The following is a 72,089-nucleotide window of genomic DNA, read 5'->3' as shown; positions in this document are numbered from 1 at the left end:
GGGATATGCTGTTCTATGACTTATATAAGGTCCCAGTCAATAAGACATAACATAAATAAAAGATTGCCTAGCTCTAATAAATAAATCACAATATCTGATTTTTGTTAAGACTATTTTACTTATAGAATTTAAAAATGGTGCTTTTTTTCATATCGTGTAACACTGTTTTGAAATAAAAGAAGACATATCGTTGTTTGTGTTGGGACTTTTTTTTTTTTTAACAAAAAAGTCAGTGACAGAGTATATATCAATTTCCTCATATAATGTATGTTTAATGATTCGTTAGTCTTGCTAACATCTCAGCATTTTATTGATTCACAAGGGGGATTTCACACCCTGCAAGGAATAAAGTATGAGATGTGGTTTGTGCTATAAAGAAAAAGATCAAACCAAACAATAGGGAAAAGCGATAGAAAATTGTTGATGGTAAAATAAAAATTTGACCTTTTTTATTAGATCAAAAGGTCTTTCCTAAGTCAAGCTCCTAAATGAAATGAAATTAGTGGTGTGATCCTATTCCCTCGTGGTGTGAAACCCCGTCAACATGCGGCTGGATATAAATTCAGCGCTTGACATTCTGCTGAAACTTAGAACTGATATATTATGGAGACTAAATTGCCTCTCACTTTCGGAAAAGATGGTCCCTCCAGGCTAAGATTGATGTCCATGATGGAACAGCAGTAAGGAAACTTGCTGTGCAGCCTGTCTTTATTGCATCTGAATTGAACTGAAAAAAAAATTATTAGTCAACGTTTACAGCAATGAAGAAAAAGCTTTTATTTCAGGCTGATGGTACACTAGCATGTAATAAAAATACACAATTCTACACAACAAAAGAACAGTAGCACTGCGTTAGAAACATTACATAAGTTTAGTGAATTTTTTCATATTGTGTAACAATGTTTTAAAATGACAGAAGACGGGATTTGTAAAGTCAGGTGTATGTAGAGTAATTTTTCAGTGTGAAAGATGATAGCAAACTCCCATCAGATATTCTTAGCAAGGCAGAACAAACAGAATGTACACCCTACCTGCCTGAAAATACTAAACTGAAATTCTACAGATTGCCAGCAATCTTATTTGAGAAAACCCAATCACAAGTTGGCCTTTGCAGCTATAACAGCTTTAACTCTTCTGAGAAGGCTGTCCTCAAGGTTTAGGAGTGTATCTATGGAAATGTTTGGCCATTCTTCCAGAGACGCATTTGTGATTCAGGAACTGGTGTTGGATGAGAAGGCCTGGATCGCAGTCTGCGCTCTAATTCCTCCCAAAAGTGTTCTATTGGGTTGAGGTCAGGACTCTTTGCAGGCCAGTCAAGTTCCTCCACCCCAAACTCACTCATCCATGTCTTTAATGATCTTGCTCTGTGCACTGGTGCACAGTCATGTTGGAAAACAAAGGGGCCATCCTCAAACTGTTCCTACAAAGTTGGGAGCATGAAATTGTCTAAAATGTCTTGCTGATGCCCTAAGAGTTCCCTTTACTTGAACTAAGGGGCCAAGCCCAACCCCTAAAAAACAACCCCACACCATAATTCCCCTCCACCAAAGGATATGAACCAGTGCACAAAGCAATGTTCATAAAGACATGGATGAGTGAGTTTGGGGTGGAGGAACTGTGGGATAAATTAGAGCGGAGACTGCGAGCCAGGCCTTCTCATCCAACATCAGTGCCTATCCTCACAAATGCGCTTCTGGAAGATTGGTCAAACATTCTTGTAGACACTAAAAAGTGGTTCTGCTCTCCCAAATGCTAATGTGCTAGTATCCCTTTAAATATTTTTCATAGCAATTTTCAGAATCAGCATACCATATCAAACCATATATACCGTAAAAAAAACAAACAATGCATCAGTCCATAAAATGTCCTTTGGTAGGAATTTGCTTGCATATGCTCAATCTTTCATAAAAAACAGGCTTGTGTTCACATATCCAAATGACTGCTTCCTTAATTAGTGTTTACCACCATGTGCTCCAATCCTCCACATACATTAGTGATAATTCCCTCATCCTATGTGCCCTCACCTGGGGGATAAGACCAACCAATGGTCTATATGCGCTTTTCCCCCTCTCTGGGATCTGTTTTATGCTGTTTCACAACAGTGGTAATCTTGAATTTAGAATCCTCCTTCTCTTACACGTTTCCATACGCTCAAATCATGAAGAGAGAAAGCTGGACATAGTGCTTTATCTTTTAAAACAACGGGTTTATTAAACACGAACTGTAAAAACACTCACATTTTCCTGGTGCTTAGAGTGCATCAAAATGTAAAAAGCATTCAGTCCTCACAGTGCGGGTATAAGACAATCAGACAGTATGTCCATGGTATGCTCATAATGCGCGCCTCAGCGTGATGACAGATTGGCCCCTCCCCTACGCGTTACGCCACAGGCCGTTGGTTCACTGGACTTTTGCCAAACTGCTTCTAAATTTGAGTGTTAATCCAAATAAAATCAAAAGGAGCTGAAGCTTTAAAATCATACTGCCCATTTTCAAGGCTAATATACAAAGGGTTGTCAAACAAGCACTGTCCTGGGGGTCATATATTAATACAAGAAAATAAAATCCTTGGGTAGCAGATCTTTTAATAATATTTGGATTAAAAAAAATAGAAAATGCTAAATTCTTTCATTTCAAAGATTTTGTTTTACAAAGAGTTAAAACAATACAGGGTTACAAAAGTAATCAGATACATTGCTTCCAATAGAAAGTATTTTGTTTATGGGTGGGTGTAAGGATATTTGGCCTATGCAATGTAATGTTTCCATCTTCCTATTGTTCAGTAGCTGTCAATTAGATGAGGTGCTGGAAGTGTGTTGTCTGAATGTCATTTGGAGGCCTTGTTGGTCAAGGAGTCTTGGAAGTGGAGTCAGCACCCCCAAATATGCATCTATTTGGAAGGATTGTTGTTTGCGACATTGATCAGCTCTTCCATTTCTGTTGTTTGCCTGATCCAAAGAAAACAATAAGTTATTGAAGGGGGGGTGGTGGTACCCCACTTGGAAGGGATACATCATCTGGCTGTGTTAACTAAATGGCAAGCCAATGATTTGTAATAGGTGGAGTTAAGGAAAGCAGTATGATGCAGCAAGTACTGAGCTGGGGTGAAGTCTAGTGTAAATGTAGTTATTTTTGTTAGGTTTTGGTGTATCGCCTTCCAGTATTCTTGTATTTTTGAGCAGGACAACCAAATGTGTAGCATCATGCCGGGTTCACATCTCCAGCATAAGGGAGATGTCGAGGGTGTGAATTTGTGGAGAAGTGTGGGTGTCCTGTACCAACCAGTGAGAGAGTAATTTGTATCCTATTTCTTGTTCTGTAAGGTTTACTGAGCTTTTGTGCGTATGAGTGAGAATTTTGTCCCAATCATCATCTGTGAGATCAATATCTAGTTGTTTTTCCCACTTCCGATTACATATTTTTTTTTTTTTTGTTTTAGGAGGGCGTAGAGTGGGGGGATCATATGCCATTGCAGTGCTGTTCTGAAGCATATAGCTTCAAAAGGTGTGTGTGGACATCACCAATCAGAGGAAGATCTTGAATGATTAAAATAATTTCTTAGCTGGACATAGGTCCAGAAGGGAAAAGTAGAGCTGCAGGTCTTTTCTAAAAATGCCTCATAAGAGCAGAAGGAGCCTCTGTGAAAGAAGTTGTTGGACATGCTTGGGGAGAAGTCTGGATTGTGTTTGATGGGGGGTAAGCGGCCCAGGTTGAGAAGAGAGGTTAAATGGTGTACACGCTGTCTGAAAGCATTTTAAGGAGGGCTCTACCATCGTATGGTCTTTATATTCTGCAGGAGTGTGTGAGGGTAACCAAGGGATAACGTGTATTGGTGTTGTGAAGTGGGTTTGTACCAGCTGGACCTATGCCTTAGTATTCCAGTTCGAGTTCCAGTCCACTATCCTTGCTAGGTGACAGGCAATATTATATTTGCTAATGGTGGACAATACATTGCCTCCTTTTAATTTGGGCAGAGTGAGCACAGAATAGCTACGTTTAGGGTGTTTGTGCCCCCAGATAAAAAAAAAGGGTACACATTCTGTGGTATGTCACAAAATAAAACCTTAGGCAATTAGATGGGCACTGTTTGTACGGTGTAGAGGTGGCGGGAGAGTATGTTCATTTTAACAATAGCAGCCTTCCCAAACGAAGAGAAGAGACCCTTGTGCCATCCTTATCAATCACTTTGAACAGGGTAGATTTTAAAGCATAGAGATCAGGGAGAGATGCCGGAAGTTGGATCCCAAGATAAGTGATTAATTGCTTTTTCCATGTAAAAGGGAATTTAGATTTGCAAGAAGTCATTAGATGGGATGGAAGCATCACATTGAGGGTGAAAGATTTAGTAAAGTCAATCTGTAAATTTAGTGAGTGTATTGTAGTGTGCAAAATCCTTCAGGAAGCAAGGGATAGTGGACTGTGGCTCAGTCAAGAATAGAAAGATGTCATCCGCGAACGCTGCAATTTTGTAAGTGCTTCCTGTGACTTCTATACCTTTGATATTGTGGCTATCTCTGATACATTGCAATAACGATTCGTAAAAAACATTGGGATAGAAAAAGGCGGGGCTTTGCGGGCCAGTGGGAGTAGAAGGATCAAAAAATAGAACCAATTGTAAAATCAAAGATACATTTTATTGGTATAACAAGTAAAAAACAAGCATGGATTACCATGCATGTATGATAACAACAAGTACAACATACAATTGTTAAAATATATGATGTCACTGTTAATATAGAAACATATCCCACAAGGGGTTTAGAGCGAAAAAACAAAGCCTGTGTAGGTGGAAGATGGGTCTCAAGCTGGATTCGGTCACGGTAGGTCCCCAGCAAGCCGACGCGTTTCGCTTAAGGCTTCCTCAGGGCCTGAGAGACCATAACAGACCGATGTTTCCTTTTTATCAGTGACTTGTATTAAGCGACAGGGCTGTAGCGGTACATAGGCTGTTCGGAAGATAATACTTCCATATTCACCATACAGAATTTATATAGGCATCAAGGGAAAAACTCTTGCATTAAATCCGATATATTGGGTCCCAGCTGCGTCATCAAGGTCAGGGCTGCTACAGATAGCTCCACTCTAGCATCTTGGGGTTCAATCCCCCCTCAGCAGGTAATTATCCTCTTCCTGGTTTATTCATCCATATGTGCGATCACCCTCAGATAAAATCAATCTAGTGTCTATATTGCAATAGTTTAAGCCAGGTTTAAAGGACCTCTATGCAGTTTATAGGCAGTATATCTCCAATCTACTTGTCCTAAATGGCAGCAGAGTTGACCTCTCCTCAGACTGAAGGGTGCTCCAGGCAGGAAAATAAGACCTATGCAGACATATATGCCAATTATGTGGACCCAAGGTCCTGGGCTATCCAAGCCCTCTGTGTCACCGTACGCTCACCACCTGCAATAACGATTCCAGCATTAAAACGAACAGGAGCAGTGATAAAGGGCAGCCCTTCCTAGTACTGTTTGAGATGGGGAGGGCATTTGATAGGCGGCCATTGATTCGAACTCTGGCAGTTGGAACAGAATAGAGGGCAAGAATTAAATTAATCATAGTATTGCGTTTGCTAATGTGTTTTAGTACTGCACGCACATATTCCCAGGCCACCCTATCGAATTCCTTCTCTGCATCCAATGACAGAAAAAACCCTCCCCATCTGGATTTGGTAAGTCAGTGGTACAAGTTTATGGCCTTTAGGTTGCTATCCCTGTCTTCTCTGCCTGGGATAAAGCCTACTTGGTCGATGTTTATCATTGATGGTGAAAGAGACGATAGGCGGTTAGCAAGTACTTTTGCAAAGATTTTAAGGTCTACATTCAGCAGGGATTACTGTTATATGCGCTTCTAGGATGCCTTGAAGACTTTTTGGGTTAGCAATCAGTGAATTATATGCGGATAGGAAGGGGTCAGTAAGGCTGTCAGTAAATGTTTTATAGTAGGGTGCTGAGAGGCCATCTGGACCTGGGCTATTTCATTAGTCGATGACAAGAGGTGACTATCTGACAATTTCATGTAATGGATTGTGTAGGCAGCTTTTTTGGATTGAATTGGATTGGATTGGATTTGGAGCAAGTTTTCCACTTGTGTGCAATGTTCATAGAATAGTTTTTTTGGATAGTAGGAATTTGCATTGTATAATTTGGTCTAGAGTAGAGAGAAGTTCCTTTCTCCCTGACAATAGATCGTTAAATACTTGGCCTCTTGTGATTTTTTTGTGGGCTGCTTCTAGGGCTTTAATACGGGTTGTTAGGGCGTCTAGGTGTGCCTTCCTTTCTTTTTGTAATTTCGCCACTAGCGCAATAAGCTCCCCTCTGATCACGCACTTGTGCACCTCCAGGACTGAGATCAAGGAAAAGTCAGGATCTATGTTTTCTTCAAAGTATTGACGTATGCGTGTGCGGAGTTTTGTAAGGTGCGTTTTGTCCCTGAAAAGGGATATGTCTAGTCACCACTGTGCAGTGCGTTTTGCAATGTTCTGGAAATGTTAGGGTCATAGTGATTGGGTTGTGGTCAGAAATAGTCTGTGGCACAATTGTAGCCTCTGAGAGAAAGCAGATATCAGGTTGAGAAATAAAAAGGTAATCTAGTCTGGAGTATCAGTTATGTGGCGTAGAGAAAAATGTGTAATTTCCTGTAATTGTGTTTGTACGGTAGCGATGAGATATTTATAGATGTGTCCATGATTGGTTGCAAAAAATATATTGCATAAAATGCTTATATCTCCACCCATTTATTAGGATACTTGATTGGAAGGTTGTTAGTTGATCAACGACCGAGTTGAGAAAGGTGACTTGCTTCTCGTTTGGGCAGTATAGGTAGATATGGTGTAGTTTTTGTTTGTTCGTTAATGGACTTGGCTAGATGGGAGTAGATGAAGGAAGAAAGACATAGGTAGGGGTGAAGCAAGCATTGGGAAAGGGTAATCTGGAGACAGGCGAGTACCTACTATGATTATAGTGTACCACTCGCGCCACTGGGGTTAGGTTTCTTTTAATAGTCTAGCCTAGGGGACAAGCTGCTGCTTCAAAAACCCTTCAGGGTGAATGTAAAGATATATAAAAATGTAAACAGCGCTAGATCCTCCCACCTACTGTAAACATATCACTCTGTGCAAATACTAACTGTGCAAATATTCCATCTGTGCAATATTTAAAAACAACTGTAAATCACAATATTTCAAATATATAGTAGAAAAATTACTGTGCAATATAAAGTGCTTGAAAAACTGCTAATAGACCAAAAAGTTGTGCCTGTTTTTGTGCAATATACAAAGTGCAAAAATGATATCACAATAAGGTGCTTGTATCCAAGGCAAAACAATTTATATAAAAATTCAGTGAGAGTGAAGGCTCAAATTTCAATGTATATGAAAGTGAGTCCTCAGTGCAAAACTGTATCAACCAAATCAGGTGACTGTGCGTATACGTGGGTAGTAGTGGTGGCAACCTCCAATTCAGAATGTGGTAAGATTTCATACTTACCAGATGATGTTGATCTAAGCTGGCGTACGCCGGCTAAAGATCAAAACAGGCTTAGGGGTCTCCTTTCACTGACAGACTGGAATCCCAAATAAAAACAGAATGGTGTAGAGCTAGATTATGAATGACAAACACCTATAGTGAATCAAAGTATGATGTTAACATGTACAGTCCAAAAAATTAACACTAAAAAAGTCCACAAAGGAAGGTATTGGTTGAAACAGATTCCCAGGAAAGGAAAAGCTCCAAACAAATGAAGAAAGGTGAAGATCAGGTGTGCCCAGGAGTAGAAATGAATCCACCAGACAATATTGTGAGAAATGGCTCCTTACCAAATAGCTCTTGCCACTAGATTATAGGTGGCTCAACGCCCTTATGAAAGAGAGATCCTCCAATGTAGTGGAATGGCCAGGCAGGAGCATAGGTCACTCTCTCCGGGGACAACCAATCATAAGTCACAGGGATATCCAGTGTATAACCACGGAAATAAAAAGGGGAAACACTCCCATAGTGCATTACCAATGTATAACTTTAATAAATAAAAAGGGATGCACTCACATGTAAAAACTTTGTATGTCAGTGGAACAAACAATGACATGCAGCCGCAGCGTTCCTGTAGAACATTCCTTCTCGGGTCGTGGGTCACCCGGCAGTATAGTGGAGAGCTAACGCTGATGATCCATCTAAACACCAGGGACCGATACGAACAGGGATAAACTACGCTCCTGTTTCGTGATAACTCACGTCCTCTGGGGGTTGGTCCTAGGCGGCGCTGTGCGAGGTCAGGGGTTTAAATAGGCTAAACCGCCAAATTGGATGCTGGCAGTTTGCCCATAAACCACCCGAAATGAGAAAAAAAGAAACAAAAATACTCGGGGACAATAAAAATATAAATACACTTCCATAAAATCACTACCTGCTGCTAAATGCATCCATATGGTCATGCAAACGGGACCAGGGAGAATTAAGTAGTCATGACAACATACCAATAGATAAGCAGCAAAGATGATAGTGAAGGAGCCACAAATATTAGAAAATTGTTAAAAAGGTAAACGGATCCAAAAGGATTGATACCCTCTAAAATGAATGTGAAAACGGACCTACCTAAAGGTAAGACCCTGGAGGAATGTATAGGCAATCAGACGCTGCAACATCACAAATAATGGGACAAACATAAATACATACAATAAACGACAAAAGGTATATTAATAATGAAAAAAAAAACGCAGAAAAAATAGATAAAAAATAATAAAATAAAAAACTACAGAAATAAATCGTTATTAATAAAACAATTGATGTCCCAGTCTTTTAAGCCAAAGGGAGCCAAAGAACACGGGTCTCAAGGCGTGAAATCGCCCTAACTAAATTGGTGCCCCTCGAATTAGCTGAAATCCTATCAATGGCCAGGAAAGAGGTACCCGATGGATCTTTGCTGTGACATTTATCGACATTTATCGAAATCTCGATAGACTGTGACCTTTGAACCCTCGTCTGATATTGCCGACATATTCTGAAAGGCGAATGTGCAGTTCTCTTTTTGTCCTTCCAATTTATTGTTTAGAACACGGACACTGGATCAAATACACAACATACTTAGATCTGCACGTGATGAAAGTGTCAATATCAAAAGATCTACATGTGTGTGTGTGGACTGGAACTGCATACACCTCCTAGATCTGAAGCTGTTGATCTGACAGATACTGCAGCTTCTACAAGGAATATAACCTGGAAGAGGCTGGAAGAATGAAAGAGGTTTAGGCGGATCCACTACATTTGGTGCGATCTGATGACGCACCGATGGAGCCCCTCTAAAAATGACTGAGGGTCGATCTGGCAAGATGGAACCTAAAATTCTGTCATTCTTAAGAATATTCCAGTGTCTTCCCAGGATTTTTTTCACAGAAAAGTACTGGTTAGAATACCTGGTAAACATGGAAAAACTAAATTTATCAGCACCTGAAGTATCTTGTGGTTTTTTAACAAGTAGAGATCTTCTATCCATGTTCGCCACCTGGTGTACAACCCTATCAATATCTGGTTCACTATATCCTTTCTCAAGGAACCTGGCTTTTAAAGTATTGGCCTGTAAGTGAAAATCCTCGATATTAGAACAATTGCGCCTAATTCTTTGGAACCGGCCCTTCGGTACTGCATCCAACCAGACCTTATGATGACAACTTGATCTGGGGATATAAGCGTTCCTGTCCGTACTTTTAAAGAACGTAGAGGTGACGAGTTTCCCATTCTGAACCTTAATATTCAAGTCCAGAAAGTGCAACTCGGAAGCACTGATTTCAAACTCCAGTTGAATACCCCTGTTATTCCGGTTTAAACGTTCAAAGAACGCATATAGGGAATCAGAGTCTCCATCCCATATGACGAATATATCGTCTATGTAGCATTTCCATAATCGCAGTTGCGATGGGGACCGTGTCCAGATAACATCCTCCTCCCAGTAGGCCATAAATAAATTGGCCAAACTGGGAGCGAACTTGGCCCCCATCGCAATGCCGCAATTTTGTAAATAGAAACTGCCACCAAGCCAGAAGTAATTGTGACTGGTTGCAATAGTAAGGAGAGTCATCAGAAACTACTTCTGCAACAAGGGGAAGGAGTCATCAGCATTAAGAAAATGCCACACAGCCTCCAGTCCATGTTCGTGTGAGATGATGGTATACAAAGAGGCCACATCTGCCGTGGCCAAAAGGTATCCATCAACCCACTCAAACTCCTCAAGAGTGGTAAGCACCTGAGTAGTATCCCTGAGGTAAGAAGTGGTGTTAATCACATATGGTTGTAAATATTCCTCTACATACTTGCCTATCCTGGATGTGACAGAGTCAATCCCACTTATGATGGGACGGCCAGGGGGTTTGGTTTGATTTTTGTGGATTTTAGGCAAGTAGTAGATGACAGGGATTCTAGGAGTGGCTGGGATCAGATAAGCTCTTTCCTTTTTGTTTAAAATACCCAAACTGAAACCGTCATCCACCAATAACTTCAGATCAGCCTTATACTCACTGGTAGGATTAGATGCTAGTGGGATATAGGGGGAGCGGTCTGAGAGGAGTCTATTCATCTCTTGGATATACTCACTCTTGTCCAAAAGGACGATACCACCCCCCTTATCCGCAGGTCGGACAATTAAGTCCTTCCTTTCACAATTCTGCTTAACGCCCAAATGAAGAGTGGAATCAGATTTAGACTTGATTCTCAATTTTTCTACGTCTTTTAAGACCATTTCCTTAAAAACTTGCAAAGACGAGGCCATATTGGCAGGGGGGTTGAACAAAGAAGCATTTGTTAGATTAGTATGCTTAAAACCAAGGGAAGACTGGAATCCCAGATGGTGGACGGATGGATATCCTTGTGCGTCTCCTATGTGTACTCTCAGAGGGCAAAAAAATTAAGGCGGCTCCTCATAGTGTAGTAAGGTAATAAAACTCCATCTTTATTTAAAAAAGTTCTGCAAATACTGTTAAAAAGTACAAATGCTGGTGCCCATGCTATGCTTCTGTGTCTATCCGGTACCTTGCGGTTAGTCCGTTAGGCTGCCCTAGGAGCCGTGCCGTTTCCTGGAAGTGGGACAGTCGGCATGCGGTTCAGAGCAGGGCCCAGAGCGAGTCAGCGTGCGATGAGATATTTATAGATGTGTCCATGATTGGTTGCAAAAAATTTATTGCATAAAATATTTATATCTCTATCCATTTATTAGGATACCCGATTGGAAGGTTGTTAGTTGATCAACGACCGAGTTGAGAAAGGTGACTTGCTTCTCTTTTGGGCAGTATAGGTAGATATGGTGTAGTTTTTGCTTGTTCATTAATGGACTTGGCTAGATGGAAGTAGATGAAGGAAGAAAGATGTAGGTAGGGGGTAGGCTGAGGAGGGTAGGGGTAGGGGTGAAGCAAGCATTGGGAAAGGGTAATCCGGAGACAGGCAAGTACCTGCTAGCCTGTCAATTTGAAGTGGAAGAGAAATCCCGGTTTGTTTCAGTGGAGCGGTGCTGAGAAGGATATAGGTTTGTAACTAGGTATTGTCTTCTGCTGTGGAGGTTCATAGTCTGTTCATAGATATGGGGAGTAGCTATGGCTTAGAGTGGGACAGCATTGTATAAGGAGGGGATCCGATAGTTGGGTAACAAACTATGTAGACTTATGGGGGGGAGAGAATGGGGGGAAAGAAGGATTGTATGTATCTCTGTTTCTTTTATAGGGATGCACGAATTTTGGCACTCGTGTCTGCTCAAAAATTAAGGTTGGCCATAGGGCCCTTTTACCAAGGGATGTTCTTTGTAGTTCTACATGGGGTACCTAGATCTGCACTACAAACAACGTGAGAAAAAACACACTCCGTGAGTATAGAAAACAATAACAAACATTAAACAACGTTAGCATCACGACCATCTGGGATTAAGGCGTCCTGTTAATTGACATCAAAACTCTAGCATAGGCGAGTTTTTACTATTTTAGACGTGTTTATGTAGTTGGATAATCGTTTCAGGTTAAGTGAACATGCTCCCTGATAGATTCCAAAGAGGATGTAGAAATATCAGTCGTTATGCTAGAGTCTTGAGTAGTCAGGAGGGCTTTTGCCCCAAAACCAGGTTAAAAAGTGGTAATGGTTTAGAATATAATCAATTAAAGGGGAGTCAGGTTCGCTTGTTTATAGTCGGTAGGTAAACATGTTATAGCTGAAATAACAGAACAATAACTTAATAGAAAATTAGGATCTGGACTCAGTCATGGTAAATGTCCTGGTTTTAAGCAGCATTAAGCAATTATAAGATAAGACAAAGCCGAGGTGCATCAATGTTACACCTTGTAAATAACAGGATGTGCATAAGTGTGGACATGGATGAAACTGGGATGAAGAAGTTAGACATTCCACAGGTGGAATCTTAACTAGAGGCTGATATGAGTGGAATGTACAATTAAGATAGTTTGGGGTGTGAGATAGTTCCTCTCAGACCGTATTCAGGCCTGTTATGTCCAGTAGAATATCTTTGTGGTAGGGAACCTTGGCTATAGGTGTGAGGTTATCTGCAGGTATTTCTGTATGGCTAGGTTGGCTGTCCTAGCCCGTGGCAAGTCAAAATGAACCAATTGTAAGTTCAATCCCTGCATGTTTTGTAGTGTGAAGGGGTTTTGACCCTGCTGAGTGGTTGTGGCAAAATTATTAAGTAGGAATGCTTTGGTCTACTATGAACAGGTAGGGGCTGAGCAGAAAAGCTCCAATAAAAGAACAAATCTATCAGTCCTGATCAAATATAAAGTTTATGCTACAGAGTATATATACTGTAATCGTAACCTAGGAGGAGTAGAGACAATTGGAACCGATACTGAGCTGTGTGGGTAAACTTATCTGGAGACCCTATTTGCCGCTGGGTGGTTTTCCCTGGTTCCCCTCAGGGGAACAGCTGGCCTTTTTAAGACCCTGGGGGTTGGGGGCTGAGGAAATATGATGCTTTCAGTACATGCAGGGCATGGAATAAAAATCCCTTTCTGATACTTCAATGTCAATTTCTTTGATTGGAGTGGGGTGTCACTACAATTGATGGGCTGAGGCATTTCCAGTTTCAATCTTTCTTTCAAAAACTTGGGCACCGGATGTGATCGTAGGGTGCTCTCTCTCCATTTGAGTCTTCATGCCTAGATGGGGGGGGGGGGGAGTTTCAGCACTAATGACCACTTTCACAACTTTATTATCTATTGTTGGGCCTCTCCACCCAAACAGTACCCTACTATATCAAGGAATGGCAGAAAGAATTAGGTTGCAGTCTCTCAGACGGTAGCATTGAGAAAATTATTGAGTTGGCCCATATCTCCTTGGTTGGCTCTAAGAATAAAGTGTCTTGTTACAAGTTTCTGTAAAGATAGTATAGGGTCCCTGACAAACTGTGCCCCATCTACAAGGAGGCCTCAGCTGTCTGTTGGAGAGCATGTGGGCAGATATATTTTTGCATCTCTGGTGGAACTGCCCATTTATTCAACTTTATTGGGCAGAAATATGTAGCCTAATAGCCAAAGTTACTCAATGTCAGATTTACCCAGACCCTCTCCAGATGCTATTTCATGATACACATTCCTCTATAGCCCCCTTTAAAAGTTTCCTAGTGCCCCATCTTCTGAATGCTTGTAAAAGCCCCATACCTCTCTATTGGAAGTCTGCAGTAGTCCCTACAGTAAAATAATTGCTACTGAAGGTGGAAGAAATGCAGCATTCAGAGGAATGGAGGCATCAGTGTGTAGACCACTATAAAAGATTCTATGGAACTTGGGCTCTGTGGATTGATATTTATTCCTCTGACTTGTATAAAGAGTTATTACAATGAAATAGTCTGTTGCTTAAAATATTTTTTTTCCAGCAAGAACTGATCTATGTGATCTTTTATTAAAGTTTCAAGTATCTTCCCAGCTATAGAAGTTAAACTACCAGGTCTATAGTTACTTGGTAAAGACTTTTATCCCTTTATAAATATAGGCACCACATTGGCCTAACACTAATCCAGTGGTACCATTCCAGTCGTTAAAGAGTCCTTAAAAATTAGAAACAATGGCTTTGTAATGACGAAGCTCAGTTCTTTAAGGATTCTTCGGTGTTTGTCATCTGGACCCATGTGCTTTATTCACCTTTTATGCTGTCTAAATATTTCTGGACCATATCAAATTTGAGCCATAGGGAATCATTTGGATCTGTGTCAATACCATCCCCATTATGGTCATGGGCTCCCCCATGCTCCTTTGTATACACAGAGCTGAACAAGGTGTTTAATATATTTGCCTTCTCTTTGTCAAGTCTTTAATTCCCCAACCAATGAGGACTTCCAACTCTTGGGTCAAGAAATGTCTAGCTTTATAGGATTGACAAGATATCATTGTACAACTGTGAAAGATGTTACCTCATGTATTTACAGTATTGCTGGAAACCTAGAGAGTGCATGAATCTGCATTTCATTAACATGCTCAACTCTCCATCTCCATGTGCATGCTTAGGCAATCATTGGAACCAGCACTGTCTATAAAAAAAGTCCAACTAAATAATATATTGCAGCACATCTCCTCTTTTCCCAAGTCCTTCTTGGGGGTCACGATGGGTACTAAATGGGTGTCTGATCACTTTCACCAGTAAAATTTGACTTAATCAAAGATCCCCACAATGTTGTCCATACTGCCTTTCACTCAGCAGACCCTCCCCTCTCTTTGTACCTTATGTGCCTCCTCCCCTATTCTGTGCTTGTCACAATCTATAAAGTCGTGATGCATGTGTATATCTTCAGGCCATTCCTCAATGTGCTATCTGGGCCCAGTGATAACTGACTCTGCCGTCAGAGGGCCACCAGTTTACTATCAAATGATAGCCCGAACAAAAAACATGCAGTACAGTATAGATCACATTGTACTACAGATAAATCTATCTATTCTAATAGGTCACACCATTGGGCATATATATATATATATAAATATATATATATATATATATATATATATATATATATATATATATATATATATACTAGCATTATAGTAGCCGATTAGAGCATCAATCCACATCTACAGTAATATCTAATACATGTTAAACCACATTTGCTCTGGGCTATGCCACCTTCCTTCTTCCTTAACTGAAAAATGAAAAGGGACTCATTCCTCACATATTTTAATTTTAGAGCATTAAATCTCAACCAGGCTATCAAATCTACATATTGTATTGCGCTCCATTCTACACACCTTACTTATCTTTTCCTTGCTCAATCCAATGGAATGCCTTGTTACTGTTTATACATGACTTAGACATTCTCTGCAATAGTGGGAAAATGAACCCCTAAGGCACATGGCTAATTCCATAAAAAATATGTCCATTTACGTAACTAATTTATTCCTACAAAAAAAAGATTAAAACTTAAATTGTCATTCAAACCCAAATGGTATGTTGCATACAGTTGCAAAATCTTTCAGCTTGAGATATCCCCCTCAATTTCATGCCAGACCTTCATGTCCGTTATGAATTTTAAGGAGGAACCTGACATGAAAACAAGAAAAAAAAGACATGGGTTCCCCTAAAAATCTACACCAGGCCCTTACCTGTGCATGTAGCTGGCTGGTCAGAAAAGAAGGGGCAGCATGCATGCAGCCCTTCTGTTAAACCAAAACAGGCCACACGCCCTACCCAGGGGGGGGGGGGGAGGTACCTTGTCAGTGGTGACAACCTTGCCAAAGCCCCTTGTCCTCATGCTGATGGAGAAAAGTACCCCTTCCACACAACTCTGGTCTGGTTGTTGTGGGGGTTTGTGGGAGGATTTATTATAATCTAAAGCCCCTATAAATAAGTGGTTTATTTTTATATTTACTTTGGAGCTTACCTATTGGCATGTCGTTGTTAGTAGGATGTTTTTTTTATAATGTCAAGTTCTTTTGTAATGCCTGTGATACCTGTATCCTATCTAACTTGTATGCCTACTGCATTGTGGGTGGAAATATCTTATTGCACGCCCCTTTTGGATATATGTGTGTCTCTCTTTCAAATTCTTATCTTTTCTGTCAATGCGGAAATTTAACTAAAAAAAATTACAAATAAAAACAAACTAATAATAATTCCCAGATGTAGATGTGTCCATAAATGTCCATATTCATAGTGTGTAAGGCTTTAAGTGGGTTTATTCAGAACTACCACAGTTAAAGTTACCACAGAGGTTCACAGTTACACACAGTTACTCCCCCCACCCCATAGTAACCCTGGTGAGGTGACTCATTCACAAAATAAAATAAAAAATAAAACTAATACACACATGCCTTTGACAAAGTCCTGTAGTGCCACCCCCAAAGGAGCAGCTGGGTAATTTTGGGTTCTCTGTTCTGCGCCTGAACGCTAAGAACAACCTTGGCCCCGCTGGCACACTTGGCAGAATAAAATCACTGCAAGCACAAGATTGCAACATAATATTTTATTAGAGATTAATAAATCAACAAAAATGTAAACTGTGGGTATTCACCAAATTACAGGGTTTAACATTAAACAATGTACCTGATCGTAGGGTCAACAGACCTCAGGTGGACTTAGGATCCCAGGAGCAAGAGGGGGAAGAAAATACTTTTGATCAGTTCCTTCTAAGCCCTGATTTCACAGGCAAAAATGACATAGCACAATATTTAAAATCTGGGTAAGAGTTCCCCTTTAGGATAAATGTTGAAAAAAGAAAGTATTAACCAGTGATATATTCTGCAGGCTAAATCCTTTGAGTGAAGGAGTCCTTGAGGTAAGGGTGTCCACTGTCTTCAGTTAGCTATGAAGGTGCCCAAAGGTGTTATCGAGCAATGGCAACCAGAAAGTGAATAGAATAGACAAGTCGTTTGCCAGCAAATGGCCTTTAAGTATATAAGGGTTAAAGGTGTCTGCATGCAGTGAAGTATTAAAGGGTAAAAGGCCTCCACCCGCTCACTGATCCTGGAGAAACTAAGACTCTTTGAAGTAGGATGTCCCAGAGCAGGCCCTTGAAGGACTGCAAACAGATGAAGGATGCCTAACTGCCAGCCTGATGACCCCCTGGCCTCAACATTGTCTGCGTGAGAGGTAGCCTCAAGTAGCCACACCACTTATGAAGTGCCTGTGGCTGTAAACCTGCACCCAGTAATGGAGCTTGCTGGTGGGAAGGGCCTCCGCACTGTCCAGGCCACAATGCCCACATGCAAACAGGCCAGAAGGGATAGCCACTTGTTCCTGCAGCTGTGGATCCTTCATTCCCCCCACACAGTCCTCTCTCTCTTTCTCTCTTTCTCCCTGATGGAGCTCGCTGCATGCTACTCTTCCTTCTACCCAGGTAACTTCTTAGTCCAACCGCCACCCGCAACTGTGCAGGGCAGACTGGCTGTTGTAGTCTATGCTCTGTATTCTTCTATGGGCCGTCTGTCTTTTGGGAATACAAGTCCCAACTTCTTCCTGGCTCCCTGGTGATTGACCCCTTTTCCTCTGCCTCCTAATTGGTCCTTTTTCCTTGGCCAGAAAATGTGGGTAAAGAAGAAATGGGCAAGTGGTGAGCCTGGTAAGCCTGGTCATCTCCCATGCTGCTGACAGGAGAAAAGGAGGGGCGAGTGGGGGAGATACACTGACAGCCCACAGCTCACCTCTCCCTTGTCACAGTGCCACTGCCAGGTCTCTCAGTGGACTGAACAGGGGGGAAGAAAGAGCCCACTGTCAATGCTCACACTAGTGGAGGGGAAAGGGGGGGGGGCTCAGCCGCACTACAACTCTACAGTCCTTTAAAAAAAGTTGATGTAAGGTGAGCGAGTAAACATTCCTTCTTTACTTGCCCATTCCATGAACACTGAACAATCAAAGTACAGACTTAATCCTAATCCATCCATACCTGGACCTCATCCCTAATTATAGATCCCTTCTCAGACACATAGGAATCTGTCATCTATGGATAGACCATAAGGCACAATTGGATCTATTCATATACCATAGTCAGTCAGAAATGCCTGACTGGAACACTACAGGATGGATTCCATAAAACAGGGAATTCTAGTTACAACCAATGGCCCTAGAACCAGTCTTTTACATTTTAAATAGACTAAAAGGGATAAAAATGTCCAACTGGTGGTCTCCTTTACCCATTCCTAGAAGTTCTAAGGAAGATCACTACAAAACCCAGCCCTTTCTGCACAAAGACTAAAGACTTTTAGAAATATTCCTGGACTATTTATCATAGCATGTCGACAACCACCTAAGATTAGACAGCCTATTGTGAGAAGTTCTCTAAATATCCAAGTACTAAATAGAACATCTCCCAATAGTCAGTACTAGGATCACAGCAGGAGTACTGAATACAGTGATTTTTAGTTGTACAAACTTGAGATCTTGTGCAAACAATTCCCCAAATGACAACAAAACATATTTTTTCATGCAGTGGCCTATTAATGCAGGATAGACCACAGCATAAAATATACAGTATAAAGATTTTAGTTTTGATGGTAAACACAAATTACAGAAGGAGATGTTGAAATAGGAATGTTATTTTATACAAGATTTGTAAACTTTAGACTGGTTTACATAGGAAAAATCATTATTTGTGCCTCTATGATTTTAAATGAATGTCTGATTTCTGACAGTAGAACCTGTTTTAAACCTTTGTTCAAAGGTATATAGGCAATACAAAAGGACTCTCATGCCCACTAATGTGGCAGTTGTGTCCAAACTCATCTCCTAATCATTTAGTTCAATCTTAAAGTTGTTGTAAAGGGTGAAGGTTTTTACCTTCATGCATTCTATTTTGGAGGTTTTAGATTCTAGTACCATGCACATCCCTGCTGCTGAATCTGAGTTCCTTGTCTATTTCCTTGCCTGTTCAGGTGACACTCAGATACTTCTGATTAGCAACGTAGAGGATTTTTTTTTCATTATTCAATATTAATTTATTTCTCTGACAAAAAAATGCCAGTTCTAGTCTCAAAAACCAGGTCCACTTGTTAAACTGTTGATTTTGTTTTTACTGTAATGTGAAATAAAATAGCTAATGACATTTTTTAACATTAGCTGACATTTTTACCAGGACATGCTGCCAGTAAATCTACCCCCCCCCCCAAAAAAAAAATAAATACAAAATAAATAAAAAAGCCTAGCAGGATTCCTTTTATGTAATTGCCAGTGAGGTTGGCACTTGGTAAATTATTGAAAATTTTTACTTTGAAAAAATAAATCCAGTAGCATCTTTATTTTGTATCTGGTGCTCAGAAAAGGCCATGCTGTGAATCCAATTGACACATTGTCCACAGAGGAAATTGGGCCTTTAGGCATTTCTCTCTTAGTACTGCAACAGAATTTTTTTTTACATTTTGTTGTGTTAAAACAAGGGTTTTCTGTCCACAAGCACCTAACAAAGGTTTGTACATCTATTGTACACTTTATACCCCACTATCACATACCTGGTGATGACTGGAATGTTGTGAAGGCTTGCATCTCCTGCCCAACACTCCTGGAGGTGGAGACAGAGAGTGTGAGGGCACAGAGTGGTACAAGTGCCAGGGTAGCTGGTTGGCAAAGTCCGCTCTTTGGGTGGATGAAGCTGGGAGTCAGTCCTAAGACCAGGATACTGAATCAGCTTGGCACCAGAGCAGGAGATGGTAGCAGAGCTGTTATGCAGGCAGTGGCCAATGGCAGCCAGGAAACAGGGGACTGAGTTAGCGCAGACTGAGCAAGTTCAGGATAGACAAAGATATGCAGAGAAAGGTGCTTCTAAGTGCAGTATGTCAGCAATTTTATTCAAAGGCAACTGTTAAAAACTCTTACAGGATTACAAAGTTAACAGGCTCATTAATGTTTGAAGTCCTCCTGAGATTGTATTCCCTGCAACTGTGCTGGCAAGGAGGAGCAAAATGGTTGCCACACTTCCTGAATCTACAGTGCAACACAGGGGCGCAAGTGTCATCGGCAAGGGGAAGGTGACTAGCTTGGGAGCATGCTCAAAGGCTCCTTCTTCAAAACCTAAACTACAGAGTGGTGAGCCAGCTATTAAAGGGAAAAGAGGTGGAGAAGAGCTCAAATGACTGGCCAATGAGTTTGCAAGCTGGGCAGGGATAGTATAAAGTGCCGATCAAATAAAGAGAAAAGATGGGGTGAGCTGTAGGTGGCACAAGACATGGGAATATACCATGTTAGTGGCTACATTATACAATCGTAGCAGTACAAGCTCGGAACATAGCAGGCATTTTTTTAAAAAAGATAAAAATAATATAAAACATATAATAAGCTCAGTATAGTATAACCATGTGATTGAGAACATGTCTGTATAACAGAAAGTAATTCAATGTAGTTGTTCAGTGTTGAAATTTATGCAGATGATGAATACAAAAATATAGAGACATGCATGTACAGTATATGCAAAAATAGGGGGTTCATCTTGTATATCATATGACTGGGTATGTAGATGAGTGTGGCAATATTAAGGGGCAATTCATTACTGCATGTATAGTTAAAGACCCAGTAAACGTGCTGCTGTATGCGTGTGCAAATAAACGCACAATCCACGCATATTAGTACATATAGGAACTGCAGGTTTATGTATAATGTTTCATTCCAATATATGTGGGGACCAGTGTGCATGGTGATCATATGCTGCTGCATGCATGTGCAAATAAACCCACAATCTACACATTTTAGTACATGTAAGAACTACAGGCTCGGTATTAAATGTTATATCATACTAATATATGTGGGAACAGGTGTGTATGGTGATCACATACTATATGCGTGTTGTTGATGTACGCTTACTTATGCGTATGCGCATGTAAATGCAAAACCCACACTTTTTTACATATAAGAACTACAGGCTCAAGCATTAAAGATTATATTATTGTAATATATGTGGGGGCAGGTGTGTATGGTGATTGCATATTGTTGCTGTACATTTAGTTATCAGTTGATTGCATAGTAAAACTATAGTCATCACCAGATGCTTATTCAGACACATGTAGGGACCAAAAGTGTCCGATGATCATATACTGTAAACTTACTGTTGATGTATTATTAAAATTATATCCCCAGTCTAAATGTAATCATTATTCATGGATAGCGATCTGAAAAAAGCAGATGGCATAAAGTTAATAGCATGTTGACTGAAGGACTTAGCAGATAACAATACTAGATATTAGTATAGTATTATTTTCTAGTTCTTCATTGAGCCCTTCTGAAGTTAGCATGTCCAGGGCATGGTTCCAATATGTTTCTCTATTATATAGATATAGAGCGATAGAGAGAGAGAGAGAGAGAGAGAGAGAGAGAGAGAGAGCAAGAGATACCAGAGGGGTAAACAGGCGGTTGGGAGACAGTTCAGCGAAACACAAAACAAGGACAGACTTTACCCTCAATACAACACAAGGAACTCTTCTAATCAGTACAACACACTCTTTTCTAAATAATGTTCAGAATCCTAGCCACAGCGTATACAAGTTTAGATTGTATTTAATTACAGGCAAGCTCATTCAGTAGGTTCATATCAGCGTAAGAAGGCTTCCATCCAGCATCCAGGTCTCCTCACCACTACAGTTGGGCAAATGGTTTAGGCCGAACATTGGCTGTTTGCCCGTTGGACGAACACCCGGCTGTTTGCCCGTTGGACGAATTATCGGGGTGTTCGACTGTTTCCCAGTCGCTATTTCTTTTCACGTAAGGCTATTCCAGCTTTCTACTACCATGTGGAAGGCAATGCTGTGGCATCTTTGGACAAGGCAGTCAGCTGCAAGGTCCTTTTTACTGCTGACATATTATCCAGCAAGCATGGTCAGAAACAATATATTTTGTTCACAGAACACTGGGGAATTCTGCTTGCAACTTGGAAGGATACAGGACAGGGCTCAGTGCTGCAGCTTGTTGTGCCACCACGTCTCTATACAGCTAGTGGTGGTGATGCAAGATTTGTCAGGTCCACCCCGTCCTCCTCATCTATGCCCCCCTCTGCTGAATTGTCCTATGAACCACCAGTACCCCCTAAGTGTTCAAGGGGCTATTCAATGAGTCAGGCTGAAAGGTGCCATGCAGTGCTTCAGCTGGTCTGTCTAGGAGACAGGAGCCAAACCAGAGCAGAGATTCTTGCAGCTCTGCAGAGGAAGGCCCAGAGGTGTTTACTGCCGTGCCAGCTGGAGCCAGGAATGTGGAGCCAGGAATGGTGGTGAGCGATAATGCCACAAACCTACTGTCTGCCCATAGACAGGGAAAGTTGGCACATTTGCCATGCCTGGCACATGTCCTCCATATAGTTGTGCAGCGTTTTTTAAATAGGTACCCAAGGTTGGAAGTTCTGCTGAAACAGGCCAGAAAAACCTGTAGCCATTTCAGGGGTCATGCACAGCCAGAGCTAGGTTGTCTGAAATTCAGCAGGAATTCCACGTGCCCGTAAACCACATGAATTTTGACATACCTGGACTTTGGCAATGCTGAAGAGGCTGCACATGCAGCAGAGGATTATCAACGAGTACCTGTGTGAGTATGGTACAACAACAGGCTCAGGCCGGCTCAAATTTTTTTACCCACACCAATGGCTTCTGAAAAAGGATGCATGCACTGTACTGTCAACATTTGAGCAGGCCACAAGGATGGTGAGCCATGACAATGCATGCAGCAGTGACACAATCCCTGTTGTGTTCCTGCTGGAGCAGACACTGCATGGCAATTTGGACAGGGCTATTTGGACAGGGACTCGAGGCAGAGCAACACGAGGAAGAGGAGGACTTCCTTTCCTCTCAAGGCCCCGCTTTATGCAGACATCATTCTTCCTATGCCACAAAACACACAAAAGGAGAGGGAGGAGGAGAGGATTCTGACAGTTTTGGAGGCATTGAAGCAGAGTAAGACATAGGTCATCCTTTAACAGTTGGTTTTTCCATCCCCAGAACCCATGGGAGTAGTACATGGCTGGGAGGAGGCAGTTCCAGATACTGTAATCGGGGACCCCAAGGAGTCTGCTTTTCATGCCTCTGCAAACTTTTGGTGCATGGGCTCCCTCATTCCTCAATAAAGCCTGAAAAAGGACCCGAGAATACATAGCATCAAGGAGAAGGATCACTATTGGTTTGCAACCCTCCTTATTTACTGTTACAAGGGGAAAGTCTCGGAACTTATCCCATCCCCATAGAGGGAGCAGAAGATGAAATCTCTTGAGGACACCCTAAAGAGGAGTTTATGTAGCACCTTTCCCGACTCTGGTAATATACAGTTTTGTGGAAAATGTAGTTTTGAGGCTCCTGTTGGTCAAGAGAGGACCATTGGAGAAGGGGGCCACCTCAGTGATGCATTTCAAAATGTTTTTAGTCCTCTGCGCCCAGGGCTGTCAGTTTTCAGATCCCATTGGCAGGGTCTTCGTCATATGTTGGGAGATTATCTAGGGGCTGCTGGAGGTTTTGTTACCGATAAGATAGCACATCTGTCCACAGGCTTTGCGGACCTGCTGACCTTTATCAAAATGAATCAGTCATGGATTAGCAGCAGCTATCAAGCTCCTGATGCCGATGTCACTAATTAAATGGGTTTTTGAATTTTGAATCTCTGAAAGACTGTCTAGGCTGCCTAACTTTGTAGGTGTTGATCTGGAAGAAATTTATTGGTGTAGATTTCATAGGCACAAATAACACACAAGGACCAATTTTTCTGCACCTGTTTGACATGTGTATACCATTTAAATTTTCTTCTGCCACAAACCGAACAGGGAGTCGTTCAGCCTATATCTACTCACCCCTGATAGAAAAACAGCCATCAACCAGCCTCTCTGACCAGCTGCTTAATAAATAGACCTGAAAGGGAAGTACCTGGTCTCTTGAATTAACTGTCTCTTAACTCTGCCCCAGTCTGACTCTTTACAATATATATATATATATATATATATATATATATATATATATATATATATATTGCTTTTGGCTTTCGCTACAATCGTTTGGGTTTTTGTATGCCATCATTATCAGACTCATTACATAATATATAGATAGCCTATACATGTATGGGTTCTTTAATAAATAAATTCCGTCCCATTTAAGATTTGCGGTTAGCTTGTCAGCTTGAGAAGCAGTTTAGCAGGAACATAAATAATGGGGTGGAGTCAGAAGAAGGCAGGCTGGTGTACTGACAGTTGTCAACTTGATAGGAAGAAAAAAAAAAGCACTTTCATTATAATAGTGAAGATGCATTTTCTTCCAAATCTTGGTGGAAAATGATCCTATTTATTCAAATAAAAGATTTACATTGCTTCATGGAGATGGTTTCAATTTCAACAGGGCTCTAACTGGAACAGAAATATATATCTGATGCAGAAAGATACTTGACTTTAAGAGCCAAATGGAAGCTATCCAATCCTGCTAATTTACAGTATTATTTACTGTATATATTTCTTTAGTAAAGCTTATATTTCTAGCATCACAAATCCTTTGTAGACATTTTTTGATTACTGTAAGGAGCTTGAGCACTAGGTTGAGGAACCCTGAAAAGAGTTACAGTACAAGGGTATAGTTAGGGCATTTGAAACCTGAATAAGAGGACTTGAAATTGAACTTGAGAGGCATGTATATGATCCCTGTTTCATTGAGGTGCAAGTTCTCACACTGTCTTTGACTTGGGAAAAAGCCTACACTGAGTCATAAGGTGAAAGTTTTAAAGCAGTTGAGAAGATGCTTTTGTTTCCACAGCTTGACTTTAGGATTGGGAAGCATTCCACGTGTCCGTACTGAAAAGAAAAGCTGACTTCTTTGCAAGGCCTCTGGTCCCTTGCTATGCAAAATGGTGTGTGGGAGAACCCCACTTTAACATGCAGAAGATAGATAGAAAACTTCTTTGGCTGAAGACCAGGGAAGGTACAAACCAAAAAATAAACTTTCAATGACAGATATCATCTTAAAAAGAAACACACCTTTCCTCACACTATTTTTATCAGCATTCTTTACCCTTTTTACATTTCCCCATCTATAAAGGGTATTAGTGTTGCTAAATTGAAATATATACCCCCACAAAAAACCCTTATGTTAAATCTGTGATTAATAGGACAAATATCCTTCAATAAAATAATGTTAGCGTCTAATCTCAGTGAATTAGAGGAATTGATCATTTTTGTTTTGAATATTTTGAAATACTCCTCTCTGGTCTGTCTCAAGTGAAGATCAAATTTTACTGTACTGTACTTGTACTGTATACCTAGTTTCAGTAATTTTAGGCAATATTTTTTTCTACTGAAAATGTTGTTTTCATTCTGCTAGTGTTTTAAACATGAAGCTTTCACACTACTCTTTAGCATAATCCATATATCTTTATAATGTTAAAGATTTTATTAGACCAAGCAAAATTTTATAGTGTTTAAGCTTTTACATTTCACTAGGGTTTTCCTTGTTTACGTGCTTGTTCCAGTGCTAAAAGTGGGTCATTTACACGTGTATCAAGAGATGCCTTTTATTTAACTCTAAGGACAGAAATGTGTAATATATAAAATATAATTGCCATGTTGCCTTGGGTCAAGAATTTTTATTTTCTGAATAATCCAGATAAACTTTTCTTTTCCTTAGCAGCAGGTCTGCTTTTCCCATTTGAACATTATACAGTCTGTGCCTAGGGTCCACATTATTTTTAGTGCCCACAAAGGAAAAATAAAATTATTTTCAGCTACCTTCACCCTGCTTTTTCACTTGTTCATCTTTTATGTAGCAATAAAATGTCTTGCTTATTTTTTAAACACTCTTCCACCGTAGTCATAGACAATCCTGCTCCTCTCTGGGTACTGGATGTGAGTGGACATGGGTCGAACAGCCCCCGTTCGGTTCACAGCAGAACTCCCAAACGGGGGGGGGGGGGGGGGGTGAAGTTCTAACCTGAATGATGAACCCCATTGAAGATAGGAGAGGAAAAATCAAAGGTGCCCATTTTGAAGGCTTATATGCAAGTATTTGGCCATAAAAGGGGTATGGGGGTCCGGGAACAGCCCTGGGGGACATGTATCAATGCAAAAATATATATATTTTTTAAACAATCGTTTTTTTCAGGAGCAGTAATTTTAATTATGCTTAAAGTGCAACACTAAAAATGAAAAATGAATTTAAATATAGTGCCTGGGGGGCCTCCTTAGTCTACCTGTTAATTGGCGCATCTGTAGCATATATATAACATGCTGCAGTAAAAATTACATTTCCAAAGAAAAAAAAATTAGTCAAATGCCATTTAAAATGGCATCCTGCTATTGGAAAAATAAAGAAAAAAACGGAAAGTGCTCCCCCTCCCAGTCCATACCAGGTCCTTCGGGTCTGGTATGGATGTTAAGGGGAGCTCCCCACTTTAAAAAAAAAAGAAACGGCATGGACTCCCCTTTATCAAGGGGCCCCCAGATCCCGCCCCCCCATGTGAATTAGTATCGGGTATATCGTACCCCTACCCATTCACCAAAAAAAGTGTCACAAAGTAATAAAAACACAGAGACAAGTTTTTAAAAAAATATTTAATTTAGTTATTAAAAAAATAAAAAAATAGTGTCCCTCGATGTAAATCCATTGTCAATCACACTGCCCCCCGACCCAAATAAAAAAAAGCTCCACCTTCTGGGAGGGCCTCCTGCCGAATGCCTCCTTTGCACTTTGACATTTCTTATATAGGTAAGGGGTGGGGCCACCTTGCTACATCACCCGTTGGCACTGCCCCCTTCTGACATCAAGGACTTGTGCTTTTTGGGCCTGTGACATCACAAGGGGGTGGGGCCACCAGGTGACATTGCCAGGTGGCCCCGTCCCTTACCTAGATAAGAGCTGTCAAAGCGCAGAGGAGGTATTCTGCCAGAGGCTGTCCCACAAGGTGAAGTATTTTTTTAATTATTATTTTTTGGGTCATGGTGCAGCGGACGGTGTGATTGATAATGGATTTAGATCGAGAAACACAGTTTTTTTTATTTTTTAATAACGGATCTGTCAAAAACCTGTCTCTGTGCTTTTATTACTTTTTGTACACTTGTTTGATGAATGGGTAGGGGTACCCTACACTAATTCACATAAGGGGGGTGGGATCTGGGGGCCCCCTTGTTAAAAACTCCAATAAGCTCCCCACCCCCAGACCCCCACTGACCCCCTCAACAAGGGGACAAGGTGCCCCCCCACCACAAAGCACCCACCCCTCAATGTTGAGGGCATGTAGCCTGGGGGGGGGCAGGATCTGGGGCTTCCTGATTCTGATAAGCCCCCACCCACAGACCCCCACAACCACAGCCCAGGGTTGTCAGGAAGAGGCCCTTGTTCCCATCAACATGAAGACAAGGTGCTCTCATGCTGAGGGCAAGCGGCCTTGTATGGTTCACGAGAGGGGGGGCCGCTTGCTTGCCCCCCCCACCCTGGCCTGCTGTGCTGCTTGCCTGCATATGGGTCTGGTATGGATTTTGGGGGGGAACCCACACCATTTTTTCTTCGTTCTTTAACCAGCAGTTTTTTTTTTTATTATTCCTCTGTCAGCAGGGAAACCCATTGACAGCTGATGACTCATTGGTTATTAAGGACGCAGCGTCCGGCTTCCCAGCCCTGCTCCTTAACCAGCTTACACTCTGCCCTGATTGCGCAAAGCTTTGCCTGGTCAGGGCACAGAATGCACTGTGCAGCGCTCAGTGAATTGCAGGGTATTTGGTGGGGTGAATACCCTACAAATTTAGGTGTTCGGCAGATGGCCGAACAGGCAAATGTTCAACCTGAACTTGGGCTGAACCGTTTGCCCATCCCTAGGTTGAAAGTTGTGCTTTTCCAAAGATTTCCTGACTGTTACACTATCCTATAGTAACTGCTGTTTGCTGGTTTAAAATGGGGGGGGGGGGGGGGTGGAGATACATATACAGTATTTATGGATGACCTGAAGACGGGCCATGCCGAAATGCATCGTCATGACAATAGCCATTTAAGAGACTGCTCCACGGAATGTTGTTGCTATCCCCTGGTGTCTCAACATGCACCGCTTCTAGTGACCACAGTGGCTGTAACGTCCCATGTGGCATGCTGTCCGGAAGCCTGGGCTACCCATCCTCGCCTGAGTCTCCCGGAATTGTCCTGGGATTGATCGGCAAGCCCGCCGCCTTGCTACGCAGCCTTATGTCATCTTTTGTCTGCCAAATAAATCCCTGGTTTTCCACACTGTACTAGCAATCCATCACAGTGGTACACATTGGGCTCTTCACCATATCCTTCACACAGCATCTGCTTTTTTTCATCTGGGAGAATGAGTGGTATTACCTGGGAAGAGGATCTCCCCTCCAGCACCTTCTTGATTAATGGTTTGTATTTTCAGCTTTTCAAGTCACGTCCATGTGGGATTATAGCAACATGTGATTGACACTTACACAGTCCAGTCTGTTTACACTGGAGCCATTTTTGCCTTTTTAAGTTTGTTGTTGGACCAATAAACATTTTATATGTTTGTATTAACTGTGTTTTTGGTCTTTTACCAATGTGGAACTACAATTGCCAGCCATCAGCTTTCACAACACTGGTTTGTGGCTGTACAGACTTATAGAATTCATCAGCGCTTTCATTAAGGATCTTTGTGTTTAAAAATTTATGGTTTAAGGGAGTTTTGTCATAGTTAGTCATTGAGGAGGATACACAATTGAGGGAAGAGTGCGGAATGATGCCCAGTGAGGCAAAATGTAGCAATGAATAACAGATCCTTGTTTGATTGTTTTTGTCATCATAATTGACATGTATACAGTGGGAAAAATGATCCCCTGCAAATTTTGTAAGAGAAAGAGAAAAGACAGGCGCTTCTGAGTAAAGACTGCAGCATTTATTGAGTGAGGTACATTAAAAACTTACATCTGGGTAAGTAAATGTAGATATGTGGGTCCTCCGGCATCTGGGATCGGCATGGGGTCACCGCTGATCGTCAATTGTCCTCTCTGTCGTTCTGACTCCTGTCCAGTAGTAAATGAGATGGTGTGTGTGTGGAGTAAGACCGAGGCTTGGACCGCAGGGTGAGCCACACCGCTGCCGTCTGAGCATCCTCCGGCCTGCTGACGACGCGTTTTGGAGCATGTGCACTGCGATGGGATACCAGCGCGCCCTCCGTTTTCAAGCTGAATGGTGGAGGATGAATAGGGCCAATTTATATGCTCTAAGACACCTAGTGGAGGAAACAGGGGAAAACATCTCACAGTCAAGTGCTGCAATCCCATGTAATGGACAAATGCGTGCACTGACCCCCCCCCCCCCCCCCTAGAGGCATACATAATCAAGTGCATCAAGGAAGTACAAGCTGGATAAATCAGACTGGATATGATAAAGCAAAAAATAAATAAATAATTTTTTAAATAATATAAATTATTAGAAGTAGATATAAATGTATGGGGAAAAAAATAATAGAAAAAAATAATAGTAAATGAAAGTAATGAAAATGAAAATAAAAATAAAAAAAGGGAAAAATACAATAAAAATAGAAGTAAAAATATGAGAATAGATCTAAATCAAAACAAAAATAAAATAAAAATTAAATAAGAATAAATTGGGATAGAAATAAATGTGTAAATAAACATACATGACTGTGGAGACATGCATACACATGTATATAAATATGTATACAGACATAATAGAACTTGCACATATAAAATGAAAAAATAATAAAATAATAAGCTATGTAACAATGGGCTATGATATATGTAGACATACTTGAACTAGCACATGTTGTTGGTGTAAAAATATATATAATATGAAAAATAATAATAATGGGCAGAATAGATATGTATAGTAGTAAAGAAAGGAAAGGGTTTAGTGACCCTAAAACGGGTATATATCTTGGAGAATCGGTCAAGATGAGGATTGTGTCTATACCAAGAGATATGATTATTGGCATAGAAATATGTGTATATGTATACCCATGCAAATAAATACAAATGCAGGCAGGGATAAGATAAAAGCTATATATAATAATGATAATAAATATAGATTATGGCAAATGTGTGAAATAATGAGATATGGACACAAGAGACCTATTTTCTTTTTGTCCTTGGGGGAGGGGGGTTGGTATGGTACAAGTACAATACACTCATTAGCGAAAAGATGAATGTATGTATTAGTAGGTGTCAATGATCCCTATATATAAAAAAAAAAAAGAAAAAATATATATATATGCCTATGTATAAGGGGAGAAGAACTTATGTTATGTGTGTTGCGTTTGTAGTGTGTACCTGAGTAAGCACTGATATGAAAGATAAAATGGAGAGGGAAAAGAAAGAGGGATATATGTGTAGCCGGGTCGCACGGCTGGTATTGTTCACATTATTATTATTAAAGTTCTGCAAGATGGTGACTTTTGCACTATGGGAGATTTGGTCCTGGAGGAGTCAGGATCATAGACTGCTGAGACAGAGGGACCCTTCTCCCCGGGGAGCAACAGGATGCGCGGAGCTTGATGGGGGTGGCTATATAAAGGGCGGCGGGACTTTGCTTCGCTCTCTTGCCTCGAGGACAGCGGACTGGAAAGAAGGGGAAGAGCTGCTGCGGATCACAGTGGTGGAGTGGAGTGAGTGTGTGGAGGAGTTTCGGTGGTGTGGCCAAGCGGAAGGTTGCTGACAGGCAGACGAAGACGCTGATGAGAGCGGGGCCTGGTTGCAGATTGAAGCGAATCCTCCCGGTTTGGGGGAAAGACATCCAGTATCTACATCTCTATTACAATACGGACCTAGACTGATTCTGGGAAGGGTGAACAGATTGGGTACTTTGATAAGGCCATTCTGACACTCAGTCAAACCACTGGACACTGCAGATACAAATATAGTGCGAGGGGGGTAAACGAGGCCTTAAGCTCTCAACCCAGTTCCAGGCTGTTAATCTGTTAATCGGATAAACTGTATTTGCTTCTCTGTGGATTACAACTGCTATTGCATTGGGGAACATAGTTCAACCTCCCTTCCTTTTATGGATTACAAATACTTTCCTTGGATTGTGGGATTCCTTGCCGGTGAAGATAAGTGAGGCCTCACCCTCCAAGTGACGCTTGCAATTCATCTTAAAGGGGGCCCCTGTTAGCATACAGAGTGCACTCTGCTAGTTGATGTTATAGCATTACACTGTTTACCTTGCATTTAAGTCATTGAGTATAGTAACTTTATCTGCGGTCACTCTCTAAACCCATTTGTTAGTTAAAGCATTGTTCATTGTTGCGGAACACCATCCTCTTAGCATACATACTGTACACATTTATTTGTGTATGTATGTGTGGCCTGTGTTCTAGATCCTGAGTGCTGAACTAAAAGGCACAAATCCTTGGTTGGGAACTCCGGATCCTTTCTCCTTTGCCACTATTGTGTTATTTCTGATTTTTGTTTGAATACTTTGATTCTACTTCATAATCCAAAAGAGCAGTAAATTGTTCATTCACTGCAACCTTTGTGGTCTCAATTATTTACCATGACAGAACTGAAAGATGGGTGGGAGCAGGTTCAGGGTGTAAGAGGTGACGAGGGTGTCCATTCAACAAGCCACCCCCAAGAGGGCAAGGCTACATTTGGGGGCTCGTCTGGGATGTCCAGTGCCACTTCTGCCCTGAGTGCCCCTTCTAGAGGGCCAGTAGCCGGAGAAGCAATAAACCCTGCTCTTGCCTGGTCGTGGGCACTATACCAAGGAGCCAGTTTAGATCAGAGTGTGGTCCTAGAAGTTACGGTATACAAGCACACCAAAAGTGAGATTAGGCAATGGGTGCAAGCCCTAACCCCAATGCGGTCAGCCTACATCCTGGATACATGGGCTGACAACGCCCTAGACAACGTGCAAGTATTGGTAAAATGGAAGGGAGAAATTCCAGACATCTTCTACACTGACCGGGTGATGCTGGACGAGACTGTCCTGACTAGAGTTTTCTCCTCTTTGAAGAAGAATGAGGACAGTGAAGGGAAACCCCCCTCTCCTCCAGGGAGCCCTCGCCCAGGGCACAGCTCTGTGAACAAAGGTGGAGACAAGGTTGCTGTACCCCCTGCCTCTTTCTATGCTGACATGAGCCGGCTGGTGGACAGCTCTGTCCTAAATGGAGCCAGTGGGGCTGCACAGAACTATCAAAAGCTACGTTTCTTTTCTGGGCAGTCACCCACCCCTACTGGAGAAGAGAGTTTTCAGAATTGGATGACTCAGGCTACTCAGGCTGTGGATGAAAGGAATGTGGCGGAGTCTGTGAAAAGACAGGGGCTGAGTGAGAGCTTTAGGGGCCCTCCGAAACTTACAGATGGGGAATAGCAACTGTACAACTAATGATTACCTAAAAGCCCTTTTGGACATGTTTGGTCGGGTGGAGAAGACCAGGATTGACAAGATGTTACACCAAATTCTTTTGAGAAAAGGTGTCGACCCCAAAGATGCTGAACGACTACGCCTGGATCAAGTGTTACAGGGCGCTCGGCCCAATCATCTCATTGTATTGCAGTTATTACTCAGAGGGGTTAAGGATACTCCCACTTATTCAGAGCTTATGTGGGAAGTTCGGGAGGTAGAGGCATTGCTTGAGGAAAAGAATTACGGTGGGAAAGAGCCGTTAAATAATGAATCAAAAAAGGAGAAAGCCTCAGCCCGGTTACTGCACATGGAGAACAACCTCCCTGATGACGAGAGTGAAGCTGAGGTAGAGTCCAACTATCCTGAGGAAGTCTTGGAGAGGAGGAAGGTTGAGGAGAGTTCATCGTCAGCCGACCTAATGCTGCAAGTAGCTCAAGCCCAAACACAAATGTGCCAGACTTTGATGCATGTCATGGAAGTGCAAGGAAAAGTTCCTGAGGAGCGGAAGTCAAATAAAGGATCCAATCTCTTCTCTCCTCGGAATAGAGGGTGTTTTTTCTGTCGAGAAAAAGGGCATTTCGGGGCTCAATGCCCGAAGCGGGGATTCAGTCCTGAGACCATGGAGGATTTATTGAAGGCTATACAAAGGTTTTTCCTTAATAAGAAGGGGGGAAAACTTCAGGGGACCTCAGTGAAGGAGCCAATTGAGAGTCCCGCTAAAAGCCTGAGCTCCAGCAGTTATCAGGGTAAATACAGTCACAGTGAGATGGGATATGCCCCCCATCTACCCCCGATACCTCCATGTTTTTGTGGGGAACCCCTGAGATGAGCAGAGAGGCACAGGGAGTCGGTACCTCCACTCCTCTTCTGTGGAAAGATCCTGGGACCCCCAAGATGAAGTCTGTGAAGGTACAAACTATCAAGCTTCCTGGAAGAGCCACGCCTCAGAAGGTGGAAAGTCTCAGTAATAAGGCCCGACAAAGATTGTTCCAGCCCCTTAGAGAGGTGGTACGCAAGAATTTAGTGGGGCCATCCCCGGTGGTGCCCCTTCAAGTGGAGGGCATTTATACTAAAGCCCTATTAGACACTGCCGCCCAAGTGACCTTGTTGTAAAATGACTTCTACAGGAAGCACTTGAAACACAGCCCTCTGTGCAAGCTAGAAGAATTGCAGATCTAGGGTTCCGCTGTGACGGGTATATTCCCATGAAGATATCATTCCAGCCACGGAAAGGGGCGAAGATGGAAGTGTATGATACTTTGGCTTTAGTGTGCCCTCGGCCCCCAGGTGCTAAACAAAACTCTTTAATAATTGGCACCAACACGGACTTGGTTGGACGGTTGCTCATCCCCTTAGTGACGCAAGGGTCAACCAAGGAAGAGGTACATCCTAAGTTACGGGCTGATTTCCAACGAGTCCTGCAGGAGCAGCAGACCCCAATTGATGAAGTGGGGAAGCTCTGGAGGTTGGATACCAAAGAGCGGGTGTTACACCTGGGAGAAAGAACTTGCATGAAGGCGGTAGTGAAGTTGTCCTGGGACCAGCCGTGGCCTTTTGTGATGGTGCAGGGAGATCTATTGGCTGAGTGAAGATAGTGGAATTGACCTGGTGCCAGAGGTGGTCCCCACTAAAGTACTACAGAAAGATGGGGGGAAGATCACTGTCAGCGTCCGAAACGTCACCACTCAGCTAGTACATCTGAAGCCCAGGATGGTGCTAGGACATGTAAGTGAAAAAAACTGGTGTTAAGCACCAACGATCCCACGCAGTGGAATGTAAAAATTATATATATATATATATATATATATATATATATATATATATATATATATATATATATATAATAAATGAATAAATGTGTAGAAATTAGGGAGCTTTAGCATAAACGTGAAAATGTAGCAAATAACAAACGTATATAGTGAAATATAATAGCCGCGCTCAACCAATTGGTGAATAATCCATAAAATTGTGCAGTATAATGCAAACAGAGTTGATGATAATACATTTTCAATAACCCAAGTCAATTGGTGTTAAATAAATAACGCACAAACATATATATTAAGTATGCATAAACAATATAGTGCAAAATTTGTGATTATTAAGGTCAAATCAGTCCCAGCAATAAACTGATATAGGATAAGAAACCACAGCAAACAGTCCAAAAATGGTACAAGGCTGGAAATCCTAGAAAGGTGTATCTTCTGACAGCGAAACCTCCACCAAAAAAAACCAAGGTCATCCGGTGGTACAGGCTGCTTACCAGATAAGATGGACCCCAAAATTATAAGGGGTCGGTAAAAGCCTTAATCATGTGTATATACCAGGATGTTTAGGTAAATTCAGTAGTAATCATCCAGCCAGATCGTATATAGACTACCATTAAGATTGTACCATCTATGTAGCTCCAATTCAATAGTGCAAGGATAAAAGAGAAAGCTCCATGGTGAAGTATATCAAATCAGGGATATTTATTAGGTGAAATAAAACTTACAATGTATCTTCTTGAAACACAGCAGACAATGCAAAGAGTGGAGGATGCGTTCCACCCAAAGCCGGAAGTGGCATGCTGGCGTAATGCGATCAGATGTCCCAATGCGTTTCATCAGTGCGCAGGCTGACGTTTTCAAGGGTCATGTGATCGCATTCGCGACAGGGGTATTTATAGTACACATACTTCCTGAGACAACCAATTGACCTCTGGTTATGGGAATAGGTCCGTCCATCTAATTAGAGCAACGCAATCTTTATGGTTATTGTAAACAGACAGCATAATATGTATGATAATCAAATCACCCTCCCCAAAGCGGCGCCATCTTTTTGGCAGTAAATAAACAAAGGCCTGATATCATAAATAGTATTCCAAAGCCAATTTTGATAATTTACCATTGGAAGATCGATGTCTCTGGGATGTTGCTGTTAATACATATATTAATAACTATTAAATCAATACTGAGCCATAAACCAAAATATACATATAAATAAAAACAATACATATTATATGCAATATTAAACTATATATGGTAAATGGGAATATGCCAATAAAACATATGTATTATATAGTATATAATATTAAATTTGATAAAATATGATAAAATGATCATTTTAATACCTGACTATACTTTATTTGGTATAACAATATGTACTAAGCCTCACATTAAATTATTATTATATAAAATTTACTATTAGTATTAAAATTATAAATATAACAATGGACCAGACTTGGGTAGAGCAATGTGCACCAATATCAGAGGTGGTATGGTGCCACATTGTAGCAACCTCGGTACAAGATCCATATCGTATATCAAATTGCCGAACTGCAGCCCCAAGAGCAATGGTCACTAACTGAATTCAGCCTTTTAATACATAAATAATTTAAAAACTTACATTAAAAATGAATTAAAATTGTGGTATTCTAAAATTATAAACAGGATGGAAAATATATTGGATTCTAATTAAATAGGCAGCTAGTAATTGGATATAAAGCAATTTAAATCAATATCGATATTATGGCCTGTGAGAAGCATTGTGTTTAAATGATAAATCCACTCTGTCTCATTCATAGAGACTTTCTGTGTCAAATTCCCTCCTCTTCAATGAGACTCGATTTTATCTATACCACACACAGTCAAACCTTGTGGATTTCGATTATGATACAACCGGAAATGGTTCATAAACTGTGTTTGGGAAAACCTTTTATTATATTGTTCAGATGTTCATTAATTCTAGTTTTTAGTTGACAGGTGGTCCTCCCAATATACTGTAGTCCACATGGACATGCCAGGAGGTAGGTCACATGACTGGAGTAGCATGATATAAATTTTTTTATGTTATAAACTTGGTCGTTACTGTGTGACTTGAATTGCGATATCTTCTTATCGACGTCTATGGTCACCCACCAACCGATCTAACTCTTTGAAGTAATCGCTCTTCTTCAAAATGACAATACCACCACCTTTATCGACCGGTCGTATGACTATATCCTTCCGAGTACAGGCCGATACGTTTATGGTGACCATAGACGTCGAGTCCCTGTACACGAGCTTAAAACAAAAGGATGTTTTAGCCACCACTACAGCTGCCCTCGACAAGAAAACTAATATGAAAGGTGCTCAGAAAAGATTTATTTGCGACTCTCTAGAGTTAGCGATGAACAATAATTTTTTCTGGCACCAAGGATCATATTATAATCAAATTAAAGGGGCAGCCATGGGCACCAAATATGCACCCAGTGTGGCAAACATCCTTCTAGGAGAATGGGAGGAAGAGGTTATATTTTCAAGGCCGGAGACATCATTACAGATGTACAAAAGGTATATCGATGACCTTCTTGTTCTCTGGAATGGGTCCTCATTAAAACAATTTATTGAGAGGATTAACCAGAATCAATACAGCCTAGTCTTCACTGCCACTTGGAGTGAACAAGAGGTCCATTTTCTTGACCTTACCCTTGAAAAAAGAGGGAATATTATCAACAGTAAAACCTTTTTCAAGGAGACCGACAAAAATAGCTTCATACCAACTAGGAGCTGTCATCATCCACAATGACTAGGTGCCATTCCTAAAGGGCAATTTATGCAGATTCGCCGAAATTGCAAAAGAGATGATGATTATGATATCCAGTCTAATACTCTCCTTGATAGGTTTGTCGAGAAGGGATATAATCAGGTTGAAGTACAAAAAGTAAGAGATAGTGTTAAGAGGATTCCTAGGAAAGATTTATTAAAGGAAAAACACCAGAATAATGATAGAAAGGGCGAAATTGCCTTTCTTACGAATTTCAATCGGAATTACAGGCAAGTTGAAGCCATATTCCGTAAATACTGGCCTATATTGAAAAAAGACAGCACTCTTAACACCATCCTTCCCGACAAACCCACCTTTATATATCGTAAAGCCTGAAATCGAAGACATTACCTAGCCCCGAATGTACCAGACCCTCCAAAAAAAGTGGTGACCTTTTTGGATCAAAAGGGTTTCTACCCCTGTAAAAGATGCAAAGTCTGTAGAACTGTAAAAAATTCTAATAAAATATCGCAATTCAAGTCACACAGTAACGGCCAAGTTTATAACATAAAGAAATTTATATCATGCTACTCCACTCATGTGACCTTCCTGGCATGTCCATGTGGACTACAGTATATTGGAAGGACCACCCGTCAACTAAAAACTAGAATTAATGAACATCTGAACAATATAATAAAAGGTTTTCCCAAACACAGTTTATCAAACCATTTCCGGTTGTATCATAATCGGAATCCTCAAGGTTTGACTGTGTGTGCTATAGATAAAATCTAGCCTCTTTGGAGAGGAGGGAATTTGACACAGAAAGTCTCTATGAATGAGATGGATTTATCGTTTAAACACACTGTATCCCACAGGCCATAATATCGATATAGATTTAAATTGCTTTATATCCAATTACTAGCTGCCTATTTAATTAGAATCCAATATATTTTCCATCCTGTTTATAATTTTAGAATACCACAATTTTAATTCATTTTTAATGTAAGTTTTTAAATTATTTATGTATTAAAAGGCTGAATTCAGTTAGTGACCATTGCTCTTGGGGCTGCGGTTCGGCAATTTGATATACGATATGGATCTTGTACCGAGGTTGCTACAATGTGGCACCATACCACCTCTGATATTGGTGCACATTGCTCTACCCAAGTCTGGTCCATTGTTATATTTATAATTTTAATACTAATAGTACATTTTATATAATAATAATTTAATGTGAGGCTTAGTACATATTTGTATACCAAATAAAGTATGGTCAGGTATTAGAATTATCTATTATTTTATCATATTTTAACAAATGTAATATTATATACTACATAATACATAGGTTTTATTGGCATATTTCCATTTACCATACAGTGCCTTGCGAAAGTATTCGGCCTCAATGAACGTTGTGAACTTTTGCCACATTTCAGGCTTCAAACATAAAGATATAAAACTGTAATTTTTTGTGAAGAATCAACAACAAGTGGGACACAATCATGAAGTGGAACAAAATTTATTGGCAACTTCAAACTTTTTTAACAAATAAAAAACTGAAAAATTGGGCGTGCAAAATTATTCAGCCCCCTTAAGTTAATACTTTGTAGCGCCACCTTTTGCTGCGATTACAGCTGTAAGTCGCTTGGGGTATGTCTCTATCAGTTTTGCACATCGAGAGACTGAAATTTTTGCCCATTCCTCCTTGCAAAACAGCTCGAGCTCAGTGAGGTTGAATGGAGAGCGTTTGTGAACAGCAGTTTTTTAGTTCTTTCCACAGATTCTCGATTGGATTCAGGTCTGGACTTTGACTTGGCCATTCTAACACCTGGATATGTTTATTTGTGAACCATTCCATTGTAGATTTTGCTTTATGTTTTGGATCATTGTCTTGTTGGAAGACAAATCTCCGTCCCTGTCTCAGGTCTTTTGCAGACTCCATCAGGTTTTCTTCCAGAATGGTCCTGTATTTGGCTCCATCCATCTTCCCATCAATTTTAACCATCTTCTCTGTCCCTGCTGAAGAAAAGCAGGCCCAAACCATGATGCTGCCACCACCATGTTTGACAGTGGGGATGGTGTGTTCAGGGTGATGAGCTTTTACGCCAAACATAACGTTTTGCATTGTTGCCAAAAAGTTCGATTTTGGTTTCATTTGACCGGAGCACCTTCTTCCACATGTTTGGTGTGTCTCCCAGGTGGCTTGTGGCAAACTTTAAAGGACACTTTTTATAGACATCTTTAAGAAATGGCTTTCTTCTTGCCACTCTTCCATAAAGGCCAGATTTGTGCAGTATACGACTGATTGTTGTCCTATGGACAGAGTCTCCCACCTCAGCTGTAGATCTCTGCAGTTCATCCAGAGTGATCATGGACCTCTTGACTGCATCTCTGATCAGTCTTCTCCTTGTATGAGCTGAAAGTTTAGAGGAACGGCCAGGTCTTCGTAGATTTGCAGTGGTCTGATACTCCTTCCATTTCAATATTATCACTTGCACAGTGCTCCTTGGGATGTTTAAAGCTTGGGAAATCTTTTTGTATCCAAATCCGGCTTTAAACTTCTCCACAACAGTATCTCGGACCTGCCTGGTGTATTCCTTGTTCTTCATGATGCTCTCTGCACTTTAAATGGACCTCTGAGACTATCACAGTGCAGGTGTATTTATACGGAGACTTGATTACACACAGGTGGATTCTATTTATCATCATTAGTCATTTAGGTCAACATTGGATCATTCAAAGTTCAAGGGGGCCGAATACTTTCGCAAGGCACTGTATATGGTTTATTATTGCATATAATATGTTTTGTTTTTATTTATATGTATATTTTGGTTTATGGCTCAGTATTGATTTAATAGTTATTAATATATGTATTAACAGCAACATCCCAGAGACATCGATCTTCCAATGGTAAATAATCAAAATTGGCTTTAGAATACTATTTATGATATCGGGCCTTTGTTTATTTACTGCCAAAAAGATGGCGCCGCTTTGGGGAGGGTGATTCGATCTTCATACATATTATGCTGTCGGTTTACAATAACCATAAAGATGGCGTCGCTCTAATTAGATGGGCGGACCTATTCCCATAACCGGAGGTCGATTGGTTGTCTCAGGAAGGACGTGTGCTATAAATACCCCCGTCGCGAATGCGATCAAATGACCCTTGAAAACGTCAGCCTGCGCGCTGACAAAACACGTCGGAACGTCTGATCGCATTACGCCAGCACGCCACTTCCGGTTTTGGGCTGAATGCATCTTGGAACGTGGAAGTGCGTCTACTTGGCGTTCGGCACTCACTCTGTGCATTGTCTGCTGTGTTTCAAGAAGATACATTGTAAGTTTTATTTCACTTTATAAATATCCCTGATTTGATATACTTCACCATGGAGCTTTCTCTTTTATCCTTGCACGATTGAATTGGAGCTATATAGATGGCACAATCTTAATGGTGGTCTATATACGATCCGGCTGGATGATTACTACTGAATTTACCTAAACATCCTGGTATATACACATGATTAAGGCTTTTACCGACCCCTTATAATTTTGGGGTCCATCTTATCTGGTAAGCAGCCTGTACCACTGGGTGACCTTGGTTTTTTTTAATGGAGGTTTCGCTGTCAGAAAATACACCTTTCTAAGATTTCCAGCCTTGTACCATTTTTGGACTGTTTGCTGTGGTTTCTTATCCTATATTAATTTATTGCTGGGACTGATTTGACCTTAATATCACAAATTTTGCGTTATATTGTTTATGCATACTTCTGTTACTTATACATATGTTTGTGCATTATTTATTTAACACCAATCACTTGGGTTATTGAAAATGTATTATCATCAATTCTGTTTGCATTATAATGCACAATTTTATGGATTATTCACCAATTGGTTGAGCTATTATATTTCACTATATAAGTTTGTTATTAGGACATGTAAGTGCTGCCTCTCCACTTACCCCATCTGAGTTGAAGGATGAGAAGGATAGAGAGAAGAAGTCGAAGAGTTCTTCCCCTGCTCTCCCAGCTGTCCCCTTTAAGTGGGGGGAGCGAGAGAAGGCCCAGCTGTCTCCATGGGAGAAATTATTCTCTAAGAATGATTAGGATGTGGGCTGTGCTAAGAGTGCCCAATATTGGATTCGCCTCAGTGAGGATAAGCCCTTCAGGGAGAGAGCCCGAAGAATACCTCTGAGTGACCTAGAAGATCTCCGGGAGCAGCTGGCAGAACTGAAGAGGTCGCGTGTTATACAGTAGTCCCGTAGCCCCTATGCCTCCCCCATTGTAGTGGTCCGCAAAATGAATGGGGCTGTTCGGATGTGTATCGACTACCTTACCCTGAACGGTAAAACAAAAGAGGGGGTGTGATCTGAATCAGCCATGCTGAGTGGTGTGCCTCCATCCCATAAAGTATACATTATACAAACAGAAACATTTTTGCCCTGGGGACTTTAAAATGAGGCTACACACTCACACACATAGTACCATAAGTTTCAAATAATTTATTTGACAATGATAAGATTGGGTAAATACATAAGTAAAAACATGATTGGACTGATCAGTAGAGTCCATTACAACAACACAAACAATATTATTATTATGAATATATGCAATAGCAGTGTGAACCTGCATTCAATGCGTATATGAAGCATATGTTGAACATGATAGATTGTAGTAACCCTTTTACTGACGCGTTTCGCGAAAATATGATTCGCTTTTTCAAAGTAGGTTTCTGCCATGTATCTAAAAAATAAAATTGTAGTCAATAATAAAGCTTGTGTTTGTATGAAATGTTTAGTGTAAAAAGGAGCAACCAAATATCAAGGGCTCCATACTCACTAAATCAGTCTTAGCATGAAGGTGCCGGATATGCTGGTCCATATGAGCGTCTTACCCGGGAGCTGAGGGGGAGACCCCAGTGGGTACGGGGACCACAAGGAGAGCAGGATGAAAGGTGCCATGATGTGTGTCCATATACCTGTATTAGGTTAGAGAAATCAACCCAAAGAACCAATCAGCAATGTGTCTGTGGGGTTTGTGTATATATATAGATTCCATATATATTAGCATGTGATCTGCAAAATAGTAAAATTATATAATAAAGATAGTGATTGGGCATGGGTGATCCTAGTAGTCTATAGAGAAGTGCATAAAAAAGTTGGTATATGTGGAGGCAACAATGGTGTCCACAGCCAAGATGTTATTAATGAGAATGAAAGGGATAGGATAAAAAACCCGAAAAAATATAGTGAAAGAATGATATGTGGATACCAGATAAGAAAAAATGAAAAAATGTAAAAAACATTAGAAAAGTTCAAAAAATGAGAAAATGGGAGGAGCGTTACCCGAAAGTGTGGATGGTGTTGTCCTGCTTGTGCCAAATGATCCCCAGACCGGTATCCAGAGTTTCCCCCAACGCCATGTATGGCCATAGAAATGTGCGGGGAGACACACTCGGTGTGACCGCCAGGTTCGTGACCAACCGGCGGTCTCCTCGCTCGTATGGCTGGGATGGATTTATCACCGCACTGGCGTGCAACGCCCGCAGTATATGCGGAAGCCGTACCCCAAGCGCGGTAAAACATGGCGCCAATGCGCATCGGGACCCCGCCCCCCCCAAACAACACGTGGGTCAGCATATCCGGCACCTTCATGCTAAGACTGATTTAGTGAGTATGGAGCCCTTGATATTTGGTTGCTCCTTTTTACACTAAACATTTCATACAAACACAAGCTTTATTATTGACTACAATTTTATTTTTTAGATACATGGCAGAAACCTACTTTGAAAAAGCGAATCATATTTTCGCGAAACGCGTCAGTAAAAGGGTTACTACAATCTATCATGTTCAACATATGCTTCATATACGCATTGAATGCAGGTTCACACTGCTATTGCATATATTCATAATAATAATATTGTTTGTGTTGTTGTAATGGACTCTACTGATCAGTCCAATCATGTTTTTACTTATGTATTTACCCAATCTTATCATTGTCAAATAAATTATTTGAAACTTATGGTACTATGTGTGTGAGTGTGTAGCCTCATTTTAAAGTCCCCAGGGCAAAAATGTTTCTGTTTGTATAATTTACCCTGAACGGTCGAACCATTCCAGATCAGTACACCACTCCCCGGATAGAAGATGCTCTGCATTGCCTGTCAGGAGCTAAATGGCTTAGCATTCTGGATTTGAAGAGTGAGTATTATTAAATACCCATGCATCCTGATGACAGCGAAAAGACTGCATTCATTAGCCCCTTAGGCTTCTTCTAATTTAACCATATGCCTCAAGATTGGCGGGAGCCCCAGCGACCTTTCAGAGGCTCATGGAGAATACCGTTGAAGACATGCACTTAATTGAAGTCTCTAGCCCCATACACACGCACCGATTGTCGGCCGAACGATCGGCCGTCTTTTGTCCAGTGCTGTCGTGTTTGATGGTTGTCGGTTGAAATGTACTCTAGACTTGCACTGGACTTTTGTTAGCCGACAGAAAATGACGTCACTACGTTCAACGCACGTTCGGCGCACGTCTGCCGCTACAAAAGAGGAAGTGAGTGTTTGGCCGTGACCCTTCTGGGCATCTCGCGCTGATTTCGGTAGCATTTGTTTGGTTAACGACATTTTGCTATTTTCTGAGACATCGTTCGAGAATTTATTATGGAGACGAGGATTCGACTCTTGCTGTAGTTAGTGTTGGAGTTTTGGCTCTGAGGTGAGTTATGAGCAAGAGGAAGAAGAAGCGGATCTCCTGGATGAAAAATTGGTTGCTTAACCGTGATCAATTTTCCCACATGTCCTTGCTGAGGGAGCTCCAGGAAAATAATCCTGATGACTTCAGGAATTATTTGAGGATGACGGATCCCATCTTTCACCGTCTTCTTGCTCTGGTGTCCCCCTATATTCTGAAGCAGGATACGTGTATGCGGGTTGCAATTACTCCTGAGCAAAGGTTAATTGCGACTTTGAGATATCTTGCAACAGGGAGAAGCCTGCAGGATCTCAAGTTCACCACAGGCATCTCCCCCCAAGCTCTTGGTATCATCATCCCTGAGACCTGCTCTGCTATCATCAAGGTCTTGCAGAAGGACTATATCAAGGTATGTTTTATTTTTTTACATTACATTACATGTATTAGTCATCTCACCCGAATTATGAAGTTTTTGGATGTACATCAATTTACAGAGGTCATTATTTTGTAACTACCCTCTGTCCGCATGCACATAGTAGTAAAGATTTATATTATCTTAACCATTTGTAAAATTACCCACTAACCACCCCAGCATTCTCTCCTATGTGTCCCTAAACGCATTGCCTGTTAACAGTATATTAAATCTGTGTCATTCTATGACTTTCCCTGAACCAATTATTCCTTGGCCAATGTTTTAGTACCTAGTTTATGATTTATCTTAAACACATCAGTCCATCCATTCCCACCTATGATTGTGTATGTTTATGTAATGATGTAAAAACGTTCACTGACCACAAGCCCTTATTGATGTATAAATGCATAGTTTTACTTACCCATCCCCCCACCCACCCATGCTATATCTAAAAGTCAGCATATACCAAAGCTCTAGCTGGTTAATTACAATATAATAACATTAGGAGGTGTAAAATAAAAGTATGTAGATGTTAGATCCCCAAATGCAAACGATTGGCTTCCTGTTGTTTATATCTTAAAGTTGCATAAGCATTTAACAGACAACTGTGTGTGTAATAATGTGATGTGCTCAAGCACTAAATCTTGTTTTTTTGTTTCCCCCACAGTTTCTTTCAAACGCAGAGCAATGGCTGGAGATTTCTGCTAAATTTCTGGAAAAGTGGAATTTTCCCAATTGTGGGGGTGCTATAGATGGGAAGCATGTCCGCTTTGTCCCCCCTCTGAATTCCGGCTCATTTGTTTATAATTATAAAGGTTTTTTTTAGTATAGTAATGCTAGCCATAGTTAATGCTAGCTTTGAGTTTATCTTTTTGGATATTGGTAAAAATGGCCGCAATTCGGATAGGGGAGTTATTGAGCAGACGGAGTTCGCTCGTCACCTTCATAACAGCACTCTGAACTTGCCATCCAGGGAGCAAACCATTGAGGGGATGAGCTTTGTTTTTCTTGCAGATGATGCTTTTGCACTTGGGGAGCATCTTATGAAGCCCTACCCTCTGAGGAACCTCACCCCCGGGCAAAGGATCTACAACTACCGGTTGTCCAGAGCTCACAGAGTGGTGGAGAATGCCTTCGGGATAATGGCCAACCGGTTTAGGATCTTTCTGACTTCAATACACCTGGCACTCTACAAAATTGATCACGTGGTCCTCTGTTGCTGCATTTTACATAACTTTTTACGCAGGAATGCTGAGAACTATCTAATGCAGCAACTGGATACTGACCCTGCTATGCCAGGGCCAAGTGGAGAGGCACAACCCCGTGAACAAGTGGAGTCCATGACCTCAATGGAAGTCGGACGTTCCGGATTGGCATCACAAAGAGCCCGTCAGATCCGCCAGGAATATCTGGACTATTTTGTGGGGAGAGGAGCTGTGTCCTGGCAGGAATCACTGCCAGACACTCATTAATTTTGTCTTATCTGCCAGACACAAGATAAATGTGAGAGATATAATCATTTTCAAAAAATTAAACCAAAATTTCAATGATTCTGTATTGTGTATTCTGCACCCCTTTAAATTTCGACAAACCCTCTCACATTGAGAACTAGGTCACACCCAAGGTTCATCTAATGTCACCTTACATTGGTGGTCATTGTCCAGAAGGTGCCCATACTATATATTTATTATAATACATTAGGGTATTAACAACTTACCTCCACCTGTTATGTTGTGTTCATTTATGACATCCTTCTCACTGCCCACCAATGTTAGGAGATGTCAGTGTTATGTGAAACTTGCTCATTGTTGAGCTCAAAGTGTTATATATAGGTAATGTAAAGTGAAATAGACAAAAGAACCAGCAATACATTATATATTACACTGATCTCCCTACACTGATTGCTACTGGCAATATCAATGCCATATCGAATCCTAGGAGTGCTAGTACTTTGAGTGCCGAGTCACACTTATGCGATGCGGGAAGGCTGCGACTTCGCAGCCTTCCTGCATCGCATAAGTGTGAGCCGGCACTTACAGTTTGCACAGGATTGGATTCCACAAGTGTGAAGCATTGTGCGATCCAATCCTGATGCGGCAGAAAAAAAGGGTCATGTGCGACTTGTGTGGGGGTGCAGTGTCAATTTAGCCATACAAAGTATATGGCTGAATTCACACTGCACATCTGATCGCATATAATGAAGGAGCAGTGAGTGCCTGTTCACACTATAGCGTGTGTGGCGATCGCATGTAATATCGGAGCGCACTGCTCCTTCATTACATGCGATCGGATGTGCAGTGCGAATTCAGCCAAACACTTTGTATGGCTAAATTCGCACTGCACCCGCACAAAAGTCACACATGAGGCATTTTTTCAGCCGCATCAGGATCGGATCGCACAGTGGTTCACGCTTGTGTGATCCGATCCTGTGTGAACTGTCAGATCGCACTGCGATATGCGATCAAACTGGGGGTGTCGTTAACATTTCATTGACACCCCCAGCATCTCGCATATGGCAGTGTGAACTGCCAGATGTGTGTTTGCGATGCGGGAACATGCTGCGAATTTTCAGCCTTCCCGCATCGCACAAGTGTGACCCGGCACAGAAGCTCCAATATTACATGTGATTGCCGCAGCTGCAAAAGTGTGAGCCGGCACTAAATATAACCTGTATTTTAGTAGACTGATTGCCACTCAGGTCACAGATATTATAGTGCATTCAGTGTACTAGTGAATATCACTTGTTAGATGTCCACTGGTCCTGAAGGCACAAACATTTTTTCCCGCTGATAATTCCACACACAATCAAAACTGCTTTCATTAACATGCAAATATGTGAATAGGACAGCCATCATACATTTTGTGCTTCTTTACACAGCTTTAGACCTGGCCCCCCAACGAAAGTCAAAGAAAGAATCAAACACACATTGTTGAATGTAAAAAAAATTTAGTACAAAACATTCACAGGGTTAGGGTTAGGGTGTTGTAAAGTGCTTCATATGCATAAGAGACTTTGTAAAACTTGACAAAACTTGGGTACACCGTTAACAGCTGACGATGCATGTATTGTGCAAAAAATATGCCATACAATTTAACACGAACATGGGTAAAAACAATAACATCCCAATAAAAACCAATAAAATGTTTTTAAAATTACTTTTAAAATTTGGCAAGCATGTCAACGAAGTCTTTTTATTTTGTAACGCTGTTGCAGCCTCCTTAATTTTTTCAAGCTCTGAGCAGCATTGTAGAGCCTCTGTTGTCATCCTAGCGAGAGTGCAACTATGAAAAACATGACCTGTTAATAAAAATACAAAATATAAAGTACATGTGAAGCACCTAGATGAGGTCATAATATAGAAACATTTGGTGTCCAGTTTATCTTAAATTACTCAAGAGTTAATACCTACCCTGTTCTTATGCTCTTTTGCCCTAGGCTCTTCTTCTTCCTCCTGTCCTCCTCCGATGCTGTTGCCGATGATTCTGCCGGTCTCCGGTCTCTGCAGCTTACTATATATCCATTAGGGGCATGAACGCACGATGACGTCATCGAGAGGACATGGCCCTAATGTATATATATTAAGCTGCAGAGACCGGAGACCGGCAGAATCATTGGCGCCAGCATCGGAGGAGGACAGTAGGAAGAAGAAGAGCCTAGGGCAAAAGAGCAGACAACATAAGAGCAGAAGATTGGACAGCAGAAGAGTGGAGAGGAGAAGATCCGAAGAGCAGAGTGGAGAAGACCGGATGAAGATTTTTAAGAACATTTCAGAAACGTCTCCTGTCGTTATTCACATACACCTTCTTTTATGGGGTGAATGTGTAGGGGTACTATGTACCCCATACCCATTCACATAGGGAGTGGGGTCCGGGATCTGGGGGCCACCCCTTGTTAAAGGGTGCTTCCAGATTCCTATGAGTCCCCTGGCCGCATGACCCCCAGAACCACCAGACAGGGTTGTGGGGATGAGGCCCTTGTCCTCATCAACATGGGGGCAAGGTGCTTTTGGGTGTGGGGTGCAGAGCCCCCCCTGCCCCAAAGCAACAAGACCCCCCATGTTGAGGGCATGTGGCCTGGTGTGGTCCAGGGGGGGTGGGTCCGCTTGCTCGTCCCCTCCCCTTTCCTGGCCTGCCAAGCTGCATGCTTGGATAAGGGTCTTGTATGGATTTTGGGGGTACCCCATGCCGTCTTTTTGGTGTGGGCCTACCCTCAAATTCCATACCACACACAAAGGGCCTGCTTGGGAACTTGAGGGGGACACCCACGGCGGTTTATCCCAATTTTGTGTGTAGTTCCCCCTCAATAATCTCACAGCGCAAGTGGCCCCGCAAGTCGGATCATCCTGATCCGACTTACGGTGCGACTTCCATTCAAATCAAGAGGCTCCCATAGGGAACTATTGTTTAGAAATGGAGGCTGAAAATAACGATGCTAAAAGCAACATGGCAAAACGTGTGATTACGCTAATTGAATAAACTACTGAAAGCACGTATTTACAGCTGCTTTTTCCGGCGTCCAAACAATCTTTGACACACGTTTTTCATTTTTGCTCATACCCCGTGTGCAAGGGGCCTAAAAACCTGCAAACGTCAAAAACATATGTTTGGTGTAAAATGTGAATCAGGTTCGCCAAACTATTTAATCATGTGTCAAATATATAATCATGGGGTCACAAATCTACACAAATGAAGCTAAATTATGACGAATTTACACTATATGATTATATAATTGACACATATTTTAAAAGCTTTGCGCACCTGATTCACATTATTTAACAAACAGGTTGTTCCTTTGAAGCATTACATCAAATACAGCAAATTAAAAATACACTTGAAAACACATTATGAAAAAACATACTTGGGCACACAACTGGCTCCCCGACACTTGCTTCATGATCCGGATCATTCGCAGATGTGCTTGCAAGGCTGGTTGTAAAGCTGGCACGAGATTTGGCTACTGACATTTCCACATCAGAACCAGCTGGAGATGACACATCCCATACCTCACATGAGGGAACCTCTGCAATGTACATTTTAAAGGAAATACAACAATATAAGGTTAAGCAATCATTGCAAATACAAATATTTCTAGTATCCCACTACCCAAAAATCTGTGCCTACCAACCTTCCTGTTGCTGTGGTGGCTGCACACTTGTTGGCTCCACCATGATGCACTCGGGAATACTGTCTTTATCTACATAATAATAAAAATGTGGCATATAATAAAATTCACAAGAGTAAATGTGATAGGACATGGTGCACTGCTTGATAACTATTTTATTAAAAAATATTAAGACATGTACATGGTTATCTCTGAAAAATATGGTACATTAATGTTTTACTCTGCATAGGAAACAATTACCTTTTGGAGAATGTGTGCCAGCATCTGGGCCCATGTCCTCTGCTTCTTCCTTCAATGTGGATGGAGCTGCCAAAGTCGCTGCACCTCTCCTCCTCCTTTCCCATTCTTTTGCTTTTAATTTTTTCGTTTTTCTCCTATTTAAAGGTTAGAATAATAATATGGGAATAATAGCAATGTTTGCATAGAAATTTTTTTGCAAGAAAGAACATTCGTTGCAATCAAATGCATATATTTTTTACTATGGCTTCCTGTCTTTTAATGTAATATACCAAAAAATCATCAATAGATCGATCTAATCAAGACATGACCAATAAAATTACTAATAGTAAATTTTTAATATACATTATAATCTAGACATTTTAATACAACATACACCAAATTGACCCAAAACATATTGCTTGATAAAAAAAAAAACGTACTTTTTTTAAGAATACGATGTATGTGGCCAAGCTGTTCTTGCTCCCGATGCTTTAGATCAGACCATCTTTTCCGGATTTGGTCTTTTGATCACTCCACACCATACTTTTTGTGTAAACATGCCACCACCTTGTCCAGAATCCGGTCTTTTCTGGCGTTGGGCCTCTCATAATTATCCAACCTGCCATCATAGTCCTGCTTCTCAAGTATGCCAACCATCTCCACCATTTCCCCCTTGGTCATAGGTGTTGCTTTGGGTTTTTTGGTGGCCCAACCACTTCGGCCCTCACTTGTAGAACTCTCAGATCTTTGAGACATGTTTGCTTGCCAAAGAATCTTCCGCCGACTCACGTGTGTGTGTCGCATGCAGCCTAATCTTCGGCACGTACACGCCCCTGCGTCAGCCCGCCACTGGAGGCGGAGTTGACGCATGCACTCTATTTAAAGGACGCCAGATCTTTCGGACGACGATTCCCTATTGGAAAAATCGTTTGTAGGAGCACGATCGATCGGCGAATCGCGATTCATCTGCACAAACAAAGGTACGACTATTGATTCACAAGAGGGTGTTTTTGGCCCTATACAGCTTTTATTGGCAATATGTTTATTATGTGACAAAATACATGCTCTTTTACTATGTTTTGTGTTGTGTTGTGTCTTGCAGGCATATACTGTATTTCATCATGGTGGACAATTTCACCACCCCAGAGTTTTTGCAACTGTTAATCGAGGAGTACAGGAAACTTCCCTGTTTGTGGCAACTTAAAAGTAAATCCTACACTAATAGGCAACTGAAACAAGACGCCTATTTAAAATTAGTTGCCTTTTATAAAACGGCAAATCCTAAGGTAACCGTGGATTATGTCAAAACAAAAATCAACAACATTCGTACTGCCTACAGACGGGAGCTCAATAAAATCGAAAAAACTACTAAGTCTGGAGCTGCTGCAGCGGGGGTCTATGTATACCTCGCCAGTGGCTGCTCATGTGGGACGCATGCAGACTTCTGCGGCCATTCGATCAGATAACCAAACTGGTCAGTCACGGCCAGGGCGCCATAAGTGACATCATACCTTATGCCTTCTTTCTGGAGTGTGCATTGCGTCGTGTCATTGATCAAGCCGTCGAGGAGCAGGAAGATGAGGAAGTCGCAATGTTGGATGAATTACCAGTGGGTGCTACTCCATCTGAGACAAATCAACAGCAGGAGTCTGAAGAGGAGTCAGAGGAGGATGGTGCTGGGAGGCATGAAGAGGAGCAAGAAGAGCATGCTTTAAATCTTTCTGGGATCCCTGGTGTTATCCGTGGATGAGGGGAGGAGAACGAGGACGACATTATCCTGGATGATGAGCTGGAAGCAGGCCACTACACTGCTTCCAGTTTAGTGTGAATGGGGGCCTTCATGCTCCAGTGTTTTAAGGGGGACCCCGTATAAAATGCATAAAGGCCAAGAAGCAGTACTGGGTGGCAACATACTTAGACCCCCCTGTTACAAACACAAAATGGCGGAAATGTTACCACAATCACAGAGGGCGGTCAGAATGCAGTGTTTCCAGGCCTTGCTGCGTGAAATGCTGCATTCTGTGCGCTGGCAGAGGATATTCCAGTCACAGAGAGACAGTTGCGGGTAGCAATCCAACAGCGCCTGCAAGAAGAGGGTAGTTTGAAGATGTCTTGGTCACTTCAGATATGAGATCCTTCTTTCAGCCGAGCTATCGACAGCTGTACTCCGAATCCAGCATCAGGGAATGCCTAGACCGACATGTGTCTGACTACATCGGGTTAACGGCCGATGTGGACGCTCTGAGGAGTGATGAACCCCTTGACTACTGGGTGGGCAGGCTTGACCTCTGGCCAGAGCTTGCCCAATTTGCAATGGAAATGTTGGCTTGCCCCCCGTCCAGTGTCCTGTCCGAAAGGATGTTCAGCACAGCAGGGGGGATCGTGACCGATAAGCGCACTCGCCTAGCTCATGACAGTGTAGACTACCTCACATTTATAAAAATGAATGAGGCATGGATCTCTAAAGAATTCAACACGTGACCAGTAGACCATGTTTCATTGAACAGCTAGTATGTCTTTTGTGGCTGCAAATATGACCTAAAGGTTTTTAAAGTTCGCCACCCATTAAAGTCAATGGGCCCCGCCGGTATCTCGCGGTTCGCAGACTTTTGAGAAAATTTGCGGATGACGTTCGCGAACCACCCTGGCGATGTTCGTCCATCTCTATCTATCAACTATGTGAATCTACAGATTTTCCCAGACCTTTCACAGGCCACATTAAGAAGGAGAAGGACTTTGAAACCACTTTTTGAGTTGCTACAAAAACAAAAAATCCAGTATGGGGGGTTTCCTGCCTGTTTAATTGGGGAAAAAAAATGTAAGATCGGTAAGACTGAGACATCCTGAAGACACTCGAGATTTCTGTGAAAAATTGGATATGATCATCCCAAAAATACCAGGCTGGTTTGAAGACTGTCAACAGGAGGAGACAATCAGTGAAGATCGGTGGTGCTTAGTCTTAAAAAAGAATTGATCCAAATATGCCTCAGATTCGTGGAGATTTGCAGTTTGAGAGCGGGGGAGGGGTGGGAGGACTTGATGGTGGGGTATGGGGAGGTGGGGGAGGATGGACGAATATGGAACTAGAATGTGACGTGGTATGAGGTTGTTTGGCATTCAGACAGGCTCAAGGTCCTATTTAGGAGGGGGTTCTTTTCCACAAGTGGGCCAGTTGAGCACCACCCTGAGGAAGTAGTGAGTGGGAAGAGCCTGAGAGGTGGGTCTTCCCCAACTCCTACTATAAGACCAATTGTGGGTCAGAATAACATCAATGGAAATGGGGGGGAGATATTTGGGGGAGGGATGAGGGGGAGTAGGGGTTTGGAGGGGGAAGGCAGGAAAGTGGAAGTTCGGATATGCTAAAATTGGAGTTTCAAAGTGTGAGTCCATAGCCCCCTGTTTACAAGGAATGATTCCCTAGGAGGCTCTCGGTAGTGGACCCCCATCTTATCCTCTCTGGCTGGTCCGGTCGGGAGATGATGGAGACAGTTATTAGTAGGAAGGTAAAGAGATAGTAAAATTAAAAGGAATGCTTTGAAGATATTGACATATAATGTAAGATGTCTGAATATACCATTTAAAATGAGTTTAGACGTAATTCAACAAAGATTGCCTTTCTATAGGAGATGTATATTACTCAGGATTCAAATGTGAAGATATATTGTAGATATTTCCCGACCTGGTTTTATGGAGACTCACCCACTAAAAAATTAAAGGGAGTAGCCATAGGATTTGCCAGAAATGTAAGGATTTCCTTGAGGAGAGACTGGTTGACTCTAAAGGTCGTTATATTTTTTTTAAAGGGACAACGGCAAGGGTTGGATTACACTCTTGCAAATATTTACTGCTCAAATAAAAATCCAATTGGTTATTTAAAGAAATTATTGGATAAATTATCTCTTTTTAGGAAGGGTAATTTACTTCTGGCAGGTTAATTTAATTTTTTTATGGATTGTACGTCGAGTGCATGAATGAAGGAAGGATCGCCGGATTAGGGAAGTGAGAAAAAAGCTGCATCAGTGTCAACTAGTAGATATTTGGAGAATACAGCATCCAAGAGAGAGAGACTACTAATTCTATTCCTCCGTGCACACGATGTACTCTAGATTGGATTACATAATGTTGGATCACAGGCTGATAGAAGCAGTCATTAGTACATTAATAGGTATAAGGACCATCTCAGACCACGCTCCAATAGTTTTGGAAATATAATTCCCGGTACTAAAAATAAACTCATGGAGATTAAACGAAGAATTGTTATAGGACAAGGACGTGGGGAAAAAAATTGAGAAAGAACTTGACCAGTACTTCCAAGTAAATGAAACCCCTGGTATTTCTAAGGCCATAATTTGGGAAGCTCGTAAAGCAGTGTTTTTCAACCTTTTTTCAACCAAGGCACCCTTTACAATCTGGCAGAATCTCGAGGCACACCTACATTTTTGGTGCATTTTTTGAAAGCACGCCAAAAATAAGGGACATAATAGAAGTCTATAAGAAACCGCAGGTAACGAACATGAAAATGTAGAAGATCCTCCTTCCCTGTTTCTCTCCTCTTGCGCCAGCCAGCGTCTCCCGGCTCTAACGTCCAGCAAGCCCTTGCTTGTGCGCCCAATCCGCCCATAGCAACTGATGACGTCATTGGTTGGCAGAACGCGGGTTGGGAGGCCCGCACAGCTTCCCGAGTGCCTGTGGCAGTGGGAAGCGAGTATTAACCACTTAAGCCCCGGAAGATTTTACTCCCTTCCTGACCAGGGGGTATTTTGCGATTCGGCACTGCGTGATTTTAACGGACAATTGCGCGGTCGTGCAACGCTGTACCTAAACAAATTTGACGTCCTTTTTTTCCCACAAACAGAGCTTTATTTTGGTGGTATTTGATCACCTGTGCGATTTTTTGATCATGCTCTATAAACAAAAAAAGAGCGTCAATTTTGCAAAAATAACAATATTTTTCACATTTTTTTTTTATATGAAATTCCCCAAAAAAAATGTAAAAATCAAAATTTTTTAACATTTTCGGCCAAATTTGTTTTATGCTACATATGTTTGGTAAAAAAAAAAATCGCAAAAAGCGTATTTTCATTGGTTTGCGCAAAAGTTATCGCGTTTACTAACAAAGGGAAAGATTTTTGTCATTTTTGTTGTTTTTTTTTAACGCGTAATGGCGGCGATCTGCGATTTTTTTTGTGGTACTGCGACATTGCGGCGGACAGATCGGACCCTTGACTGACATTTTTTACACTTTTGGGGTTACCAGTGACATTACTGCAGTAATCAGTGCTATACATATGCACTGTTACTGCAAAATTACACTGGTAGTGAAGGGGTTAACTTTATTTGAGAGGGAGGGGCTGTGTGTGTCCCTAGGGGCGTGATTCTAACTGTGGTTGGCTGTCTGTTGAGCTGTAGAAACAGTGATCAACGGTTCTACATAGTAGAAGCGGGGGGGGGGGTCCGTGACCACGCAGGAGCGCGCCTCCGGCGGCGCGCTCGCTCCCTAGACCCTCACAGGCTAGCGACGTAGCCCTATGTCGCTTTGCCTGTGAGGGGCTGACTGCCGACGTAGATAGTCGTGCGGCAGTCGGCAAGAGGTTAAACAGCGGACTGGTACCAGACTGACACCGCTGTAACAATTGATCAGCAAGCAGACCAGCCAGCAATCATTAAAGAGCAGATTACTTATTAATGCATAGGTTGGGGGTCATTTTGCCGTGGCACACCTGGGGACCCCTCACGGCACACCAGTGTGCCGCGGCACACTGGTTGAGAAACCCTGTCATAAAGCATATATGAGGAATATTCATTGCAGCAGGTTCAAGGAAAGAAAAGAGAAAGAGAAGCAAATATAAATAGGTTAACCTTAGAATTACACGAGTTAGAACAGAAACATAAAATGAACTTAGATCCTGAAATAAAAGAAGCTGTGGTGTTAAAAAAGTTTAGTTTAGGGATTTACTTGAAGAAGAGACAAGAATATGTTTTAACAGGGTGGCTAAGGAGAGATACAAATGGGGAAATAAACCAGGAAAATATCTGTCTGGCCTATTAAAAAGAAAAAAAAAATCAAACAATTATATAGAAAAAATAAACAACAGTAAACGAGAAACAGTGTATTCAACCACCGATATAGCAAAGGCTTTTCAAAGTTATTACTCAAATCTGTACACAGCACGTCAAAAAGAAACATTGTTCGTTGAACAATGTAGAAAACAAAAGATTATGAAATATATTCAAGACTCAAATCTTCCTAAAATAGACATGACGAAACTTGCAATTTTGGAAACACCAATCTCTCAGGGAAAAATAAGGGAGGCTTTAAAAAGTACACCATCTGGAAAAACTCATAAAACATAGTGCAGCGCAGTCTTATGAACCCCGGTTAAGATGGATAACCCCGCTGAAGTAGTCCACGCCCACCGGACGTAACGCATACGGGGATTGATCAGACGATCCTACGGCTGGAACACAACCAGGAAGTAACTCGGCACTGCTCAGCACGCTGTACACTATGCAAAATGTCACGCTTTTACACTCTGGATACCATGTAAGTGCATTGCTTGTGTATGCTCAATAAATCCTTGGCATTATATACAGAGAGCACTAGATTTTTTTTTTCTTACTCCTATGTCGGGGGGACGTTCCTGGAAGTGTTTATTAGTTGCATGCTCTGCAGTGAAGGATTGTGGTCTCATCACCTGCTAGTTGAGGGCTGGAAGCTGAGATCCTTGATCTTTGGAGGAGTAGTTGCTGAGTTTCCCTGGAGATTTATATGCTTTTTGACCCTGTAGGGTCGAGTTATTAAGGTGAGAGGCAGAGAATGCTTGGTGGTGGGAATTTGTGAGCACAGAAGTCACATCAGTTATTACTATTCATCAGATCACAAGTGGACTTTGCTATATTGCTCTTTGTTCTACATCACCTTAAGCTACGGACTGTCACCTATTTTAATATGAACTGTTTTAATAGATTGATTTCAATTGAATTGGTTTTACATTGATTTCAATGTTGATTTTACCATCTGATATTTATCCATCTTAACCGGGGTTCATAAGACTGCGCTGCACTATGTTTTATGAGTTTTTTTGAAGGTGTTGGATTGCCCTTGAGTGTCAGCTGCTGGTCTAATCATTGTTTGTTAATTCAGTGCTGAATCTTCTTTACATTTTTTATACCATCTGGAAAAAGCCTTGGTGCGGACGGAAATATAATTGGGTATTATAAGAGATATAAGGAAATACTTATCCCAAAAATCTGCTCATATATGAATGAGGTAGGGGATAATGGAGAAATGAGAACGGATACTCTGCTAGCACATATAACAGTAATCCCTAGGGAAGGTAAAGATGCAACATTGTGTTCCAGCTATAGACCAATTACGTTGTTAAATACAGACACAAAACTATAAGCAAATATTTTGGCGACCCGATTGCAAGATTTATTGCCGAAATGGATACATCCCGATCAGACGGGATTCATTCCTGGAAGAGAAGGAAAAGATAATGGGATAAGAACGCAAATAATAGTTTATAGGTTTAAAAACTGTGGGGTCCTGGCTCTCTTGTTATCAATCGATGCTGAAAAAGCATTTGATTGGCTGGACTGGGATTTCATGGTTGAAACAATCAGGATTTTAGGAGTCGGACTGAGGATGAACTGATGGATAGGAGACCTATATAGAAGTCCATCTGCTGCGGTAAAAGTAAACGGCAGTTTGTCCCCCAGGTTGGTGATGAGTAATGGGATGAGACAGGGATGCCCCTCACAACCCTGGTATTCGCCCTGACATTAGAACCCTTGTTAGCAACTATCAGGGAAAATATATATGTAAAGGGGGTAAAGATAGAACAGGATGAACATAAAATCACAGCTTATGCTGATATTTTTTTTATATAAATAATCCCAGAATAAGCCTCCCAAATGTCATCAAAGAACTAAGGAGATTTGGAGAATTGTCAAACTTTAGGACAAATCCAACAAAATCTGAAATTTTAAGTATAGGATTAATTGAGACAGAAGAATTGGCATTGCAGCAAGTATTTCTATTTGCCTGGGTTAAAACAAAATAAATACTTTTACAAGTGTATTTGTATCCGGCAACAATATTGCCTCTTTTGCTGAGTTAAGTCTGGTACACACAGTGCCAAACTCACTGGCCAATTTTTTTAACAACTTGTGTGATGGACCAATGGCCCCCCCAATACCACATATTGGAGTGGGGTGTTATCTGAGTAAACTTTTACAAGTGTATTTGTGTCCTGCAACAATATTGCCTCTTTTGCTGAGTTAAGTCTGGTACACACAGTGCCAAACTCACTGGACAATTTTTTGAACAACTGGTGTGATAGACCAGTGGCCCCCATATTGAAGTGGGTTGTTATTAAACAGTATAATTTTCTAAGATTGTATTTTAGTCCTGCAAAAATTTGGCCTCTTTTGCTGTGTTAACTGTGCTGCACACAGTGACAACAGTTACTAGCCAATTATTTGTGGAAATGGTGTGATAAACCTGTGGCCCCCCAATACCACAGATTAAAGTGAGGTGTTATTTAACAGTATACTTTTCTAAGATTGTATTTTAGTCCTGAAAAAAATTGGCCTCTTTTGCTGTGTTAACTGTGCTACACGCAGTGACAACAGTTACTGGCCAGTTATTTGTAGAACTGGCGGACTGACGGACCGGCAGATAGGGAGGAGAGGCAGGCAGAACTTGCATTGCACAAGAGGTACAAAGCAGACTGCAAATGTATAAGGAGCGAGCCATCAACCATGTAAAGTCACATCTGCTGCTCTCAGGATGCCGGGCACATGGCTCCACAGTGTGGGCTTTTTTTAATGTGTCCGTTGCTGACAACAGTGTTGCCATCTGCAGCCTTTGCAGTCAACGCATAAGTCGTGGTAAGCCCAACACTCACCTAGGGACAACCGCCTTAAGAAGGCACCTGAAATCCCATCACCAAGCCCAGTGGGAACAACACCGTCAGAACCCATTAAGCCACACTCCAGGCTCTCACCGTCCAGCCTCTTCTCCTTCTCCTGTCTCCTCACAGTTGTCCTCCACTCCACCTTCCATGATGCCATCGTCACGTTGTTCTGGAAAAAGGCAGGCTTCTGTGGCTCAAATGTTGGAGCGTAAAAAAAGGTGTCAGACAGGTGTCTGACTACATCGGGTTAACGACCAATGTGGATGCTCTGAGGAGTGATGAACCCCTGGACTACTGGGTGGGCAGGCTTGACCTCTGGCCAGAGTTTGCACAATTTGCAATGGAACTGTTGGCTTGCCCCCCGTCCAGTGTCCTGTCCGAAAGGACGTTCATCGCAGCAGGGGGGGTCGTGACCGATAAGCGCACTCGCCTAGCTCATGACAGTGTAGACTACCTCCCATTTATAAAAATGAATGAGGCATGGATCTCTGAGGAATTCCACACATGTGACCAGTAGACCATGTTTCATTGAAATTCCTCATGACAGGCCACAAATATCTGCCAGACCGCCATCCACCCATAACAATTCCTGGTCCTTTTTCTTCGCTAAATACAGTGGCATAAAAGGCATTTCATGTCCATTGAATGGCTAATTTGTGGGGCCTATACAGGCCGACACTTACTTCTGTATACTGTGAATGCCTAATGTACCTCTAGCCATCAAATACACTACGTTCTTTGCTGTCAGTTAAACCCATGTGAGCTAATTTTTGGAGCCTATACAGGCCGACACTTACTTTTGTATACTGTGTGAATGCCTAATGTACCTCTAGCCATCAAATACAATACGTTCTTTGCTGTCAGTTAAACCCATGTGAGCTAATTTTTGGGGCCTATACAGGCCAACACTTACTTCTGTATACTGTGTGAATGCCTAATGTACCTCTAGCCATCAAATACAATACGTTCTTTGCTGTCAGTTAAACCCATGTGAGCTAATTTTTGGGGCCTATACAGGCCGACACTTACTTCTGTACCCTGTGAATGCCTAATGTACCTCTAGCCATCAAATACACTATGTTCTTTGCTGTCAGTTAAACCCACGTGAACTAATATTTGGGGCCTATACAGGCCGACACTTCTGTATACTGTGTGAATGCCTAATGTACCTCTAGCCAGCAAATACAATACGTTCTTTGCTGTCAGTTAAACTCATTTGAGCTAATTTTTGGGGCCTATACAGGCCGACACTTCCGTATCCTGTGAATGCCTAATGTACCTCTAGCCATCAAATACACTACGTTTTTTTGCTGTCAGTTAAACCCATGTGAGCTAATTTTTGGGGCCTATACAGGCTGACACTTACTTCTGTATACTGTGAATGCCTAATGTACCTCCAGCCATCAGATAAACTACGTTCTTTGCTGTCAGTTAAACCCATGTGAGCTAATGTTTGGAGCCCATACAGGCAGACACTTACTTCTGTATACTGTGTGAATGACTAATGTACCTCTAGCCATCAAATACAATATGTTCTTTGCTGTCAGTTAAACCCATGTGAGCTAATTTTTGGGGCCTATACAGGCCGACACTTACTTCTGTATCCTGTTAATGCCTAATGTACCTCTAGCCATCAAATACACTATGTTCTTTGCTGTCAGTTAAACCCACGTGAACTAATTTTTGGGGCCTATACAGGCCGACACTTACTTCTGTATACTGTGTGAATGCCTAATGTACCTCTAGCCATCAAATACAATACGTTCTTTGCTGTTAGTTAAACCCATGTGAGCTAATTTTGGAGCCTATACAGGCCGACACTTACTTCTGTATCCTGTGTGAATGCCTAATCTACCTCTAGCCATCAAATACACTACGTTCTTAGCTGTCAGGTAAACGCATGTGGGCTAATTTTTGGGGCCCTTTATGGCCGACACTTACTTCTGTATCATGTGAATGCCTAATGTACCTTTAGCCACAGAAAACTACGTTCTTAGCTGTCAGGTAAACCCATGTGGGCTAATTTTTGGGGCCAATACTGGCCGACACTTACTTCTGTATACTGTTTGAATGCCTAATGTACCTCTAGCCATCAAATACACTACGTTCTTTGCTATCAGTTAAACCCATGTGAGCTAATTTTTGGGGCCTATACAGGCCGACACTTACTTCTGTATCCTGTGAATGCATAATATACCTCTAGCCATCAAATACACTACGTTCTTTGCTGTTAGTTAAACCCATGTGAGCTAATTTTTGGAGCCTATACAGGCCGACACTTACTTCCGTAAACTGTGTGAATGCCTAATGTACCTCCAGCCACCAAATACTATGTTCTTTGCTGTCAGTTAAACCCATGTGAGCTAATTTTTGGAGCCTATACAGGCCGACGCTTATTTCTGTATACTGTGTGAATGCCTAATGTACCTCTAGCCATCAAATACACTACGTTCTTTGCTGTCAGGTAAACCCATGTGGGCTAATTTTTGGGGCCAATACTGGCCGACACTTACTTCTGTATCCTGTGAATGCCTAATGTACCTTCAGCCACAGAATACTACATTTTTAGCTGTCAGGTAAACGCATATGGGCTAATTTTTGGGGACTGGAATGGCCGACACTTACTTCTGTATCATGTGAATGCCTAATGTACCTCTAGCCACAGAATACTACATTCTTAGCTGTCAGGTAAACCCATGTGGGCTAATTTTTGGGGCCAATACTGGCCGACACTTACTTCTGTATACTGTTTGAATGCCTAATGTACCTCTAGCCATCAAATACACTACGTTCTTTGCTGTCAGTTAAACCCATGTGAGCTAATTTTTGGGGCCTATACAGGCCGACACTTACTTCTGTATCCTGTGAATGCCTAATATACCTCTAGCCATCAAATACACTACGTTCTTTGCTGTTAGTTAAACCCATGTGAGCAAATTTTTGGAGCCTATACAGGCCGACACTTACATTCTGTATACTGTGTGAATGCCTAATGTACCTCCAGCCACCAAATACTACGTTCTTTGCTGTCAGTTGAACCCATGTGAGCTATTTTTTGGAGCCTATACAGGCCGACACTTACTTCTGTATCCTGTGTGAATGCCTAATGTACCTCTAGCCATCAAATACACTACATTCTTAGCTGTCAGGTAAACCCATGTGGGCTAATTTGTGGGGCCAATACTGGCCGACACTTACTTCTGTATCCTGTGAATGCCTAATGTACCTTCAGCCACAGAATACTACATTCTTAGCTGTCAGGTAAACGCATATGGGCTAATTTTTGGGGCCTGGAATGGCCAACACTTACTTCTTTATCCTGTGAATGCCTAATTTTTCAGACTGGAAATGAAAAACAATGGATCTGTAAAGGTTCCACCAAATTGTGGAATGGATGCGGACCCATTTTACAGATGTGTGAATGGACCCCATATGTATTAGGCGTGTATTTACCGGCTGCTGTCAGTTCTGGCTGATTTATGAAAAAAAAAATTTATTTTTTGCTGTAAAAAAAAAAAAAAAAAAAATGTAGGGCAACTTTTCCAATTGCAATACTTCTGTTATGACATTGTCCATGTGCTGGGACTATTTGTGCACAGCTAGTACGTCTTTTGTGGCTGAAAATATGACCTAAAGGTTTTTAAAGTTTGCCTCCCATTAAAGTCAATCAGGCCCGCCGGGAACTTGCGATACGCGGACTTTTGAGAAAATTTGCGACTGACGTTCGCAAACCTCCCCTGCCGATATTCGTCCATCTCTAGTCCCAAACCTCCTTATGCTGCAAAGGGGATGATTCCAAAAAAATGGCATGAAATAGAACTTCCCTCTGTTAGAGAATGGTGTGGGAGGGTTGAATAAATGTATAATATGGAGTAGATGTGCAGCAGATGAAGAGCAAGTTGATACATTTTCAAAAAAATGGAGAAAGTGGTTGGATTTTAAGAAATCTAGAGAGTATGCACAGATATGGGGAAATGAGGACAGTGTGAATCGGGATTGACTGAAATGGTGGACTGAGCTAAACATCTTGTGATCTATCTGAATGGGAGGGGAGGGTGTGGAGGGGGGTGTGGTTTGTCTGAATATTGGGAAGGGTGGTTTGGGGGGGGAGAAGTTTGTATAAGGGATTTATTTGAAGGAACTATGTTTCATGTTGGTGGTTTTTTAAATTTGTTTGAAATTAATAAACATTATAATAATAAAAAAACTCTCTCTTCCGTATCTTTATACAAGATGAAGGCCTCAGTGATGCACATCTGTTCTCATTGCTATGGGAGACAGATTGCTGCCAAATGAATGCTGACAACATCTCCCTCACTGCAAGAGGCAATCTCGCCATCCACATGTACACGCATAATGTACACTGCTAGAGGTAACTACTGTATCTTCACACTGTCTTAACTCTGGTACTGATGTCTTCATACCCCAGTGTGTATAGTGACCCAAGCTGTAGACTATATGTGCCAGTTAATTACATTCCACCCCTTTAGTAACTTCAGACCAGGCAAGGGCAAAGTTTCAAAAAAGTTTTACTGAAGAATGAATTAACTTGATGACAATCACAGGTAACAGTTTGGAATGAAGTGCAGACATTCACCTAGCATCCCTAGTCCTTAGCTACCGGTTTGTGGCTGCCCCAGCATACCTGCTTAGATTAAGTTCCTAATTTAACGAGTCCTTAGTGGTCTAAACTCAGATTCTGGAAATTTTCTGGTCCTCCAGACTCTGGTAACAGAATGGCAGCATTCCATTCCCCACATCTCTGGGTCTCATCCAACTCTGGCTGTCCCTCATTCTCTTCACTTTTTTTAGGCAAAGGCTTTCTACCCCCAGGCGTGGATCCTGTGTTCCTTTTTTTACACACAATTTTTATATCACACGGAACCAGTAGGCCAGACTCTGCAAAACCCACCAAACAGAAAACCCAGGAACACACATAACTCTTGGTTTACCGACTAGGCAATGTAAACGGACAGCCAAAACTTTAACCTGCCAACACACATACACAAACTAGGGCCAATTTAGACAGGAGCCAAAAAACCTACCATCATGTCTTTGGGGTGATCTTAAACTGTTTGCAACAGACAAGGCACAATGGAACAAGGCAATTTGCACCATCAGTCCATATAAAACCCAAGAATTGGTAGGTACTCAATGAGCACTTATTGAGAAAAACCGGAGCAATTCCTCCATCCTGTGCTGTTGGCTCTGTAAGGAACATTCCTCTCATCCCTCAATAGTTTGTTTTTGTCATCAACCAAGACTTTAACAGTACCATCTGATGGGTCACCCTTGAGCAGATATTAATCCAATGCAGCTGTGGATCACAGTGGAAACCATGGGGATTTCTCACTGAACCCTACAATCCTGTAGCTGACCTTTATGCTGACCCTGATGCTGACCTTTATTTTTAGCCTTATGAAAACTGCAACTACTGTCTCCCATTGTAGCCTCTGAAGGGGGATTCAACTCAACCATGTTAAAAATGTAAACAGCATTGTAGAATGAATTTGGCCTTTAACAGATACCTTACACATATTTTATTAGTAGGCCACTAGTAAGATCTGATGGTCATACATTAGGGCTGTTATACTGAAATGATACTTCTCTGTAAAAAGCAGACATGTACTGAAGAAAACAAGAATGAATACAAAATCCACAGCAATTAGCCATTTATTTAAATAAGCAGGTATATATGAGAGGGTTGAATGAGAGCCCAGAAAGATTTGTTTTACTTATCATAATTGCACAGTAATAAATTACAGACATCATAAAATGCAAGCCATAGAAATACAGAAATTACAGTTTAGTATAAAGCAGGAATTCTTTGCAGCTGTCAGAGCAAAAGGCAAGCAAAACTAGTCAAATGAACCTTTTTGCTGTAAAACCTATTTTGAATAGTATTTGTAATTATACACACTATTTTAAAATTTAGAAAAAAAAAATACTTTAGAATATTTCTGAACATATGTTTAATGCATATGTGTCTACTTTTATTATTAAAGCTTTACCTAAGAATGCTACCACAATACCAAGCAAGTAGAAATGGAACATAAGACATACATGACAGGTGCCCGTGTAATTTAACAATCTGGGTATTGAGAATTTCATGTATGTAATGGCAATATCATCACTTATTGGCAAACCATTAATAAATCTTCTTGTTATGACAAGATTTAAATTAAATGTAATCATCATTGTTTATTAACTCCTGCTTTATTGTAAATAAATTAAACGACAGAGACAGGCTGAAAAAACAATAATACCTCTTCTTTTGGTTTAGAATGTATAGGTTTATGACATTAAAGATGAGCATGGAAAATACTTTTTTAAATTATTTATACATTAACCACTTAAGCCCTGGAGGATTTGGCTGCTGAAAGACCAGGCCCTATTTTTGCGATTCGGCACTGCGTGACTTTAACGGACAATTGCTCAGTCCTGCGATGCTGTACCCAAATGAAATTGATGTCCTTTTTTTCCACAAACAGAAGTTTATTTTGGTGGTATTTGATCACCTGTGCGATTTTTATTTTTTGTACTATAAACAAAAAAAGAGCGACAATTTTGAAAAAATAACAATATTTTTTACATTTTTTTATATGAAATTCTCAAACAAAATGTAAAAATCAAAATGTTTTAACATTTTAGGCCAATTTGCTTTCTGCTACATATTTTTGGTAAAAAAAATCGCAATAAGCGTATTTTGATTGGTTTGCGCAAAAGTTATTGCGTTTACCAACTACAGGAAAGATTTATGTCATTTTTATTGTTTTTTTTTTAAACTAGTAATGGCAGCAATCTGCGATTTTTTTGCAGGACTTGGACATTGTGGAGGACAGATTGGACCCCTGACTAACATTTTTGACACTTTTGGGGGTACCAGTGACATTACTACAGTAATCAGTGCTATAAATATGCACTGTTAGTGTAAAAATGACACTGGCAGGGAAGGAGTTAACTTTATTGGGGATGAAGGGGTTAAGTGTGTCCCTAGGGGCGTGATTCTAACTGTTGGGGGGCGTGGCTAGTGAAGTAATCACAGAGACATACGATCCTACATAGCAGGATCGCATAGCCTCTGTCATTACTTCAGGGAGAATGACAGACGGCTGTGTTTACATCAGCCGTCTGTCTTTCTCCCACTCCTGAGGGAGATCGTGAGTGGCCGGCGGACATCGGAGCCGCCGGTCACACGTGCTGGCTCTTTGAGAAATTGACTTAGTACTACGTCACTTTGCCTGTAAGCGGCTGCGTGCCGCTGTAAATGTACAGGAGGTGGTTGCAAGTGGTCAATGGCATAACACTGGCACGCTAAATGGTTGAATATTCTTAATTGTTCTGTAGTGTGAAAACAGATATTATTTCAACACTGCAGTTCACAATCTTTGTAGTGCATTTGCATTTTTTTTAACAGGATGTGTATGCATGCTGACAAAAGGTTTTTTTTTTTTTTTTTTTAATACCAAAAGTTTTTATTGAAAACAACCAAAAATAACATACACAGAGTATACGAGGCAAAAAAGATATCTGCAATCGCCAGTAATATACATACAAAGAAAAAGCAATATAAACGCAGTGTTAATACCAGCAGTAGGATAATTAAGCTTCAAGTGCAATATACCAAAAAGAGGTAGTATGAAGAAAACAACTGGAACAAAAAACAAAATAGAAAAAAATAACAGACTAAAAAAAGAACCAATTTTTCGTCTAAGCAGTAAAGGTTAGGAAAACCAAGCGATAATCAATCAGCTGACCAATACAGCCATTTGGCTTGTGTGATGGATCCTCTCCATAAGCCTAATCGCTTCCATACGTTGTAACACCTGGGCCCATGGAATTGAAGCTGTCTTCCGGTTCAAAGCGATGGCCCAGTGAATCGCACTAAATAGTATATGAATCAATTTCTGACATGGTGGCAGGGCCCCCGGGATATCTGCAAAAAATAGGCATACAGGTGTCGTGTCTGTAAAGGGAGATCCTAATATAGCTGTGACCCTATCTGCTGCTTTCTGCCATAACACCTGGACTACCGGGCATTCCTAGAAGGTATGGAGGTGTGTCCCCTTATCCTGACAACCCTGAAAGCAAGTATCTGGAGTATCTGGGAAGATCTTGTGTAACCTCGCTGGGGTAAGATGCCACCTAGTGTGCATCTTAACAACTGATTCCTTAAAGTGGTTGTAAACCCACTTTGATGACTTTTACCTATAGGTAAGCCTAAAATAAGGCTTACTTATAGGTGCTGTAAATATCTCCTTAACTTGCACCATTTAGGAGATATTTACATTGCATGCAGCCGATGACGTCATCGGCGCATGCGCTCTGAAGAAACTTCCTCCCCGTGCCGTTTCTTCAGAGCCCTGTGCCGTGACTGGTGGCTCCCACGCGCATGCGCGGGAGTGACGTCATGCAGCTCCGGCCAGTAATACAGCCGGAGTCCGCAGAACCGGAAGGACGATGGGTGAAGATGGATGCGGCCGGCAGCAGGGACAATGCGGGCTTCGTTGCAGGTAAGTGTCACATAATGTGCTAGTATGTGATGCATACTAGCACATTATGCATTTACTTTGCAGGGGGGAAAAAAGAAAATTTTTTGGAAGAGTTTACTTCCTCTTTAATCAAAGTTGATTTAGTGCATTTGTGCATATTAGTCACCATTTCCTGCCATGGAGAATGTCTGCCCCAGTTCCGATTCCCATTGCTCCATAGCAGCTGATTTATCTGGGAGATCCTGCTCGATTAGATAATTGTAAAAAATGAAAATCGGGCCCCTATCTCTAGAGGTCTCGTTACACAGGCGTTTAAAAATCGAGGGGGGTTCCCTATTTGATGGAATATAGTGTTGCATAAAATAATGCCTAATTTGTGGGTATCTATAGAACTCCGCATTGGAGAGACCAAATTTTTGTTGGAGAACAGAAAAGGAGACAAATGTGTTATTCTTCAAGAATGCCTGCAGTGTGGTTTAATTGTGGGATATCCATCCATTGAAGGATGTGCGTGACATGAAAGCAGGGGAAAGCCCGGATCTCCCAGATAGGTCATCAAGCGTGGGGAAGATGTGCTCCATCTAAATTTATGTTTATATAATGCCCATATATGGTAGGAGTGCCCCACCACCAGGTTCTGTTCCGCTATCTCTCTCTGGGAGACCTTAGGCATCCACAGGAGGTCAGGCAGGTAATATGGGTCCATGGAAGCCCCTTCAAAGCAGAGCCATGGCAGCTGGGCCAGAGGAGCATGCCATTGAGCCATCTGCGACAGCCTGGAAGCTAAATAGTATTTCCACAAGCACGGGAGACTAAATCTCCCAAAAGATTGGGGTCTATACAATAAAGTTTTACCCACTCTAGGTCTGTTATCCAACCAGATGAATCTGGCCATCACTTTCTGCATATCTTCCAGTGTTGAGTGGGGCATATACAGAGGAACCGCCCTAAAAAAAAAGTTTCGGCAAAACAGACATCTTTACAGCCTGGATTCTGCCCAAGAACAGCAACTTGAATGAAGCCCAAACGCGCATCAGGGCCCCGCATCTGGCAAAAACCACCAGATAGTTGGCCTGATATAATTGTGTAAAAGAGGGGGCTAAACATATACCTAGATATGGTAAATTATCAGGGCTCCAAGAGAAGTGGAAATGTTCCTTTTAATTTTTTGTATTTTTAAGTGGCCATAAGAATGTTGCAGAAATCTCTGTCTGTCTCTGAATTAGTCATGTCAGCACTAAGCTTAACACATAAACAAAGTGGGAGAGATTGACTAAAACTAGTGCACACCGAATCTGGCGCAGCTGTGCATAGTAACCAACCATCTTCTAACTTCAGCTTGGTCTTTAAGCTTTGACAATAAAACTTAAATCTGATTTGTTACTATGCACAGCTGCAACAGATTCTATGTGCATATCGTTTTAGTAAATCTCTCCTAATGAGTTATCAGTGATATCTTGAAAATGTGGTGGATGTTTATTCTGACACAAAAGTACAGTGCACATCCAGCATCACAAAACACCTTGGAATATTTTACACTTTTAGTGCATACTCATACAGGTAAGCACTAAAGCAGGGATTTGCAAACTGTGGCCCTCCAAATGTTGCAGAACTACAAGTCCCATGAGGTATAGCAAGACTCTGACAGCCACAAGCATGACACCCAGAGACAGAGGCATGATGGGACTTGTAGTTTTGCAACATCTGGAGGGCCACATTTTGCATATCCCTGCACTAAAGGTACATATTGGGATTGATTTAAGTGGGATTCATTGAAGAGTGCAAAGTCTGTTGCAGCTGTGCATGTTAGCTAATCAACTTCTAACTTCAGCTTGCTCAATTATGGGCCATACATACTATAAGATTTTCTGAAGACTTTTTCCTTTAGAGTCGATTCACACTAGCGCGACTTGTCAGGCGACTTTTCAGCCTGACAAGTCGCGCTCCCTTTCAGTCCATTGACTGCTACAGGACCCGTTCTAATAGGAGTGACACAAGTCGCTCCGACTTAGAAAAAGGGTCCTGTACTACTTCGGGGCGACCTCGGAGCGACTTGCATAGACTTAAATTATGTGAAATCCATGCAAGTCGCTCCGAAGTCGTGGTGCATGGGAATGCAAAAGTCGCCCCCGAAGTAGTACAGAGTCGTTCCACCCCAGTGTGAACCGACTCTTAGACTTACCAAAACCATATAATATGAGGTCAAACCTAAACACTTTCAATTTGTATGCAATCTGACAGGCCCTTGCACTACATAGAAAAGGTAAATCTGAAGGAAATCTAACCACAAAAGTTGGATAGTGTGTATCCAGCTTTAAGGCCCGTACACACGATAAGAAAATCTGAAGGGAAATTTCGTCCGATGACCAATCTGCCGATTTTTGGATTGTTAGTATGGTGCGCCGAAAAAATCCTGGTGTGCAGGCTAGATAGTTTTTGTCGTCCGTCAACACAACGTCTGATTTTCGAGAAGTCTGTACAGATTTCATCAGACAAAAATCTAAAATCTGAACACGCATGATCAGAAGCAAATAACGACCCAGAAGAATTTGTGTCCGAAAATTAGCCATTGTATCAAGAAAGAACTTTCGTCTAGCGGCAGGCAAATTAATTTTTGAAATGCGGTGCACATGCTCATCTTGGTTAATGTGAGAAGAAGGAAGCTGCTGCTCATAATTGTATACTTTATAATTAAAGAGGCATGTGTTCTGTTATGATGATGATAATGATTTGGCTATTCTGCATGTTGCATGGTGTTTTTTTATAATGTTAACTCTACACCATTATCAATGGTTTATGAATGGAAAATATCGAACTATTTATGTGTCCCTTTTATAATTTTTTCATTAATGTATAATACATATATTGCTGCCTACTCCCAATATGCTCATTTTTTTACAATAAAGATAGGCAAGTAGTTTATTAACCATTTTGTTTACTTTTAAAATAAATGTATCCAAAAATTAAACAAGGAGATCCTCTCATTTTTAAAAATAGAACTGAAAACAAAAGTGTATTCCGTGCTCAAATAACTTAGAAATAAATAATAATCTGGAACAGAAAAAACACATTATAAATTCAAATATTTATAAATGTGAATAAGTATAGTCTTGTGACCATGGGGGTAGGTGGGGATCAGGTGCATATTGCCACTGACTGCCATGTGGCTGTGGTGGCTGTGATGGCTGTGGTGGCTGTGGTGGAGGGGGTGGCTGGTAGTCTGACTGGTGTGTGTGTGTCGGACACCTTTATTCAGAACCTGCAGTAAGAGGACCTCTGTCATTTGTCGTTGCTCCTCTGTAATCAGCCGTAATTTATTAGCTGTAAGAAAGCCAAATGAATCAGCCTGATCGGCTTTCTTTGCAGGGCCATAGAGGCCTGGCTTAGGAAGGAAGCAGTGGCCTCCTCCAAGTTTTTTTTTTTTCTTCTCTTTTCAAGAGGCTGTGTTCTTAATGACTGTTCAGATGATGCCTGGCTTCCACTCGGCTCCTCCACATTGACACTTTCCTGTGTAGTAAATTAGGACATTATTATAATGTTATAGTGTATATAAAATGTCACGTTTGTTTGATTATTTTAACAAAATAACAGACTTTACATTAAGGATAAATGATTGCCTTGATAATATTTTTTTAGCATCATTATCTTTATTGCAGACAATATATTGTTAAATACTACACCTGTGTCAAGGTTGGCTCCTCTACATCTTCCTCCTGGGTTTCAGCACATGAGCCCTCTGCCACAGTGGAAGGGAGAGTAGAGAGGGATGGCCTGGATTCTGACTGTTCTGTCAGGAAGCGCAAGCTCTAGAAGTACCAGTGCCTTGGTACATATATATCATCAGCAGCAGCTCCTGACCTTTCAGAATCGCGGATTTTGTTCAGCTCCCTTTTAAAGGTGCTGCGCAGATTGGATATTTTGTTTCTGACATAATGAATGTCAGCATTGGGGCAGAATGGTTTACACAAATCTGCCAATTTTTTCAGAGCAGCATTTCTAATTTGCTTATTAGAGTAATCTTTACTCTTCACCCTCCACAAACACGGCATTTGTTTGTATTCCTCAATAAATTGAGGTAAGAAATCCGGTGACGTAAATTTGTCAACAATGATGCCTGCAAGACACAACACGACACAAAACATAGTCAAAGATCATGTTTTTTTTCACATAAGACAGGCCCAATATAAGCTGTATAGGGCACAAAACACCCGTGCTCTAATCTAAAGTTGTACCTTTGTTTGCTCAGATGATTCGTGGTTCGCTGATCGATCGTGCTCCTGTGACAGATCTGTCCGATGGCAAATCGTCGCGTGAACAATCTGGCGGCCTTTAAATACAGCGCATGCGACAACTCCGCCTCCAGTGGCGTGCTGACGCAGGGGCATGTACGTGACGAATATTTAAGCTGCATGCGACACACAGACATGTGAGTCGGCGGAAGATTCGTGTAGGAGATGGCAGAATCGGGGAGTTGCAGTCAAGGCCGCAGTGGTTGGGCTCAGAAAAAAAACAAAGCCACACCTATGAGCAAGGGTGAGATGGTTGAGATGGTGGCCATACTGAAGAAAAACTATTATGATGGCAAGCTGGAGAATTATGAAAGGCCCAACTCCAGAAAAGACAGAATTCTTGATAAAGTCATTTCATCTCTCAAAAATATTTATGGTGTGGATCGTTCGAAGGACCAAATCAGAAAAAGATGGTCAGATCTGAAACATCGGGAACAAGAACAGCTAGGTCACATCCATCATATCCTGAAAAGAAGTAAGCAATAGTTGTGTTTAAACAATATGTATTTTGTATATTTGGGGTATGTTCTATAGAAATGTATAGATACTAATGTCTATGAAAACTTTACTTAATAATTAAAATTGTCATGTATGTATTTTATTGATATATTTATGATTTATTTGTATAATAAATGAAAAAAACAGGAATCCACAATAAACTATATATGCATATTATTGCTACGAATTTTCGTTAACTCATATTTGCTCCATATTGTATTTTTTTAAATAGGAAAAAAATGAAAAATGAAAATAAAACAAAGACAACATATTCGGAGAAGGGAATCTACCATGCCTGCTCCATCCACATTGGATGAAAACAATGAAGACATGGTCCCTGATGCAATTACACATTCCCAAAAAAAGGTAATAGTTTCCTATGCTCAGTAAATCATTAATGTCCCTACTTTTTAGGAGCAAACCATGTACATGTCAGAATATTTTATGTGAAAACAGCTGGCAAGCAGTGCACCATGTCATAGCAAAATTCCCCCCTGTGAATTTTCTGACATGCCACATTTTTATTATGTAGAAAATGATTAACCAAAAGACACTGTGAACACTATGGAGGAAAGCAATGTGGCAAGTAGTCCAGAGTGCAGCATGGTGGAGTCAAATGTTGAGAAAATCAGCTTACCACCACAGCAACATCAAGGTTGGTAGCCACATAATGTTTAGAAATGGGAGCCGAAAAAGATGTGAGTTTGGGATGATTCTTTAA

The 72,089-nt window shown here is 41.4% G+C and overlaps 1 pseudogene across 1 annotated transcript; it reads left to right on the top strand.

Moving 5' to 3' along the window:
* The first annotated feature begins 36,796 nt into the window (after window positions 1-36,796).
* LOC309556535 lies at window positions 36,797-49,338 on the top strand (annotated as a pseudogene). Its single transcript has 3 exons — window positions 36,797-36,904; window positions 44,495-45,132; window positions 49,334-49,338. The product of its transcript is annotated as an uncharacterized misc_RNA (transcript).
* The last annotated feature ends 22,751 nt before the right edge of the window (window positions 49,339-72,089 follow it).

This window comes from Pelophylax lessonae (genome assembly GCF_965119305.1).
Source record: "Pelophylax lessonae genome assembly, chromosome: 5".
NCBI lineage: Eukaryota > Metazoa > Chordata > Amphibia > Anura > Ranidae > Pelophylax > Pelophylax lessonae.
The sequence above is the reverse complement of the archived record's forward strand: the minus strand, read 5'-3'. Positions and strand labels throughout refer to the sequence as shown.